This window comes from Oncorhynchus keta, chromosome 16, assembly GCF_023373465.1.
Source record: "Oncorhynchus keta strain PuntledgeMale-10-30-2019 chromosome 16, Oket_V2, whole genome shotgun sequence".
Classification (NCBI taxonomy): domain Eukaryota; kingdom Metazoa; phylum Chordata; class Actinopteri; order Salmoniformes; family Salmonidae; genus Oncorhynchus; species Oncorhynchus keta.
Genome location: NC_068436.1, coordinates 21342090 through 21403855, shown reverse-complemented (window position 1 = coordinate 21403855; position 61766 = coordinate 21342090). Strand labels below are relative to the sequence as shown.

The window sequence follows — 61766 nt, the reverse complement described above, 5'->3', positions numbered from 1 at the left end:
TTTATACCTGTGTTCTCTGTCTGTGCCAGGTCACCTTGTTTGTTCAAGACTACCAGCGTTTAGTGTCTGAGCCCTTGCTTTTTCCAGGCTCTCTTTTCTCAACCTCCTGGTTTTGACCCCTGTCTGTCCTGACCTGACCCTGGGCCTGCCTGCCGTCCTGTACCTTGGGCCCACTCTGGATTACCGACCTCAACCTGACCTGACCCTGGGCCTGCCTGCCGTCCTGTACCTTGGCCCCACTCTGGATTACCGACCTCAACCTGACCTGACCCTGGGCCTGCCTGCCGTCCTGTACCTTGACTAGGCCTCACTACTCTAGATTATCGACCCCTGCCCACCTTGACCTGTCGTTTGCCTGCCCCTGTTGTTACAATAAACATTGTTACCTCTACACAGTCTGCACATGGGTCTTAATAACTGAAACCTGATACATAGTACATTCACATGTTCAGTCTTAGAGTGTCAGAGATTTATGATACAGCAGAGAGAACAGTCCTTCTAGACTCCATTTTAGATTAACTATTATACAGTAGAGAACAGTCCTTCCAGACTCAATTTTAGATCAACTATTATACAGAAGACAACAGTCCTTCTAGACTCCATGTTAGATCAACTATTATATAGTAGAGAACAGTCCTTCTAGACTCCATGTTAGATCAACTATTATACAGTAGAGAACAATCCTTCTAGACTCCATGTTAGATCAACTATTATACAGTAGAGAACAGTCCTTCTAGACTCCATGTTAGATCTACTATTATACAGCAGAGAACAGTCCTTCCAGACTCCATGTTAGATAAACTATTATACAGTAGAGAACAGTCCTTCTAGACTCCATGTTAGATCAACTATTATATAATAGTGTGACATTTTCTCTGTCGTATGTTTAGAATAATGCTGCTTTTCTAATAACCAACTTGGTTGGTTTCATGCGAGTAACTGATTGACTGGAAGGAATCCACACTGAATAAGCATTTTCCCAGTACACCCAGAACATTGCTCTGGGAACCAAAAGGAGTATCTCAGTTTCAAGGTAAGAAGCCTGGTGTGGTATCAGTCAGTCTCATGCAGGAACCAACCGTGCTGATATGACTTGTTTGTGTCGCAGTATAAAGGGTCTCAAATCAAATCAAATGAAACTTTATTTGTCACGTGCTCCGAATACAACAAGTGTAGACTTTACCGTGAAATGCTGACTTACAATAATACATATTGATTTCCTTTGAATTTGAGTCCTTCGTGGTGAATTTCCTCAACAACAGACAGAACAGTCCTTCTCTTATCAAGTCATTGTATTGTTATTGCATATAGTTTTATTATAATGTATTCTACATTTGTCTTGTTATATATTGTATGTTCTTGACAAGGTAAATTGAATAAGCAGAAAATAGTTTACGATTCACAGTACTGAGCATAATCTTATTGAGCAGTTCAGAGAGTACCGAGGATGAATCCTATTTCTCACAGATCCATCTGAATTTATAGTAACAGTAATAGTCCCACCATTCTCCTGTGTCTGATGACCAAGAGTAGAAATACACACAGTTCTCTGCTCCACCACCGTCAGGCTCTTTACTGTTCCAATACCTGTAGAAGAAACAACACAGAATCAGGCTGTCCACTGTTCCAATACCTGTAGAAGAAACAACACAGAATCAGGCTGTCCACTGTTCCAATACCTGTAGAAGAAACAACACAGAATCAGGCTGTCCACTGTTCCAATACCTGTAGAAGAAACAACACAGAATCAGGCTGTCCACTGTTCCAATACCTGTAGAAGAAACACCACAGAATCAGGCTGTCCACTGTTCCAATACCTGTAGAAGAAACAACACAGAATCAGGCTGTCCACTGTTCCAATACCTGTAGAAGAAACACCACATAGAATCAGACTGTCCACTGTTCCAATACCTGTAGAAGAAACAACACCAATACCTGTAGAAGAAACACCACAGAATCAGGCTGTCCACTGTTCCAATACCTGTAGAAGAAACAACACAGAATCAGACTGTCCACTGTTCCAATACCTGTAGGAGAAACAACACAGAATCAGGCTGTCCACTGTTCCAATACCTGTAGAAGAAACAACACAGAATCAGGCTGTCCACTGTTCCAATACCTGTAGAAGAAACACCACAGAATCAGGCTGTCCACTGTTCCAATACCTGTAGAAGAAACAACACAGAATCAGGCTGTCCACTGTTCCAATACCTGTAGAAGAAACAACACAGAATCAGACTGTCCACTGTTCCAATACCTGTAGAAGAAACAACACAGAATCAGGCTGTCCACTGTTCCAATACCTGTAGAAGAAACAGCACAGAATCAGGCTGTCCACTGTTCCAATACCTGTAGGAGAAACAACACAGAATCAGGCTGTCCACTGTTCCAATACCTGTAGAATAAACAACACAGAATCAGACTGTCCACTGTTCCAATACCTGTAGAAGAAACAACACATAGAATCAGACTGTCCACTGTTCCAATACCTGTAGAAGAAACAACACAGAATCAGGCTGTCCACTGTTCCAATACCTGTAGAAGAAACAACACATAGAATCAGACTGTCCACTGTTCCAATACCTGTAGAAGAAACAACACATAGAATCAGACTGTCCACTGTTCCAATACCTGTAGAAGAAACAATACAGAATCAGGCTGTCCACTGTTCCAATACCTGTAGGAGAATCAGGCTGTCCACTCTGAACCTACTCCTCCAGACAGTGATGTCATAGTGACACAGAATTCATTAATGTCTTACTTTGTGGTCAGTGGTGTGTCGTCCACCCATTTCCAGGTCCCCTCAGAAACAGAGTCAGTCAGACCAATCCAGACATAGTTCTTTACTCCACATAACCAGTTGACTAATGTCTGTAGTTGTAGGAGAGAGACAACATTGTTAAAACATTCCCATTACTGCTTTCTATCACTCTCTCTCTTTCCCTCTCCCCAAATTTAAATTCAATTTCAATTTAATGGCTTTATTGTCATGGGAAACATATGCTAACATTGCCAAAGCAAGTGAAATAGATAATAAACAAAAGTGAAATAAAGGGCCCAGGTCAGGGCCCAGGTCAGGGCCCAGGTCAGGGCCCAGGTCAGGGCCCAGGTCAGAGCCCAGGTCAGGGCCCAGGTCAGGGCCCAGGTCAGGGCCCAGGTCAGGGCCCAGGTCAGGGCCGAGGTTTGACAGAATCTGTGCAGAAGATGCTGCTGATGGCCCTGCTTTGTTAGGGACAGGAGCTCCAGATCATCAGCAAACAGTAGACATTTGACTTCAGATTCTAGTAGTGTGAGGCCGGGTGCTGCAGAGTGCCCTCGCCAATTAGTTGATATATATATTGAAGAGGGTGGGGCTTAAGCTGCATCCCTGTCTCACCCCACGGCCCTGAGGAAGAAATGTGTGTTTTTTTTTACCAATTTTATCGACAAACTTGTTGTTTGTGTACATGGATGTTATAATGTTGTATGTTTTTCCCCCAACACCACTTTCCTCAATTTGTATAGCAGACCCTCATGCCAAATTGAGACAAAAGCTTTTTCTGAAATCAACAAAGCATGAGAGGACTTTGTTTTGATTTGTTTGTTTGTCATTTAAGGTGTGCAGGGTGAATACGTGTTCTGTCGTGCGGTAATTTGGTAAAAAGACTGGCTAGGCCACTCCAGGACCTTGAGATGCATCTTACGGAGCCACACCTTAGTTGCCCTGACTTTGTGTTTCGGGTCGTTGTCATGCTGGAAGACCCAGCCATGACCCATCTTCAATGCTCTTACTGAGGGAAGGAGGTTGCTGGCAAAGATCTCGCAATACATGGCCCCATCCATCCTCCCCTCAATGTGGTGCAGTTGTCCTGTCCCCTTTGGAGAAAAGCATCCCCAAAGAATGATGTTTCCTCCATGCTTCACGGTTGGGATGGTGTTCTTGGGGTTGTACTCATCCTTCTTCTTCCTCCAAACGCGGCGAGTGGAGTTTTGACAAAAAAGCTCTATTTTGTCTCTTCAGACCACATGACCTTCTCCTATTCCTCCTCTGGATCATCCAGATGGTCATTGGCAAACTTCAGACGGGCCTGGACATGCGCTGGCTTGAGCAGGGGGACCTTGCGTGCGCTGCAGGTTTGGTTTTCTTTCAGACTGTGGTCCCAGCACTCTTCAGGTCATTGACCAGGTCCTGCCGTTTAGTTCTGGGCTGATCCCTCACCTTCCTCATGATCATTGATGCCCCACGAGGTGAGATCTTGCATGGAGCCCCAGACCGAGGGTGATTGACCATCATCTTGAACTTCTTCCATTTTCTAATAATTGCACCAACAGTTGTTGCCTTCTCACCAAGCTGCTTGCCTATTGTCCTGTAGCCCATCCCATCTCTGTGCAGGTCTACAATTTTATTCCTGATGTCCTTACACAGCCCCTGGTCTTGGCCATTGTGGAGAGGTTGGAGTCTGTTTCATTGAGTGTGTGGACAGGTGTCTTTTATACAGGTAACGAGTTCAAACAGGTGCAGTTAATACAGGTAATGAGTGGAGAACAGGAAAGCTTCTTAAAGAAAAACTAACAGGTCTGTGAGAGCCGGAATTCTTACTGGTTGGTAGGTGATCAAATACTTATGTCAATGCAAATGATTTACTTAAAAATCATACAACGTGATTATCTGGATTTTTGTTTTAGATTCCGTCTCTCACAGTTGAAGTGTACTTATGATAAAAATTACAGACCTCTACATGCTTTGTAAGTAGGAAAATTGGCAAAATCGGCAGTGTATCAAATACTTGTCCTCCCCACTGTATATTTTGAAGAGGGTGGGGCTTAATCTCTCTCTTCCTTACTTACACACACACACACACACACACACACACACACACACACACACACACACACACACACACACACACACACACACACACACACACACACACACACACACACACACACACACACACACCTGTTGTTCTTGGCTCTTGATGACCACCAGGTCTGCTCCTCTATCTCTGCAGTCCTGTCTGCTCTCCTCCCAGGATTTTGTCTCAGTAGAGACGTAGTAACAACTGCTACCAAGCTTCTTCCATCCTTCCGGACACACTATAAGTTGAACATTTCCTGCTTTAGTCACTTTAATACAACATTGAATTAAGTATCAAGCAAACACTCAAGGAAGACAGGACACTAACTAATGGACAGTTTGGAAGTCATACCTTTTTTCTCACATTTTTTATTTAATTAATGTTGAATTTCGTGTTTGTAAGTGACATGTGAACTGATACAGAGACTGTGAAACAGAACAGTCATTAGACAATTTGACTCACCTTTCTTAACTAAATATTGTTTCAGACGATTTGTCTCTTTCTGTAGCTGGTCTCTCTCTTTGGTCAGGGCGTTGAATCTGGTCTTTAGCTCGTCTCTCTCTTTGGTCAGGGTGTGGTTGCTAGTCTGTAGCTGGTCTCTCTCTTTGGTCAGGGCGTTGTTGCTAGTCTGTAGCTTGTCTTTCTCTTTGGTCAGGGTGTTGAATCTGGTCTGTAGCTGGTCTTTCTCTTTGGCCAGGATGTTGCCGCTGGTCTGTACCTGGTCTCTCTCTTCAGTCAGGTTGTTTCCACTGGTCTGTAGCTGGTCTCTCTCTGCAGTCAGATTGTTGTCGCTTGTCTGTAACTGGTCTCCCTCTCTGGTCAGGGTGTTATAACGGGTCAACTGGTTTCTCTCTGAAATAATGAGATCATTGAACAAGGTAACAGTGGGAAAGTTCATCAGTCTTTACCATTGTTGGGGTCAGTTGCATTTCAATCCCAGTCAAATCAGGAAATACACAGGAATTACTGTTGATTTCCAATTTTTGGAATTGAAATTTAGTTTACTTCCTGAATGGAATTGACTGGAATTTAAATGTAATTGAATCCTGGTCGTTACACCACTGATGATGAAGAATGTTTGAGTGAGAACATGTCAAACTCACGGTAGAGTAACAGGCCTATGATCCCAGCCAGTAGGAGAACACACAGCAGCCCCAGACACACTGCAGCAGCTCCAGAGTATCTCTTCCACCACTGACAAGACACTGAAGAACAAATTATTATCAGAGTTGTATTTGTGTCCATTTTCTGCTTGGATCAGTGAGGGAAATACACAAAGAAGGAACAGAACACCAGAACTGAGTTCCAGAACCTCACATGTTCTACTGCAAGATTGACAAGGAACAGAACACCAGAACTGAGTTCCAGAACCTCACATGTTCTACTGCAAGATTGACAAGGAACAGAACACCAGAACTGAGTTCCAGAACCTCACATGTTCTACAAATGCAAGATTGACAAGGAACAGAACACCAGAAATGGTATTGAAAGTTCCAGAACCTCACATGTTCTACTGCAAGATTGACAAGGATCAGAACACCAGAACTGAGTTCCACCAGAACACTAAAGAACAAATTATTATCAGAGTTGTATGTTCTACTGCAAGATTGACAAGGAACAGAACACCAGAACTGAGTTCCAGAACCTCACATGTTCTACTGCAAGATTGACAAGGAACAGAACACCAGAACTGAGTTCCAGAACCTCACATGTTCTACTGCAAGATTGACAAGGAACAGAACACCAGAACTGAGTTCCAGAACCTCACATGTTCTACTGCAAGATTGACAAGGAACAGAACACCAGAACTGAGTTCCAGAACCTCACATGTTCTACTGCAAGATTGACAAGGAACAGAACACCAGAACTGAGTTCCAGAACCTCACATGTTCTACTGCAAGATTGACAAGGAACAGAATACCAGAACTGAGTTCCAGAACCTCACATGTTCTACTGCAAGATTGACAAGGAACAGAACACCAGAACTGAGTTCCAGAACCTCACATGTTCTACTGCAAGATTGACAAGGAACAGAACACCAGAACTGAGTTCCAGAACCTCACATGTTCTACTGCAAGATTGACAAGGAACAGAACACCAGAACTGAGTTCCAACACATCACAGTTCTACTGCTTGACTTCCAGAACCACTAACAGAATATTGGCTTGAACATATTGCAGAGTTCAGGCACCCGAAATGACTGCCGGCACCTATTTCAATCAAAATCAAAAGTCATTTGTAATTTGCTTCGTAAACAACATGTGTATGGTCATAGTGAAATGCTGACTGACGGGTCCTTTTCCAACAATGCAGAGTTAACAACAACGGGTCAAGATTTCCTTCCCGACTGGCTGCCTCCGTGCAGCTCGGCTCGTCTCTCTCCAGAGGAGAGGAGGTGGTGAATCAGCACTAGAAGCTGCCTATACTGGGGCCAGGTTGGTCACTTTGTCTCCACTTGTTCCCTGCGTCCAGCAAAAGTGGTGGCTCGGCAGTAGTGGGGGACCTACCGTTGAGCCGAATCGCCTGCCCATCTCTCCCTCAGACCCCCCAGACCCCCCAGACCCCTGCTCGACGGCGCCCTCGTGTGGCAGAGCCAGGCTTTTCTGCTGACTTACCTTTATCGACTCAGGCGCCGACGAGAGTTTCCTGGACCCTGGTGTCGTTACCCAGTTGGGCCTGGACTCTGTTCCACTTGATTCACCCCTCGATGCCAAACGCTCTCAACGGACAGCTCCTCGCCCGTGTCTTGGCCATCCATGGTTAAAGTTGCACAACCCTCAGATCTGGAACGCTGGAAGGGTAACCACTCGGAGATCATTTTGTCACTAGAATTGTCTACATTCTGCCCTTGCCCCGGCCTTGTCTGTGCCCCAGTCCATTCCAGAACCTCCGGACCTGTCATCAGTTCCTCCAGAGTATCACGATCTAGCTCCTGTGTTCAGCAAGCACCACATCCGGTCCTGTCATCAGTTCCTCCAGAGGATCACGATCTAGGTCCTGTGTTCAGCAAGCACCACATCCTGACCTGTCATCAGTTCCTCCAGAGTATCACTATCTAGCTCCTGTGTTCAGCAAGCACCACATCCGGTCCTGTCATCAGTTCCTCCAGAGGATCACGATCTAGGTCCTGTGTTCAGCAAGCAACACATCCTGACCTGTCATCAGTTCCTCCAGAGTATCACGATCTAGCTCCTGTGTTCAGCAAGCACCACATCCTGACCTGTCATCAGTTCCTCCAGAGCAGGGGTGTCAAAGTCAAATGGACGGAGGGCCAAATAAAAATTTAGCTACAAGCCGAGGGCCGGACTGTTCGAATGTTCATTGAAACATTTTTAAATGACGTATATAGTCTAGTGAACCTAATTGAACCTACTGAAAACCTAACAAATATATTCCAATATGATCAGATAAATAAAGCAATATTTTCTTATGGCTCTGTCAGTAATCTTTAATTTTCAACAGACACAAAAGACAAATTTCCTTTATATAAAAATCCCCATAACATGAACATTAAATGAAAGAAACCGGTATTCAAGGCACCATCAGTAGCCTATATTTTCTATTTTAGCAAAAGTGGGCTAAATTTACTTCAAAGAAAAAAACAATAATAGCAATTTTCTATCATCCACTCAACTGAAATATTTTTAAAATATAATTGGATTGAAATACAATAAAATAAAGTGCAAAAATCTATTAATCAAAAACAACACTTTGTTTAAGGAGAAGTAACATGCAGTGAAAACAAATATTAAACTTTAACTTTTAAACTTGAACTGAGTAAAAACTCTAAATATGTGATTGCACAGTAATGTTCACTTGTTTGAGGTTGAGGGTGATACTTGGTGGTGTCCCATCTTTTCCACAAGTTCATCAATGTTCGGGGTAAGGCTCTGAGCTGAGGAAATCCTCAGAATTGAGTGGAGGTGTTCAGCAGTAAGTCGACTTCTGTGTGATGTTTTGTTCAAGTTCATCAAAGAAAACAGTTGTTCACACAGGTATGTGCTGCCAAACATAGACAACGTTTGAGCAGCCTGGATGCGCAGCTGGGGCATTGTGTCGGGAGGAAACGGGCGAACTCCGCAGCACCCACTGCCGCATATTTTGCCCTCAGTGCATCATTGCATTGGAGGTCAATCAACTCCATTTGGAGGTTTGGTGGTGAGCTTTCCACGTCAACAGCAAATGGGTTACCGAGCAGTTCCAACCTGCTTTTTTGTGCTTCAAAGTCAGCAAATCGGCGTCGAAAGTCAGCGGCAAGCATACCTATTTTATCAGCCAACTGTGCGCTCGGGAACGCACTGGTAGAGAGCTTCTCTTTCATGGTCTGGCAGCTGGGAAAGTGGCTCAAATTTTCTTTCCGCATCTGCGTCTCCCACAGAGTCAGTTTGGTTTTAAATGCCTTCACTGTACTGTACATATCAGAGATGACACGATCCCGACCCTGCAGCTGCAAGTTCATTGCATTCAGATGACTCGTAATGTCACACAGAAAAGCCATTTCACACAGAAACATTTCGTCTCGGAGTTGTGTTGTGTCTTTCCCTTTGCTGTCCAAGAACAGACAAATCTCCTCACGAAGCTCGAAACATCTTTGAAGCACCTTTCCCTGGCTTAGCCATCGCACCTCTGTGTGATAAGGCAAATCACCATGCTCCGTTTCTAACTCCGTCAGAAATGCCTTGAACTGGCGGTGATTCAAACCTTTGGCTCTGATAAAGTTAACTGTGCGCGTGATGATGCTCATTACATGCTCCATTTTCAAGGCTTTACCGCACAACGCTTCCTGGTGTATGATACAATGATAAGCTGTCAGCTCACCTGTCGCGTTTTCCTCTTGCATCTTTTCCCGTATCTTCGCCACCAGTCCGCTCCTGTGTCCACACATCGCAGGTGCTCCGTCGGTTGTCAAACCCACGAAGTTTTTCCCAAGGCAGCTCCATCTCATTTACACATCTTGACACCTCTTCATACAAATCATGCCCCGTAGTTGTGCCATGCATAGGACGTAAAGCCAAAAACTCCTCTGTCACGCTTAGGCTGGAGTCCACTCCGCGGATGAAAATTGACAACTGGGCAATGTCAGAAATGTCGGTGCTCTCATCCACAGCCAAGGAATATGCAATGAAATCTTTTCCCTTTTTCACAAGCTGCTCTTTTAGATTGATGGACAACTGGTCTACTCTCTCGGCAATGGTGTTTCTGCTCAGACTCACATTTAAAAAGAGTTGCCTTTTTTCTGGGCAAACTTCGTCACAAACTTTAATCATGCAGTTTTTGATGAAATCCCCCTCCGTAAATGGCCGGGCTGATTTAGCGATCTCTTCTGCCAAAATAAAACTGGCCTTGACAGCAGCCTGGCCTTGTGATTTGGCTTTTTGAACAGAGCCTGTCGAGATTTGAGGCCTCGTTTTAATTCCTCTGCCTTTTGTAGCCTTTGTTCCATGTCCATATTCTTGTTTTTGTCCGCGTGTTTCGTTTCATAATGTCATCTCAGATTATACTCTTTCAGTACCGCCACACTTTCTCCACACAGAAGACACACAGGTTTTCCAGCTACCTCCGTGAACAAATACTCCGACTCCCACCTTGTTTGAAACCCCGGTTCTCAGTGTCCACCTTCCGTTTTGCCATTTTTGATGGGTATCTGAAAGTTAATTTTACTGTGATGCTGACAACTGCTGTGCCAATAAATATTGAAATGAAGCAGCCTACTGCTCGGTGCGTCACCGTTGCATTGTGGGAAATGTAGTATTGGTGCGTGTAAAAGATCTGCGGGCTGCCGGCTTGCTGCGGTCTGCGGGCCGGTTCTAATAATAAATCAAGATCATCCCAGGGGCCGTAAAAAAACCTTCTCGCGGGCCGGATGTGGCCCGCGGGCCTTGACTCTGACATATGTGCTCCAGAGGATCATGATCTAGCTCCTGTGTTCAGCAAGCACCACATTCGGTCCTGTCATCAGTTCCTCCAGAGTATCACGATCTAGCTCCTGTGTTCAGCAAGCACCACATCCTGACCTGTCATCAGTTCCTCCAGAGTATCACGATCTAGCTCCTGTGTTCAGCAAGCACCACATCCTGACCTGTCATCAGTTCCTCCAGAGTATCACGATCTAGCTCCTGTGTTCAGCAAGCACCACATCCTGACCTGTCATCAGTTCCTCCAGAGTATCACGATCTAGCTCCTGTGTTCAGCAAGCACCACATCCTGACCTGTCATCAGTTCCTCCAGAGTATCACGATCTAGCTCCTGTGTTCAGCAAGCACCACATCCTGACCTGTCATCAGTTCCTCCAGAGTATCACGATCTAGCTCCTGTGTTCAGCAAGCACCACATCCTGACCTGTCATCAGTTCCTCCAGAGTATCACGATCTAGCTCCTGTGTTCAGCAAGCACCACATCCTGACCTGTCATCAGTTCCTCCAGAGTATCACGATCTAGCTCCTGTGTTCAGCAAGCACCACATCCTGACCTGTCATCAGTTCCTCCAGAGTATCATCTAGCTCTAGCTCCTGTGTTCAGAGCAAGCTCCTGTGTTCACCACATCCTGACCTGTCATCAGTTCCTCCAGAGTATCACGATCTAGCTCCTGTGTTCAGCAAGCACCACATCCTGACCTGTCATCAGTTCCTCCAGAGTATCACGATCTAGCTCCTGTGTTCAGCACCACATCCTGACCTGTCATCAGTTCCTCCAGAGTATCACGATCTAGCTCCTGTGTTCAGCACCACATCCTGACCTGTCATCAGTTCCTCCAGAGTATCACGATCTAGCTCCTGTGTTCAGCAGCACCACATCCTGACCTGTCATCAGTTCCTCCAGAGGATCACGATCTAGCTCCTGTGTTCAGCACCACATCCTGACCTGTCATCAGTTCCTCCAGAGTATCACGATCTAGCTCCTGTGTTCAGCAAGCACCACATCCTGACCTGTCATCAGTTCCTGACCTGACCTCATCAGTTCCTCCAGAGTATCACGATCTAGCTCCTGTGTTCAGCAAGCACCACATCCTGACCTGTCATCAGTTCCTCCAGAGTATCACGATCTAGCTCCTGTGTTCAGCAAGCACCACATCCTGACCTGTCATCAGTTCCTCCAGAGTATCACGATCTAGCTCCTGTGTTCAGCAAGCACCACATCCTGACCTGTCATCAGTTCCTCCAGAGTATCACGATCTAGCTCCTGTGTTCAGCAAGCACCACATCCTGACCTGTCATCAGTTCCTCCAGAGTATCACGATCTAGCTCCTGTGTTCATCCTGACCTGTTCAGTTCCTCCAGAGTATCACGATCTAGCTCCTGTGTTCAGCAAGCACCACATCCTGACCTGTCATCAGTTCCTCCAGAGTATCACGATCTAGCTCCTGTGTTCAGCAAGCACCACATCCTGACCTGTCATCAGTTCCTCCAGAGTATCACGATCTAGCTCCTGTGTTCAGCACCACATCCTGACCTGTCATCAGTTCCTCCAGAGTATCACGATCTAGCTCCTGTGTTCAGCAAGCACCACATCCTGACCTGTCATCAGTTCCTCCAGAGTATCACGATCTAGCTCCTGTGTTCAGCAAGCACCACATCCTGACCTGTCATCAGTTCCTCCAGAGTATCACGATCTAGCTCCTGTGTTCAGCAAGCACCACATCCTGACCTGTCATCAGTTCCTCCAGAGTATCACGATCTAGCTCCTGTGTTCAGCAAGCACCACATCCTGACCTGTCATCAGTTCCTCCAGAGTATCACGATCTAGCTCCTGTGTTCAGCAAGCACCACATCCTGACCTGTCATCAGTTCCTCCAGAGTATCACGATCTAGCTCCTGTGTTCAGCAAGCACCACATCCTGACCTGTCATCAGTTCCTCCAGAGGATCACGATCTAGCTCCTGTGTTCAGCAAGCACCACATCCTGACCTGTCATCAGTTCCTCCAGAGGATCACGATCTAGCTCCTGTGTTCAGCAAGCACCACATCCTGACCTGTCATCAGTTCCTCCAGAGTATCACGATCTAGCTCCTGTGTTCAGCAAGCACCACATCCTGACCTGTCATCAGTTCCTCCAGAGTATCACGATCTAGCTCCTGTGTTCAGCAAGCACCACATCCTGACCTGTCATCAGTTCCTCCAGAGTATCATCCGATCTCAGCTCCTGTGTTCAGCAAGCACCACATCCTGACCTGTCATCAGTTCCTCCAGAGTATCACGATCTAGCTCCTGTGTTCAGCAAGCACCACATCCTGACCTGTCATCAGTTCCTCCAGAGTATCACGATCTAGCTCCTGTGTTCAGCAAGCACCACATCCTGACCTGTCATCAGTTCCTCCAGAGTATCACGATCTAGCTCCTGTGTTCAGCAAGCACCACATCCTGACCTGTCATCAGTTCCTCCAGAGTATCACGATCTAGCTCCTGTGTTCAGCAAGCACCACATCCTGACCTGTCATCAGTTCCTCCAGAGTATCACGATCTAGCTCCTGTGTTCAGCAAGCACCACATCCTGACCTGTCATCAGTTCCTCCAGAGTATCACGATCTAGCTCCTGTGTTCAGCAAGCACCACATCCTGACCTGTCATCAGTTCCTCCAGAGTATCACGATCTAGCTCCTGTGTTCAGCAAGCACCACATCCTGACCTGTCATCAGTTCCTCCAGAGTATCACGATCTAGCTCCTGTGTTCAGCAAGCACCACATCCTGACCTGTCATCAGTTCCTCCAGAGTATCACGATCTAGCTCCTGTGTTCAGCAAGCACCACATCCTGACCTGTCATCAGTTCCTCCAGAGTATCACGATCTAGCTCCTGTGTTCAGCAAGCACCACCACATCCTGACCTGTCATCAGTTCCTCCAGAGTATCACGATCTAGCTCCTGTGTTCAGCAAGCACCACATCCTGACCTGTCATCAGTTCCTCCAGAGTATCACGATCTAGCTCCTGTGTTCAGCAAGCACCACATCCTGACCTGTCATCAGTTCCTCCAGAGTATCACGATCTAGCTCCTGTGTTCAGCAAGCACCACATCCTGACCTGTCATCAGTTCCTCCAGAGGATCACGATCTAGCTCCTGTGTTCAGCAAGCACCACATCCTGACCTGTCATCAGTTCCTCCAGAGTATCACGATCTAGCTCCTGTGTTCAGCAAGCACCACATCCTGACCTGTCATCAGTTCCTCCAGAGTATCACGATCTAGCTCCTGTGTTCAGCAAGCACCACATCCTGACCTGTCATCAGTTCCTCCAGAGTATCACGATCTAGCTCCTGTGTTCAGCAAGCACCACATCCTGACCTGTCATCAGTTCCTCCAGTTCAGCACCACAGGATCAGTTCCTCCAGATCTCAGCTCCTGTGTTCAGCACCACATCCTGACCTGTCATCAGTTCCTCCAGAGTATCACGATCTAGCTCCTGTGTTCAGCAAGCACCACATCCTGACCTGTCATCAGTTCCTCCAGAGTATCACGATCTAGCTCCTGTGTTCAGCAAGCACCACATCCTGACCTGTCATCAGTTCCTCCAGAGTATCACGATCTAGCTCCTGTGTTCAGCAAGCACCACATCCTGACCTGTCATCAGTTCCTCCAGAGTATCACGATCTAGCTCCTGTGTTCAGCAAGCACCACATCCTGACCTGTCATCAGTTCCTCCAGAGTATCACGATCTAGCTCCTGTGTTCAGCAAGCACCACATCCTGACCTGTCATCAGTTCCTCCAGAGGATCACGATCTAGCTCCTGTGTTCAGCAAGCACCACATTGGTCCTGTCATCAGTTCCTCCAGAGTATCACGATCTAGCTCCTGTGTTCAGCACCACATCCTGACCTGTCATCAGTTCCTCCAGAGGATCACGATCTAGCTCCTGTGTTCAGCACCACATCCTGACCTGTCATCAGTTCCTCCAGAGTATCACGATCTAGCTCCTGTGTTCAGCAAGCACCACATCCTGACCTGTCATCAGTTCCTCCAGAGTATCACGATCTAGCTCCTGTGTTCAGCAAGCACCACATTCTGTTGCTGCCGCCTCATCGACTGCGTCATCTACCTCCATTCTAGCGCTCCTCTCCCCTGTATCCGGTTGTATAACCTCTCTCACCCAGCGTAACACTGTGTTCACCAAACTCGACCCTTGCAATGCCTACCACCTTGTCCGCATCAGAGAGGGGGACGAGAGGAAAACTGAGTTTAAAACACTACTTGGCCACTTTGAGTATTTGGTGATGCCTTTTGGTCTAACTAACTAACTAACTAACACCCCTGCTGTTTTCCAGAACCTGGTCAATGACGTGCTGAGGGATGTGATTGCACGCTTCGTTTTTTGTCTACTTCGATGACATTCAGATTTTTTCTAAGGACCCTGAGGCTCACCAGCAACATTTTCTCTAAGTTCTCCAACAGATGGGAGAATAAGCTTTTTGTCAAAGCTGACATTCCATTCCACTGGACTCCTGAGACAGAGGCAGAGTTCCTGGAACTCAATCACCACTTCACCTCCCCCTCCACCCCGTTCCACTGGACTCCTCAACTACAGCCGTTTGGCAGCACCTCTCACCACTCTCACCTCCCCCTCCACTCCTCACTCAGCCAGACCCAGAACTATAGTTCATCATGGAGGTGGACGCCTCCGACACCGGGGGAGGTGCTGTTCTGTCTCAATGTTCCCACTCTGATCAGAAGCTCCAGAAATGTGGCTAGAGCGCTCTGCACTCTCCTTAATCATGTGGACATACCACAAAAACCTGTCCTACATCCAGACCACCAATTGTCTGAACTCCCGGCAAGCCAGATGGGCGTTGTTCTTCGGTAGATTCAATTTCACACTTTATCTCCCCGGTTCTAGGAATACCAAGCCTGACGCCCTCTCCCACCAGTTCACCGCCGACAACACTGGTTCCGAACCAGATTCCATTGTTCCATCCACTTGCATTATTTCCACCATCCCCTGGGAGATCGAGTCCTGTATCCGCCAGGCTCAGCAGAACCAGCTTGACCCGGCTCTATTTGCTCCCGATTCTGTTCGATCTGATGTTCTTCAGTGGGCCCATTCTACCCGCCTCACCTGTCACCCTCGTATGAACCGGACCCTCGCCTTTCTGCGTCAGTGCTTTTGGTGGCCCACCATAGAGAGAGATGCCCGGGAGATTGTCTCAGCCTGCTCGGTCTGTGCCCGGAACGCAACCTCCACTAAACCCACTTACGGTCGGTCTCCTTCAACCTCTTCCTATACCCAGTCGGCCCTGGTCACACATAGCTCTGGAGTTTGTCACTGAGGTCAATCTTGGTTTCATTAGACCAGAGAATGATGATCTGATTGTCTTTAGGTGCCTTTTGGCAAACTCCAAGTGGGCTGACATGTGCCTTTTACTGAGGAGTGGCTTCCGTCTGGCCACTCTACCATAAAGACCTGATTGGTGGAATGCTGCAGAGATGGTTGTCCTTCTGGAAGGTTCTCCCATCTCCATGGAGGAACTCTAGAGCTCTATCAGAGTGACCATCGGTTTCTTGGTCACCTCCCTGACCAAGGCCCTTCTACCCCGATTGTTCAGTTTAGCCATGTGGCCAGCTCTAGGAAGAGTCTTGTTGGTTCTGAACTTCTTCCATTTCAGAATGATGGAGAACACTGTGTTCTTCGGGACCTTCAATGCTGCAGAAATGTTATGGTACCCTTCCCCAGATCTGTGCCTTAACACAGTCCTGTCTCTGGGCCGTAAGGACAATTCCTTCGACCTCATGGTTTGGTTTTTGCTTTGATATGCTCTGTCAACTGTGGGACCTTATGTAGACAGGATTGTGCCTTTCTAAATCATGTTGAATCAATTGAGTTTACCACAGGTGGACTAAAAAGGTCTAAAAAACAGTTTTTTGCTTTGTCATTATGGGGTTTTGTGTGTGGATTGATAAGCAAAAAAAAGTGTATTAAATAAATTTTAGAATAAGGCTGTAACGTAACAAAATGTGGAAAAAGTCAAGGGGTCTGAATACTTTCTGAATGCAGTATATATACAGGGAGTACCAGTACCAAGCTGATGTGACAGGCAGTATATATACAGCAGTATATATACAGGGAGTACCAGTACCAAGCTGATGTGACAGGCAGTATATATACAACAGTATATATACAGGGAGTACCAGTACCAAGCTGATGTGACAGGCAGTATATATACAGCAGTATATATACAGGGAGTACCAGTACCAAGCTGATGTGACAGGCAGTATATATACAACAGTATATATACAGGGAGTACCAGTACCAAGCTGATGTGACAGGCAGTATATATATACACACAGTATATATACAGGGAGTACCAGTACCAAGCTGATGTGACAGGCAGTATATATACAGGGAGAACCAGTACCAAGCTGATGTGACAGGCAGTATATATACAGGGAGAACCAGTACCAAGCTGATGTGACAGGCAGTATATATACAGCAGTATATATACAGGGAGTACCAGTACCAAGCTGATGTGACAGGCAGTATATATACAGCAGTATATATACAGGGAGTACCAGTACCAAGCTGATGTGACAGGCAGTATATATACAACAGTATATATACAGGGAGTACCAGTACCAAGCTGATGTGACAGGCAGTATATATACAGCAGTATATATACAGGGAGTACCAGTACCAAGCTGATGTGACAGGCAGTATATATACAACAGTATATATACAGGGAGTACCAGTACCAAGCTGATGTGACAGGCAGTATATATACAACAGTATATATACAGGGAGTACCAGTACCAAGCTGATGTGACAGGCAGTATATATACAACAGTATATATACAGGGAGTACCAGTACCAAGCTGATGTGACAGGCAGTATATATACAGCAGTATATATACAGGGAGTACCAGTACCAAGCTGATGTGACAGGCAGTATATATACAGGGAGAACCAGTACCAAGCTGATGTGACAGGCAGTATATATACAGCAGTATATATACAGGGAGTACCAGTACCAAGCTGATGTGACAGGCAGTATATATACAGCAGTATATATACAGGGAGTACCAGTACCAAGCTGATGTGACAGGCAGTATATATACAGCAGTATATATACAGGGAGTACCAGTACCAAGCTGATGTGACAGGCAGTATATATACAGCAGTATATATACAGGGAGTACCAGTACCAGTACCAGTACCAGTACCAGTACCAGTACCAAGCTGATGTGACAGGCAGTATATATACAGCAGTATATATACAGGGAGTACCAGTACCAAGCTGATGTGACAGGCAGTATATATACAGCAGTATACAGCAAATTCTCATTTACAATGACGGCCTACTGGGGAACAGTGGGTTAACTGCCTTGTTCAGGGACAGAAGGACAGATTTGACCTTGTCAGCTCAGGGATTCGATCTTGCTATTACTAGTCCAACACCCTAACCACTAGGCTACCTGCCACCCCAATGTGTATGGGGTACAAGGTAATTGAGGTAGCTATGTACAGTGCCTTCTGAAAAGTGCATTTTCCCACATTTTATTGTTACTGACTGAATTTTAAAATATGTTTTGTAACTGACCTGCACACAATACCCCATAATGTCAAAGAGGATTTATGTTTATATAATTATGTTTATATATATATATACACAGTGGGGGAAAAAAGTATTTAGTCAGCCACCAATTGTGCAAGTTCGCCCAATTAAAAAGATGAGAGGCCTGTAATTTTCATCATAGGTACACTTCACCATAATTCGCACATAAATTCATAAAAAATCCTACAATGTGATTTTCTGGATATATTTTTTTTCTCATTTTGTCTGTCATAGTTGAAGTGTATACTTCTTCTTCTTACAAAAAAAAAATGCTTTTTTGCCCCACTGTATAAGTGGCATTGTTTAAAGTGGCTAGTGATACATTACATCAAGATGGCAAGATGCAGTAGCTGGTATAGAGTACAGTATATATATATGAGATGAGTAATGTAGGGTATGTAAACATTATATAAGTGTCATTGTTTAAAGTGTCTAGTGATACATTACATCAAGATGGCAAGATGCAGTAGCTGGTGTCGGTGTCAGTATGTGTGAGTCTGTTGTTGGATCCAGCGTGTGCATATAGTCAGTGCACAAAATTTAGTGCAAAAAACTAGAGTGTGTGTGTTGGGGTGTAAGTGTGTGTCAGCATCTAGCACTACACCAGGATTAACTGTTACCTGAATGTTGATCACCAACTCCATCCTTCTTGCAGGGCATGATGGGTCTTTCGTTGTTGTACATTTGATCATTAATATCCATGGTCTCTATTTTATTTATTTTTTTGCCACTAAATCCATCGCAGTTTTCATAGATTTCCTCTGACATCTTTACACATGTGTGTTGAAATGCAGTAACTTCTACTGTTGTATCTTCTACTGTTGTAACTTCTACTGTTGTATCTTCTACTGTTGTATCTTCTACTGTTGTAAAGTCTGCTGTTATCTCAGTTGTAGGTTTGTGTCTGTTCGCTGCACAGCTGGAGTCTCTGTGTGACTCAGTCTAATGTCAGAGACAGTTTTAACAGTCAACCTCATTAAAGGGGAAACTGTCTAACCAATAGTACGACACTAACCATCACCATGTGACCACAGACTTATTTTCTGAGAACCATGTTTGTTTATCACAGTGAAGATTAGTTTGTATATTTAGTTTATATTAGTTTAGTTTACCACAGTTTAGATGAGTTTGTATATTTAGTTTATATTAGTTTAGTTTACCACTGTGTAGATTAGTTTGTATATTTAGTTTATATTAGTTTAGTTTACCACAGTTTAGATGAGTTTGTATATTTAGTTTATATTAGTTTAGTTTACCACTGTGTAGATTAGTTTGTATATTTAGTTTATATTAGTTTAGTTTACCACAGTTTAGAGTAGTTTGTATATTTAGTTTATATTAGTTTAGTTTTTGTGCTTCATACTCTTAGTAGTTTAACACATTTCACCTTACACACCATCAATGACCATGAAAAGTTATTTTCATGTCTGCTGTCTCAGTGAGAAGAGTTACTCAGAGATATGTATCAGAATGTACAATATGTCTGCATCTGTCTCAGTGAGAAGAGTTACTCAGAGATATGTATCAGAATGTACAATATGTCTGCATCTGTCTCAGTGAGAAGAGTTACTCAGAGATATGTATCAGAATGTACAATATGTCTGCATCTGTCTCAGTGAGAAGAGTTACTCAGAGATATGTATCATAATGTACAATATGTCTGCATCTGTCTCAGTGAGAAGAGTTACTCAGAGATATGTATCAGAATGTACAATATGTCTGCATCTGTCTCAGAGGGTTTTCAGTGGTGATGTCATTCACACCATTTGAAACTCAGGCGGTCCACTTCCTGTTATATTTTAAGCAGTGGTTTAATCTGAGACTCTGATGTGATGCTGACACCAGCAGCAGGATGAACAGTAGCTCAATGCAAGACGGTGAAATCACAAAGAATAACTGCTGTCTCCTTTGTGACATGGACACCAGAGATAATAGTTATTCAGAGATGTCTCTGTCTTTCTCAGAGAGGGCCTGAGATCTAAATTTACTGTCTCCTGTGTGACATGAACATCAGAGAGAATAGTTATTCAGAGATGTCTCTATCTTTTTTTCAGAGAGGGCCTGAGATCTAAATTTACTGTCTCCTGTGTGACATGAACATCAGAGAGAATAGTTATTCAGAGATGTCTCTATCTTTTTTTCAGAGAGGGCCTACGGTTCACATAAACTCTCACTTCTCCTTCCCTCTTCCTCATTATCTATTTACATCAAAACAAGCTGGCAGACAATAAGTGCACAAAACACTACCACCAGCTCACTGTTTATCAGAGGACAGAAGTGTGAAGGAGTCCTGTGTGTAATTCCTACCTTCACCAGTAATAAGGAGTGTGTCTGGGGAGTCCAGTGTGTAATTCCTCCCTTCACTAGTAATAAGGGGTGTGTCTGGGGAGTCCTGTATGTAATTCCTCACTTCCTTCACCAGTAATAAGGGGTGTGTCTGAGGAGTCCTGTATGTAATTCCTCACTTCCTTCACCAGTAATAAGGGGTGTGTCTGGGGAGTCCTGTATGTAATTCCTCCCTTCACCAGTAATAAGGGGTGTGTCTGGGGAGTCCTGTATGTAATTCCTCACTTCCTTCACCAGTAATAAGGGGTGTGTCTGAGGAGTCCTGTATGTAATTCCTCCCTTCCTTCACCAGTAATAAGGGGCGTGTCTGGGGAGTCCAGTATGTAATTCCTCCCTTCCTTCACCAGTAATAAGGGGTGTGTCTGAGGAGTCCTGTATGTAATTCCTCCCTTCCTTCACCAGTAATAAGGGGCGTGTCTGAGGAGTCCTGTATGTAATTCCTCCCTTCCTTCACCAGTAATAAGGGGTGTGTCTGAGGAGTCCTGTATGTAATTCCTCCCTTCCTTCACCAGTAATAAGGGGTGTGTCTGAGGAGTCCTGTATGTAATTCCTACCTTCCTTCATCAGTAATAAAGGGTGTGTCTAAGGAGTCCTGTGTGTAGTTCCTCTCTTCCTTCACCAGTAATAAGGGTGTGTGTGTGAATAGGAGAGAGAGAAAGAGGAAGTGAGAGGTTGAAAATGTGTGTGTTCTTGGTTACCATCCATGTCTCGGTCATTTCCCCAGACTAGCTGTTTTCAGGGAAGCCTTCAGTGGGGGGTAAAGGTTACAGTCTACACACCTCACACACACACTCACATACACACACTCACACACACACCTCACACACTCACACACACACACACACACACACACACACACACACACCTCACACACTCACATACACACACTCACATACATACACACACTCACACACACACTCACATACACGCACTCACATACACACACTCACATACACACACTCACATACACACACTCACACACATACTCACATTCACACACTCACATACACACCCTCACATACCCTTACATACACACACTCACATACACACACTCACACCTCACACACTCACATACACACTCACATACACACACTCACATACACACACCTCACATACACACACCTCACACACTCACATACACACACACTCACACACACACACTCACATACACACACTCACACACACACACATTCACATACACACACTCACATAAACACACTCACATACACACACTCACATACACACACTCACATACACACACTCACACACACACACACACTCACACACACACACACTCACATACACACACTCACATACACACACTCACATACACACACACACTAAATTACTTTTAAGGTTTAACAACTATTCTAATAAATTAACGAATTGTCTACTGTTTCGAATTCAACAACCCGGTCAGGTAGTTTCACATTTTCATTTCATTTCATTTCATTACAGTACAACGGTTTGATTTGTTTGATCGTAGCTAGCTACATAGCTAGCTACATAGCCGTCTTTGTTTCAAAGATAATTGTGTAGTCTAGAGCGATTTCCTAGGTTAGCTAGCCAGCTATTGTCGTTCTTTTAACGCAACGTAACGTAAACAACACTGCTAGCTAGCCAGCTAGCCCCCGAATAGTAGCACTGTAGAAACTATTACACTCAACGGAACGACTTGATTAGTGTAGTGTCAACAACGCAGCTACTGCCAGCTAGCCTACTTTAGCAGTACTGTATCATTTTAATCATTTTAGTCAATAAGATTCTTGCTACGTAAGCTTAACTTTCTGAACATTCGAGACGTGTAGTCCACTTGTCATTCCAATCTCCTTGCATTAGCGTAGCCTTTTCTGTAGCCTGTCAACTATGTGTCTGTCTATCCCTGTTCTCTCCTCTCTGCACAGACCATACAAACGCTCCACACCGCGTGGCCGCGACCACCCTACTCTGGTGGTCCCAGCGCGTACGACCCACGTGGAGTTCCAGGTCTCCGGTAGCCTCTGGAACTGCCGATCTGCGGCCAACAAGGCAGAGTTCATCTCAGCCTATGCCTCCCTCCAGTCCCTTGACTTCTTGGCACTGACGGAAACATGGATCACCACAGATAACACTGCTACTCCTACTGCTCTCTCCTCGTCCGCCCACGTGTTCTCGCACACCCCGAGAGCTTCTGGTCAGCGGGGTGGTGGCACCGGGATCCTCATCTCTCCCAAGTGGTCTTTCTCTCTTTCTCCCCTTACCCATCTGTCTATCGCCTCCTTTGAATTCCATGCTGTCACAGTTACCAGCCCTTTCAAGCTTAACATCCTTATCATTTATCGCCCTCCAGGTTCCTCGGAGAGTTCATCAATGAGCTTGATGCCTTGATAAGCTCCTTTCCTGAGGACGGCTCACCTCTCACAGTTCTGGGCGACTTTAACCTCCCCACGTCTACCTTTGACTCATTCCTCTCTGCCTCCTTCTTTCCACTCCTCTCCTCTTTTGACCTCACCCTCTCACCTTCCCCCCTACTCACAAGGCAGGCAATACGCTTGACCTCATCTTTACTAGATGCTGTTCTTCCACTAACCTCATTGCAACTCCCCTCCAAGTCTCCGACCACTACCTTGTATCCTTTTCCCTCTCGCTCTCATCCAACACTTCCCACACTGCCCCTACTCGGATGGTATCGCGCCGTCCCAACCTTCGCTCTCTCTCCCCCGCTACTCTCTCCTCTTCCATCCTATCATCTCTTCCCTCTGCTCAAACTTTCTCCAACCTATCTCCTGATTCTGCCTCCTCAACCCTCCTCTCCTCCCTTACTGCATCCTTTGACTCTCTATGTCCCCTATCCTCCAGGCCGGCTCGGTCCTCCCCTCCCGCTCCGTGGCTCGACGACTCATTGCGAGCTCACAGAACAGGGCTCCGGGCAGCCGAGCGGAAATGGAGGAAAACTCGCCTCCCTGCGGACCTGGCATCCTTTCACTCCCTCCTCTCTACATTTTCCTCCTCTGTCTCTGCTGCTAAAGCCACTTTCTACCATTCTAAATTCCAAGCATCTGCCTCTAACCCTAGGAAGCTCTTTGCCACCTTGTCCTCCCTCCTGAATCCCCCCCCTCCTCCCTCTCTGCAGATGACTTCGTCAACCATTTTGAAAAGAAGGTCGACGACATCCGATCCTCGTTTGCTAAGTCAAACGACACCGCTGGTTCTGCTCACACTGCCCCACCCTATGCTCTGACCTCTTTCTCCCCTCTCTCTCCAGATGAAATCTCGCGTCTTGTGACGGCCGGCCGCCCAACAACCTGCCCGCTTGACCCTATCCCCTCCTCTCTTCTCCAGACCATTTCCGGAGACCTTCTCCCTTACCTCACCTCGCTCATCAACTCATCCCTGACCGCTGGCTACGTCCCTCCCGTCTTCAAGAGAGCGAGAGTTGCACCCCTTCTGAAAAAACCTACACTCGATCCCTCCGATGTCAACAACTACAGACCAGTATCCCTTCTCTCTTTTCTCTCCAAAACTCTTGAGCGTGCCGTCCTTGGCCAGCTCTACCGCTATCTCTCTCAGAATGACCTTCTTGATCCAAATCAGTCAGGTTTCAAGACTAGTCATTCAACTGAGACTGCTCTTCTCTGTATCACGGAGGCGCTCCGCACTGCTAAAGCTAACTCTCTCTCCTCTGCTCTCATCCTTCTAGACCTATCGGCTGCCTTCGATACTGTGAACCATCAGATCCTCCTCTCCACCCTCTCTGAGTTGGGCATCTCCGGCGCGGCCCACGCTTGGATTGCGTCCTACCTGACAGGTCGCTCCTACTAGGTGGCGTGGCGAGAATCTGTCTCCTCACCACGCGCTCTCACCACTGGTGTCCCCAGGGCTCTGTTCTAGGCCCTCTCTTATTCTCGCTATACACCAAGTCACTTGGCTCTGTCATAACCTCACATGGTCTCTCCTATCATTGCTATGCAGACGACACACAATTAATCTTCTCCTTTCCCCCTTCTGATGACCAGGTGGCGAATCGCATCTCTGCATGTCTGGCAGACATATCAGTGTGGATGACGGATCACCACCTCAAGCTGAACCTCAGCAAGACGGAGCTCCTCTTCCTCCCGGGGAAGGACTGCCCGTTCCATGATCTCGCCATCACGGTTGACAACTCCATTGTGTCCTCCTCCCAGAGCGCTAAGAACCTTGGCGTGATCCTGGACAACACCCTGACGTTCTCAACTAACATCAAGGCGGTGTCCCGTTCCTGTAGGTTCATGCTCTACAACATCCGCAGAGTACGACCCTGCCTCACACAGGAAGCGGCGCAGGTCCTAATCCAGGCACTTGTCATCTCCCGTCTTGATTACTGCAACTCGCTGTTGGCTGGGCTCCCTGCCTGTGCCATTAAACCCTACAACTCATCCAGAACGCCGCAGCCCGTCTGGTGTTCAACCTTCCCAAGTTCTCGCACGTCACCCCGCTCCTCCGCTCTCTCCACTGGCTTCCAGTTGAAGCTCGCATCCGCTACAAGACCATGGTGCTTGCCTACGGAGCTGTGAGGGGAACGGCACCTCAGTACCTCCAGGCTCTGATCAGGCCCTACACCCAAACAAGGGCACTGCGTTCATCCACCTCTGGCCTGCTCGCCTCCCTACCACTGAGGAAGTACAGTTCCCGCTCAGCCCAGTCAAAACTGTTCGCTGCTCTGGCCCCCAATGGTGGAACAAACTCCCTCACGACGCCAGGACAGCGGAGTCAATCACCACCTTCCGGAGACACCTGAAACCCCACCTCTTCAAGGAATACCTAGGATAGGGTAAGTAAGGGTAAGTAATCCTTCTCCCCCCTTCTCCCCTCCCCAAAAAAAAAAAAGATTTAGATGCAAGTGGCTGTTCCACTGGATGCCATAAGGTGTATGCACCAATTTGTAAATCGCTCTGGATAAGAGCGTCTGCTAAATGACTTAAATGTAAATGTAAATGTTTTATTTTTATAATACTTCAATTAATTCACAAAGTTCAGGAGTCGAGGTAGGAATTACATGTATTGTGAAATATTAACCAATGTTATGTATTCATGTATAAATGTTCTTTATTCCTTCAGGTATTTAAATAGTTCTGTTAAAATAAAGAACATTATAAGTGCCTGATTTGCATAAACACACGTGGTGGATTTGCATATATGAATACATTTGCGTAAAGGGGGAGGAGTATGACTGCAACCACAGAACACTTTGCTCTATCCCTAACTACACTCACCTGCGCTGTCTAGAACGTCTCAGTCATCACCTATGTTGTCACCCTCTCTTGCATATTTCAACAAGTGTGTCAGTGAGGGGATTTGTTTATCTGGCCCGGGTTACCCCGGTGGGGAGAGTTTGAACCGGGGGAAAAGTAATTGCATCCATCTTGGAGCAGGGCTGCCTCCTGGGTGCTCCGCTTTGTAAGATGGTGTGTAAATTAAGCGGAGTAATGAGTAGCATTCTGTGTTTTCACATGCAAAAGTGATTGATTCTGATGAGAACGATTTATCTGCCTTTCCAATGAATTAAAACTTTTATTTTACGGAAAAGAGATGTCTCTCTGGGCGATGCACCGAGCTGCCTTGATGACAACATGACCGAGCGGCGCAGATTACAGTTTGAGTTGAGTGAAGCGTTCCTCCCTCCCCCGTCCTCGCTAGATTCAACCCAGGCCAGCGTAATATAACTTTTCAGAAGTTGTTTTCATTTCAGAGCATCAAGTTTGTAAACATTTAAACCGTATTAAATTCACCCCCCCCCCCCAAAAAAAAAAAAATGTTTTACACCGATCAAAAAATAAAGTTATCTTTCTTCTCTTCTCTCGGGGCGAGACGGTGGGTTAAATCCCAGATTTAGCCTTTGACAGGTAATTACAAACCATTTTACAGTCGCAACGTTACCAGGGGAAACCTACAGGCACAAGCAAGAGGAAGAGTCACAGGAGTACAACGAAAATCAATGAAATCAGAGAGGTTTAAGTGACAAGTGGAAGTCCCACCCCTTAAACACAGGAAGGAGATGGTTGAAAAAAAAAACAGATCCTCAGGCTGGCGGGGCACATTGCTACTTCCTGTTTGCGTGGGCGCGTGTCATAACATAGTTATCAGGGTCTCAGTCCATCATAACATAGTTAACAGGGTCTCAGTCCATCATAACATAGTTAACAGGGTCTCAGTCCATCATAACATAGTTAACAGGGTCTCAGTCCATCATAACATAGTTAACAGGGTCTCAGTCCATCATAACATAGTTAACAGGGTCTCAGTCCATCATAACATAGTTAACAGGGTCTCAGTCCATCATAACATAGTTAACAGGGTCTCAGTCCATCATAACATAGTTAACAGGGTCTCAGTCCATCATAACATAGTTAACAGGGTCTCAGGGCCTCAGTCCATCATAACATAGTTAACAGGGTCTCAGTCCATCATAACATAGTTAACAGGGTCTCAGTCTATCATAACATAGTTAACAGGGTCTCAGTCCATCATAACATAGTTAACAGGGTCTCAGTCCATCATAACATAGTTAACAGGGTCTCAGTCCATCATAACATAGTTAACAGGGTCTCAGTCCATCATAACATAGTTAACAGGGTCTCAGTCCATCATAACATAGTTAACAGGGTCTCAGTCCATCATAACATAGTTAACAGGGTCTCAGTCCATCATAACATAGTTAACAGGGTCTCAGTCCATCATAACATAGTTAACAGGGTCTCAGTAACATAGTTAACAGGGTCTCAGTCCATCATAACATAGTTAACAGGGTCTCAGTCCATCATCCAGGGTCAGTCCATCATAACATAGTTAACAGGGTCTCAGTCTATCATAACATAGTTAACAGGGTCTCAGTCCATCATAACATAGTTAACAGGGTCTCAGTCCATCATAACATAGTTAACAGGGTCTCAGTTCATCATAACATAGTTAACAGGGTCTCAGGTCACAGGGTCTCAGTCCATCATAACATAGTTAACAGGGTCTCAGTCCATCATAACATAGTTAACAGGGTCTCAGTCCATCATAACATAGTTAACAGGGTCTCAGTCCATCAGTCCATCATAACATAGTTAACAGGGTCTCAGTCCATCATAACATAGTTAACAGGGTCTCAGTCCATCATAACATAGTTAACAGGGTCTCAGTCCATCATAACATAGTTAACAGGGTCTCAGTCCATCATAACATAGTTAACAGGGTCTCAGTCCATCATAACATAGTTAACAGGGTCTCAGTCCATCATAACATAGTTAACAGGGTCTCAGTCCATCATAACATAGTTAACAGGGTCTCAGTCCATCATAACATAGTTAACAGGGTCTCAGTCCATCATAACATAGTTAACAGGGTCTCAGTCCATCATAACATAGTTAACAGGGTCTCAGTCCATCATAACATAGTTAACAGGGTCTCAGTCCATCATAACATAGTTAACAGGGTCTCAGTCCATCATAACATAGTTAACAGGGTCTCAGTCCATCATAACATAGTTAACAGGGTCTCAGTCCATCATAACATAGTTAACAGGGTCTCAGTCCATCATAACATAGTTAACAGGGTCTCAGTCCATCATAACATAGTTAACAGGGTATCAGTTCATCAGTCCATCATAACATAGTTAACAGGGTCTCAGTTCATCATAACATAGTTAACAGGGTCTCAGTCCATCATAACATAGTTAACAGGGTCTCAGTTCATCATAACATAGTTAACAGGGTCTCAGTCCATCATAACATAGTTAACAGGGTCTCAGTCCATCATAACATAGTTAACAGGGTCTCAGTCCATCATAACATAGTTAACAGGGTCATAGTTCAGGGTCCATCATAACATAGTTAACAGGGTCTCAGTCCATCATAACATAGTTAACAGGGTCTCAGTCCATCATAACATAGTTAACAGGGTCTCAGTCCATCATAACATAGTTAACAGGGTCTCAGTCCATCATAACATAGTTAACAGGGTCTCAGTCCATTAGTCCATCATAACATAGTTAACAGGGTCTCAGTCCATCATAACATAGTTAACAGGGTCTCAGTCCATCATAACATAGTTAACAGGGGTCCCTCAGTCCATTCAGTCCATCATAACATAGTTAACAGGGTCTCAGTTCATCATAACATAGTTAACAGGGTCTCAGTCCATCATAACATAGTTAACAGGGTCTCAGTCCATCATAACATAGTTAACAGGGTCTCAGTCCATCATAACATAGTTAACAGGGTCTCAGTCCATCATAACATAGTTAACAGGGTCTCAGTCCATCATAACATAGTTAACAGGGTCTCAGTCCATCATAACATAGTTAACAGGGTCTCAGTCCATCAGTCCATCATAACATAGTTAACAGGGTCTCAGTCCATCATAACATAGTTAACAGGGTCTCAGTCCATCATAACATAGTTAACAGGGTCTCAGTCCATCAGTCCATCATAACATAGTTAACAGGGTCTCAGTCCATCATAACATAGTTAACAGGGTCTCAGTCCATCATAACATAGTTAACAGGGTCTCAGTCCATCATAACATAGTTAACAGGGTCTCAGTCCATCATAACATAGTTAACAGGGTCTCAGTCCATCATAACATAGTTAACAGGGTCTCAGTCCATCATAACATAGTTAACAGGGTCTCAGTCCATCATAACATAGTTAACAGGGTCTCAGTCCATCATAACATAGTTAACAGGGTCTCAGTCCATCATAACATAGTTAACAGGGTCTCAGTCCATCATAACATAGTTAACAGGGTCTCAGTCCATCATAACATAGTTAACAGGGTCTCAGTCCATCATAACATAGTTAACAGGGTCTCAGTCCATCATAACATAGTTAACAGGGTCTCAGTCCATCATAACATAGTTAACAGGGTCTCAGTCCATCAGTCCATCATAACATAGTTAACAGGGTCTCAGTCCATCATAACATAGTTAACAGGGTCTCAGTCCATCATAACATAGTTAACAGGGTCTCAGTCCATCATAACATAGTTAACAGGGTCCCAGTCCATCAGTCCATCATAACATAGTTAACAGGGTCTCAGTCCATCATAACATAGTTAACAGGGTCTCAGTCCATCAGTCCATCATAACATAGTTAACAGGGTCCCAGTCCATCATAACATAGTTAACAGGGTCTCAGTCCATCATAACATAGTTAACAGGGTCTCAGTCCATCATAACATAGTTAACAGGGTCTCAGTCCATCATAACATAGTTAACAGGGTCTCAGTCCATCATAACATAGTTAACAGGGTCTCAGTCCATCATAACATAGTTAACAGGGTCTCAGTCCATCATAACATAGTTAACAGGGTCTCAGTCCATCATAACATAGTTAACAGGGTCTCAGTCCATCATAACATAGTTAACAGGGTCTCAGTCCATCATAACATAGTTAACAGGGTCTCAGTCCATCATAACATAGTTAACAGGGTCTCAGTCCATCATAACATAGTTAACAGGGTCTCAGTCCATCATAACATAGTTAACAGGGTCTCAGTCCATCATAACATAGTTAACAGGGTCTCAGTCCATCATAACATAGTTAACAGGGTCTCAGTTCATCATAACATAGTTAACAGGGTCTCAGTCCATCAGTCCATCATAACATAGTTAACAGGGTCTCAGTCCATCATAACATAGTTAACAGGGTCTCAGTCCATCATAACATAGTTAACAGGGTCTCAGTCCATCATAACATAGTTAACAGGGTCTCAGTCCATCATAACATAGTTAACAGGGTCTCAGTCCATCATAACATAGTTAACAGGGTCTCAGTCCATCATAACATAGTTAACAGGGTCTCAGTCCATCATAACATAGTTAACAGGGTCTCAGTTCATCATAACATAGTTAACAGGGTCTCAGTCCATCATAACATAGTTAACAGGGTCTCAGTCCATCATAACATAGTTAACAGGGTCTCAGTCCATCATAACATAGTTAACAGGGTCCCAGTCCATCAGTCCATCATAACATAGTTAACAGGGTCTCAGTCCATCGTAACATAGTTAACATTAAATCAAATCAAATCAAATCAAATCAAATTTATTTATATAGCCCTCGTACATCAGCTGATATCTCAAAGTGCTGTACAGAAACCCAGCCTAAAACCCCAAACAGCAAACAATGCAGGTGTAAAAGCACGGTGGCTAGGAAAAACTCCCTAGAAAGGCCAAAACCTAGGAAGAAACCTAGAGAGGAACCGGGCTATGTGGGGTGGCCAGTCCTCTTCTGGCTGTGCCGGGTAGAGATTATAACAGAACATGACCAAGATGTTCAAATGTTCATAAATGACCAGCATGGTCGAATAATAATAAGGCAGAACAGTTGAAACTGGAGCAGCAGCAGTCAGGTGGAATGGGGACAGCAAGGAGCCATCATGTCAGGTAGTCCTGGGGCACTGTCCTAGGGCTCAGGTCCTCCGAGAGAGAGAGAAAGAAAGAGAGAATTAGAGAGAGCATATGTGGGGTGGCCAGTCCTCTTTTGGCTGTGCCGGGTGGAGATTATAACAGAACGTGGCCAAGATGTTCAAATGTTCATAAATGACCCAGCATGGTTGAATAATAGTAAGGCAGAACAGTTGAAACTGGAGCAGGAGCATGGCCAGGTGGACTGGGGACAGCAAGGAGTCCTCATGTCAGGTAGTCCTGGGACATGGTCCTAGGGCCCAGGCCAGTTGAAACTGGAGCAGCAGCATGGCCAGGTGGACTGGGGACAGCAAGGAGTCATCATGTCAGGTAGTCCTGGGGCATGGTCCTAGGGCTCAGGTCCTCCGAGAGAGAGAAAGAAAGAGAGAAGGAGAGAATTAGAGAACACTTAGATTCACACAGGACACCGAATAGGACAGGAGAAGTACTCCAGATATAACAAACTGACCCTAGCCCCCGACACATAAACTACTGCAGCATAAATACTGGAGGCTGAGACATTAGAGAGCGAGATCAATCACCAATCAAGAATCCTGTCTCCCAGACACATCTTTGTGTAACGGAACATGTCTAGTCATGTCTATTACTTTCACACCCTGATCTGTTTCACCTGTCTTTGTGCTTGTCTCCACCCACGTCCAGGTGTCGCCCATCTTCCCTATTACCCCAAGTGTATTTATACCTGTGTCCTCTGTTTGTGTGTTGCCAGTTCGTCTTGTCCTCTCATGCTTAACAGCATGTTTTTCCGTGCTCCTGCTTTCCAAGTCTATGTTTTTCTAGCCCTCCCAGTTCCGACCGGTTCTGCATGCCCTAACACCCAGCCCACCTTCCTGTCCATTCAGCCTGCCTTGACACCCAGCCCACCTTCCCTAACACTGAGCCCACCTGCCTGACCATTCAGCCTGCCTTGACACCCAGCCCACCTTCCCTAACACTGAGCCCACCTTCCTGTCCATTCAGCCTGCCTTGACACCCAGCCCACCTTCCTGTCCATTCAGCCTGCCTTGACACCCAGCCCAACTTCCTGTCCATTCAGCCTGCCTTGACACCCAGCCCACCTTCCTGTCCATTCAGCCTGCCTTGACACCCAGCCCACCTTCCTGTCCATTCAGCATGCCTTGACACCCAGCCCACCTTCCTGCCCATTCAGCCTGCCTTGACACCCAGCCCACCTTCCTGTCCATTCAGCCTGCCTTGACACCCAGCCCACCTTCCTGCCCATTCAGCCTGCCTTGACACCCATCCCACCTTCCTGTCCATTCAGCCTGCCTTGACACCCAGCCCACCTTCCTGTCCATTCAGCCTGCCTTGACACCCAGCCCACCTTCCTGTCCATTCAGCCTGCCTTGACACCCAGCCCACCTTCCTGTCCATTCAGCCTGCCTTGACACCCAGGCCACCTTCCTGCCCATTCAGCCTACCTTGACACCCAGCCCACCTTCCTGTCCATTCAGCCTGCCTTGACACCCAGCCCACCTTCCTGTCCATTCAGCCTGCCTTGACACCCAGCCCACCTTCCTGTCCATTCAGCCTGCCTTGACACCCAGCCCACCTTCCTGTCCATTCAGCCTGCCTTGACACCCAGCCCACCTGCCTGACAATTCAGCCTGCCTTGACACCCAGCCCACCTTCCTGTCCATTCAGCCTGCCTTGACACCCAGCACACCTTCCTGTCCATTCAGCCTGCCTTGACACCCAGCCCACCTTCCTGTCCATTCAGCCTGCCTTGACACCCAGCCCACCTTTCTGACCATTCAGCCTGCCTTGACACCCAGCCCACCTTCCTGTCCATTCAGCCTGCCTTGACACCCAGCCCACCTTCCTGTCCATTCAGCCTGCCTTGACACCCAGCCCACCTTCCTGTCCATTCAGCCTGCCTTGACACCCAGCCCACCTTCCTGTCCATTCAGCCTGCCTTGACACCCAGCCCACCTTTCTGACCATTCAGCCTGCCTTAACACCCAGCCCACCTTCCTGTCCATTCAGCCTGCCTTGACACCCAGCCCACCTTTCTGACCATTCAGCCTGCCCTAACACCCAGCCTACCTGCCTGACCATTCAGCCTGCCTTGACCTCGAGGCTGTCTGCCTGACCATTCAGCCTGCCTTGACCTCGAGCCCACCTGCCTGACCATTCAGCCTGCCTTGACCTCGAGCCCACCTGCCTGACCATTCAGCCTGCCTTCACCTCGAGCCTGTCTGCCTGACCATTCAGCCTGCCTTGACCTCGAGCCTGTCTGCCTGACCATTCAGCCTCCCTTGACCTCGAGCCTGTCTGCCTGACCATTCAGCCTGCCTTGACCTCGAGCCTGTCTGCCTGACCATTCAGCCTCCCTTGACCTCGAGCCTGTCTGCCTGACCATTCAGCCTGCCTTGACACCCAGCCCACCTTCCTGTCCATTCAGCCTGCCTTGACACACAGCCCAGCTTCCTGTCCATTCAGCCTGCCTTGACACCCAGCCCACCTTCCTGCCCATTCAGCCTGCCTTGACACCCATCCCACCTTCCTGTCCATTCAGCCTGCCTTGACACCCAGCCCACCTTCCTGTCCATTCAGCCTGCCTTGACACCCAGCCCACCTTCCCTAACACTGAGCCCACCTGCCTGACCATTCAGCCTGCCTTGACACCCAGCCCACCTTCCCTAACACTGAGCCCACCTTCCTGTCCATTCAGCCTGCCTTGACACCCAGCCCACCTTCCTGTCCATTCAGCCTGCCTTGACACCCAGCCCACCTTCCTGTCCATTCAGCCTGCCTTGACACCCAGCCCACCTTCCTGTCCATTCAGCCTGCCTTGACACCCAGCCCACCTTCCTGCCCATTCAGCCTACCTTGACACCCATCCCACCTTCCTGCCTTGACACCCAGCCCACCTTCCTGTCCATTCAGCCTGCCTTGACACCCAGCCCACCTTCCTGTCCATTCAGCCTGCCTTGACACCCAGCCCACCTGCCTGACCATTCAGCCTGCCTTAACACCCAGCCCACCTTCCTGTCCATTCAGCCTGCCTTGACACCCAGCCCACCTTCCTGTCCATTCAGCCTGCCTTGACACCCAGCCCACCTTCCTGTCCATTCAGCCTGCCTTGACACCCAGCCCACCTTCCTGTCCATTCAGCCTGCCTTGACACCCAGCCCACCTTCCTGTCCATTCAGCCTGCCTTGACACCCAGCCCACCTTCCTGTCCATTCAGCCTGCCTTGACACCCAGCCCACCTTCCTGCCCATTCAGCCTGCCTTGACACCCAGCCCACCTTCCTGCCCATTCAGCCTGCCTTGACACCCAGCCCACCTTCCTGTCCATTCAGCCTGCCTTGACACCCAGCCCACCTTCCCTAACACTGAGCCCACCTTCCTGTCCATTCAGCCTGCCTTGACACCCAGCCCACCTTCCCTAACACTGAGCCCACCTTCCTGTCCATTCAGCCTGCCTTGACACCCAGCCCACCTTCCTGTCCATTCAGCCTGCCTTGACACCCAGCCCACCTTCCTGTCCATTCAGCCTGCCTTGACACCCATCCCACCTTCCTGTCCATTCAGCCTGCCTTGACACCCAGCCCACCTTCCTGCCCATTCAGCCTACCTTGACACCCATCCCACCTTCCTGTCCATTCAGCCTGCCTTGACACCCAGCCCACCTTCCTGTCCATTCAGCCTGCCTTGACACCCAGCCCACCTTCCTGTCCATTCAGCCTGCCTTGACACCCAGCCCACCTGCCTGACCATTCAGCCTGCCTTGACACCCAGCCCACCTTCCTGTCCATTCAGCCTGCCTTGACACCCAGCCCACCTTCCTGTCCATTCAGCCTGCCTTGACACCCAGCCCACCTTCCTGTCCATTCAGCCTGCCTTGACACCCAGCCCACCTTCCTGTCCATTCAGCCTGCCTTGACACCCAGCCCACCTTCCTGTCCATTCAGCCTGCCTTGACACCCAGCCCACCTTCCTGTCCATTCAGCCTGCCTTGACACCCAGCCCACCTTCCTGCCCATTCAGCCTGCCTTGACACCCAGCCCACCTTTCTGACCATTCAGCCTGCCTTGACACCCAGCCCACCTTCCTGTCCATTCAGCCTGCCTTGACACCCAGCCCACCTTCCCTAACACTGAGCCCACCTTCCTGTCCATTCAGCCTGCCTTGACACCCAGCCCACCTTCCCTAACACTGAGCCCACCTTCCTGTCCATTCAGCCTGCCTTGACACCCAGCCCACCTTCCTGTCCATTCAGCCTGCCTTGACACCCAGCCCACCTTCCTGTCCATTCAGCCTGCCTTGACACCCAGCCCACCTTCCTGCCCATTCAGCCTGCCTTGACACCCATCTCACCTTCCTGTCCATTCAGCCTGCCTTGACACCCAGCCCACCTTCCTGTCCATTCAGCCTGCCTTGACACCCAGCCCACCTTCCTGTCCATTCAGCCTGCCTTGACACCCAGCCCACCTTCCCTAACACTGAGCCCACCTGCCTGACCATTCAGCCTGCCTTGACACCCAGCCCACCTTCCCTAACACTAAGCCCACCTTCCTGTCCATTCAGTCTGCCTTGACACCCAGCCCACCTTTCTGTCCATTCAGCCTGCCTTGACACCCAGCCCACCTTCCTGTCCATTCAGCCTGCCTTGACACCCAGCCCACCTTCCTGTCCATTCAGCCTGCCTTGACACCCAGCCCACTTTCCTGTCCATTCAGCCTGCCTTGACACCCAACCCACCTTCCTGCCCATTCAGCCTGCCTTGACACCCATCCCACCTTCCTGTCCATTCAGCCTGCCTTGACACCCAGCCCACCTTCCTGTCCATTCAGCCTGCCTTGACACCCAGCCCACCTTCCTGCCCATTCAGCCTGCCTTGACACCCATCCCACCTTCCTGTCCATTCAGCCTGCCTTGACACCCAGCCCACCTTCCTGTCCATTCAGCCTGCCTTGACACCCAGCCCACCTTCCTGTCCATTCAGCCTGCCTTGACACCCAGCACACCTTCCTGTCCATTCAGCCTGCCTTGACACCCAGCCCACCTTCCTGCCCATTCAGCCTGCCTTGACACCCATCCCACCTTCCTGTCCATTCAGCCTGCATTGACACCCAGCCCACCTTCCTGTCCATTCAGCCTGCCTTGACACCCAGCCCACCTTCCTGTCCATTCAGCCTGCCTTGACACCCAGCCCACCTTTCTGACCATTCAGCCTGCCTTGACACCCAGCCCACCTTCCTGTCCATTCAGCCTGCCTTGACACCCAGCCCACCTTTCTGACCATTCAGCCTGCCCTAACACCCAGCCTACCTGCCTGACCATTCAGCCTGCCTTGACCTCGAGGCTGTCTGCCTAACCATTCAGCCTGCCTTGACCTCGAGCCCACCTGCCTGACCATTCAGCCTGCCTTGACCTCGAGCCTGTCTGCCTGACCATTCAGCCTGCCTTGACCTCGAGCCTGTCTGCCTGACCATTCAGCCTGCCTTGACCTCGAGCCTGTCTGCCTGACCATTCAGCCTGCCTTAACCTCAAGCCTGTCTGCCTGACCATTCAGCCTGCCTTGACCTCGAGCCTGTCTGCCTGACCATTCAGCCTCCCTTGACCTCGAGCCTGTCTGCCTGACCATTCAGCCTGCCTTGACCTCGAGCCTGTCTGCCTGACCATTCATCCTCCCTTGACCTCGAGCCTGTCTGCCTGACCATTCAGCCTGCCTTGACACCCAGCCCACCTTCCTGTCCATTCAGCCTGCCTTGACACCCAGCCCACCTTCCTGTCCATTCAGCCTGCCTTGACACCCAGCCCACCTTCCTGCCCATTCAGCCTGCCTTGACACCCATCCCACCTTCCTGTCCATTCAGCCTGCCTTGACACCCAGCCCACCTTCCTGTCCATTCAGCCTGACTTGACACCCAGCCCACCTTTCTGACCATTCAGCCTGCCCTAACACCCAGCCCACCTTCCTGTCCATTCAGCCTGCCTTGACACCCAGCCCACCTTTCTGACCATTCAGCCTGCCCTAACACCCAGCCCACCTTCCTGTCCATTCAGCCTGCCTTGACACCCAGCCCACCTTTCTGACCATTCAGCCTGCCTTGATCTCGAGCCTGTCTGCCTGACCATTCAGCCTGCCTTGACCTCGAACCTGTCTGCCTGACCATTCAGCCTGCCTTGACCTCGAGCCTGTCTGCCTGACCATTCAGCCTGCCTTGACCTCGAGCCTGTCTGCCTGACCATTCAGCCTGCCTTGACCTCGAACCTGTCTGCCTGACCATTCAGCCTGCCTTGACCTCGAGCCTGTCTGCCTGACCATTCAACCTACCTTGACCTTGAGCCTGTCTGCCTGACCATTCAGCCTGCCTTGACCTCGAGCCTGTCTGCCTGACCATTCAGCCTGCCTTGACCTCGAGCCTGTCTGCCTGACCATTCAGCCTGCCTTGACCTCGAGCCTGTCTGCCTGACCATTCAGCCTGCCTTGACCTCGAGCCTGTCTGCCTGACCATTCAGCCTGCCTTGACCTCGAGCCTGTCTGCCTGACCATTCAGCCTGCCTTGACCTCGAGCCTGTCTGCCTGACCATTCAGCCTGCCTTGACCTCGAGCCTGTCTGCCTGACCATTCAGCCTGCCTTGACCTCGAGCCTGTCTGCCTGACCATTCAGCCTGCCTTGACCTCGAGCCTGTCTGCCTGACCATTCAGCCTGCCTTGACCTCGAGCCTGTCTGCCTGACCATTCAGCCTGCCTTGACCTCGAGCCTGTCTGCCTGACCATTCAGCCTGCCTTGACCTCGAACCTGTCTGCCTGACCATTCAGCCTGCCTTGACCTCGAGCCTGTCTGCCTGACCATTCAGCCTGCCTTGACCTCGAGCCTGTCTGCCTGACCATTCAGCCTGCCTTGACCTCGAACCTGTCTGCCTGACCATTCAGCCTGCCTTGACCTCGAGCCTGTCTGCCTGACCATTCAGCCTGCCTTGACCTCGAGCCTGTCTGCCTGACCATTCAGCCTCCCTTGACCTCGAGCCTGTCTGCCTGACCATTCAGCCTGCCTTGACACCCAGCCCACCTTCCTGTCCATTCAGCCTGCCTTGACACACAGCCCAGCTTCCTGTCCATTCAGCCTGCCTTGACACCCAGCCCACCTTCCTGCCCATTCAGCCTGCCTTGACACCCATCCCACCTTCCTGTCCATTCAGCCTGCCTTGACACCCAGCCCACCTTCCTGTCCATTCAGCCTGCCTTGACACCCAGCCCACCTTCCCTAACACTGAGCCCACCTGCCTGACCATTCAGCCTGCCTTGACACCCAGCCCACCTTCCCTAACACTGAGCCCACCTTCCTGTCCATTCAGCCTGCCTTGACACCCAGCCCACCTTCCTGTCCATTCAGCCTGCCTTGACACCCAGCCCACCTTCCTGTCCATTCAGCCTGCCTTGACACCCAGCCCACCTTCCTGTCCATTCAGCCTGCCTTGACACCCAGCCCACCTTCCTGCCCATTCAGCCTACCTTGACACCCATCCCACCTTCCTGCCTTGACACCCAGCCCACCTTCCTGTCCATTCAGCCTGCCTTGACACCCAGCCCACCTTCCTGTCCATTCAGCCTGCCTTGACACCCAGCCCACCTGCCTGACCATTCAGCCTGCCTTAACACCCAGCCCACCTTCCTGTCCATTCAGCCTGCCTTGACACCCAGCCCACCTTCCTGTCCATTCAGCCTGCCTTGACACCCAGCCCACCTTCCTGTCCATTCAGCCTGCCTTGACACCCAGCCCACCTTCCTGTCCATTCAGCCTGCCTTGACACCCAGCCCACCTTCCTGTCCATTCAGCCTGCCTTGACACCCAGCCCACCTTCCTGTCCATTCAGCCTGCCTTGACACCCAGCCCACCTTCCTGCCCATTCAGCCTGCCTTGACACCCAGCCCACCTTTCTGACCATTCAGCCTGCCTTGACACCCAGCCCACCTTCCTGTCCATTCAGCCTGCCTTGACACCCAGCCCACCTTCCCTAACACTGAGCCCACCTTCCTGTCCATTCAGCCTGCCTTGACACCCAGCCCACCTTCCTAACACTGAGCCCACCTTCCTGTCCATTCAGCCTGCCTTGACACCCAGCCCACCTTCCTGTCCATTCAGCCTGCCTTGACACCCAGCCCACCTTCCTGTCCATTCAGCCTGCCTTGACACCCATCCCACCTTCCTGTCCATTCAGCCTGCCTTGACACCCAGCCCACCTTCCTGCCCATTCAGCCTACCTTGACACCCATCCCACCTTCCTGTCCATTCAGCCTGCCTTGACACCCAGCCCACCTTCCTGTCCATTCAGCCTGCCTTGACACCCAGCCCACCTTCCTGTCCATTCAGCCTGCCTTGACACCCAGCCCACCTGCCTGACCATTCAGCCTGCCTTGACACCCAGCCCACCTTCCTGTCCATTCAGCCTGCCTTGACACCCAGCCCACCTTCCTGTCCATTCAGCCTGCCTTGACACCCAGCCCACCTTCCTGTCCATTCAGCCTGCCTTGACACCCAGCCCACCTTCCTGTCCATTCAGCCTGCCTTGACACCCAGCCCACCTTCCTGTCCATTCAGCCTGCCTTGACACCCAGCCCACCTTCCTGTCCATTCAGCCTGCCTTGACACCCAGCCCACCTTCCTGTCCATTCAGCCTGCCTTGACACCCAGCCCACCTTTCTGACCATTCAGCCTGCCTTGACACCCAGCCCACCTTCCTGTCCACTCAGCCTGCCTTGACACCCAACCCACCTTCCCTAACACTGAGCCCACCTTCCTGTCCATTCAGCCTGCCTTGACACCCAGCCCACCTTCCCTAACACTGAGCCCACCTTCCTGTCCATTCAGCCTGCCTTGACACCCAGCCCACCTTCCTGTCCATTCAGCCTGCCTTGACACCCAGCCCACCTTCCTGTCCATTCAGCCTGCCTTGACACCCAGCCCACCTTCCTGCCCATTCAGCCTGCCTTGACACCCATCTCACCTTCCTGTCCATTCAGCCTGCCTTGACACCCAGCCCACCTTCCTGTCCATTCAGCCTGCCTTGACACCCAGCCCACCTTCCTGTCCATTCAGCCTGCCTTGACACCCAGCCCACCTTCCCTAACACTGAGCCCACCTGCCTGACCATTCAGCCTGCCTTGACACCCAGCCCACCTTCCCTAACACTAAGCCCACCTTCCTGTCCATTCAGTCTGCCTTGACACCCAGCCCACCTTTCTGTCCATTCAGCCTGCCTTGACACCCAGCCCACCTTCCTGTCCATTCAGCCTGCCTTGACACCCAGCCCACCTTCCTGTCCATTCAGCCTGCCTTGACACCCAGCCCACTTTCCTGTCCATTCAGCCTGCCTTGACACCCAACCCACCTTCCTGCCCATTCAGCCTGCCTTGACACCCATCCCACCTTCCTGTCCATTCAGCCTGCCTTGACACCCAGCCCACCTTCCTGTCCATTCAGCCTGCCTTGACACCCAGCCCACCTTCCTGCCCATTCAGCCTGCCTTGACACCCATCCCACCTTCCTGTCCATTCAGCCTGCCTTGACACCCAGCCCACCTTCCTGTCCATTCAGCCTGCCTTGACACCCAGCCCACCTTCCTGTCCATTCAGCCTGCCTTGACACCCAGCACACCTTCCTGTCCATTCAGCCTGCCTTGACACCCAGCCCACCTTCCTGCCCATTCAGCCTGCCTTGACACCCATCCCACCTTCCTGTCCATTCAGCCTGCATTGACACCCAGCCCACCTTCCTGTCCATTCAGCCTGCCTTGACACCCAGCCCACCTTCCTGTCCATTCAGCCTGCCTTGACACCCAGCCCACCTTTCTGACCATTCAGCCTGCCTTGACACCCAGCCCACCTTCCTGTCCATTCAGCCTGCCTTGACACCCAGCCCACCTTTCTGACCATTCAGCCTGCCTAACACCCAGCCTACCTGCCTGACCATTCAGCCTGCCTTGACCTCGAGGCTGTCTGCCTAACCATTCAGCCTGCCTTGACCTCGAGCCCACCTGCCTGACCATTCAGCCTGCCTTGACCTCGAGCCTGTCTGCCTGACCATTCAGCCTGCCTTGACCTCGAGCCTGTCTGCCTGACCATTCAGCCTGCCTTGACCTCGAGCCTGTCTGCCTGACCATTCAGCCTGCCTTAACCTCAAGCCTGTCTGCCTGACCATTCAGCCTGCCTTGACCTCGAGCCTGTCTGCCTGACCATTCAGCCTCCCTTGACCTCGAGCCTGTCTGCCTGACCATTCAGCCTGCCTTGACCTCGAGCCTGTCTGCCTGACCATTCATCCTCCCTTGACCTCGAGCCTGTCTGCCTGACCATTCAGCCTGCCTTGACACCCAGCCCACCTTCCTGTCCATTCAGCCTGCCTTGACACCCAGCCCACCTTCCTGTCCATTCAGCCTGCCTTGACACCCAGCCCACCTTCCTGCCCATTCAGCCTGCCTTGACACCCATCCCACCTTCCTGTCCATTCAGCCTGCCTTGACACCCAGCCCACCTTCCTGTCCATTCAGCCTGACTTGACACCCAGCCCACCTTTCTGACCATTCAGCCTGCCCTAACACCCAGCCCACCTTCCTGTCCATTCAGCCTGCCTTGACACCCAGCCCACCTTTCTGACCATTCAGCCTGCCCTAACACCCAGCCCACCTTCCTGTCCATTCAGCCTGCCTTGACACCCAGCCCACCTTTCTGACCATTCAGCCTGCCTTGATCTCGAGCCTGTCTGCCTGACCATTCAGCCTGCCTTGACCTCGAACCTGTCTGCCTGACCATTCAGCCTGCCTTGACCTCGAGCCTGTCTGCCTGACCATTCAGCCTGCCTTGACCTCGAGCCTGTCTGCCTGACCATTCAGCCTGCCTTGACCTCGAACCTGTCTGCCTGACCATTCAGCCTGCCTTGACCTCGAGCCTGTCTGCCTGACCATTCAACCTGCCTTGACCTTGAGCCTGTCTGCCTGACCATTCAGCCTGCCTTGACCTCGAGCCTGTCTGCCTGACCATTCAGCCTGCCTTGACCTCGAGCCTGTCTGCCTGACCATTCAGCCTGCCTTGACCTCGAGCCTGTCTGCCTGACCATTCAGCCTGCCTTGACCTCGAGCCTGTCTGCCTGACCATTCAGCCTGCCTTGACCTCGAGCCTGTCTGCCTGACCATTCAGCCTGCCTTGACCTCGAGCCTGTCTGCCTGACCATTCAGCCTGCCTTGACCTCGAGCCTGTCTGCCTGACCATTCAGCCTGCCTTGACCTCGAGCCTGTCTGCCTGACCATTCAGCCTGCCTTGACCTCGAGCCTGTCTGCCTGACCATTCAGCCTGCCTTGACCTCGAGCCTGTCTGCCTGACCATTCAGCCTGCCTTGACCTCGAGCCTGTCTGCCTGACCATTCAGCCTGCCTTGACCTCGAACCTGTCTGCCTGACCATTCAGCCTGCCTTGACCTCGAGCCTGTCTGCCTGACCATTCAGCCTGCCTTGACCTCGAGCCTGTCTGCCTGACCATTCAGCCTGCCTTGACCTCGAACCTGTCTGCCTGACCATTCAGCCTGCCTTGACCTCGAGCCTGTCTGCCTGACCATTCAGCCTGCCTTGACCTCGAGCCTGTCTGCCTGACCATTCAGCCTGCCTTGACCTCGAGCCTGTCTGCCTGACCATTCAGCCTGCCTTGACCTCGAACCTGTCTGCCTGACCATTCAGCCTGCCTTGACCTCGAGCCTGTCTGCCTGACCATTCAGCCTGCCTTGACCTCGAGCCTGTCTGCCTGACCATTCAGCCTGCCTTGACCTCGAGCCTGTCTGCCTGACCATTCAGCCTGCCTTGACCTCGAGCCTGTCTCCCCCCACTGTACCTTTCGGACTCGGACCTTGTTTATGACCTTCTGCCTGTCCCTGACCTGCCCATTGCCTAACCCTTGTATTTCTATAAATATCAGTGACTCAAACCATCTGCCTCCTGTATCTGGCCCTGTCTCTTTGTCATTACATTATGAACTGGTCACGACTCACCCATCCGACTCGGTCCGGCTCTTCAAAGTTGTCTCCCGGCAGGGAGTCACCATTGAAAAACATGAGGAGCTACTTCAGAGGCTTATGGAAGGTCTCCATACACTGTTGGGACGCCATGACCAGGGTTTTAAGACGTTACTAGAGTAATTCCGTGGACTATCTATCAGAGCAGCATACCACAACGGAGACCTCCCCCCCCCAGATGATCATTAATTCCTCTGCCAGAGATGGTTTTGTACAGCCTACCCTGGCTTCCCGTGAACCCTGCTAGACTTCATGTTAGATCAACTGTTATACAGTAGAGAACAGTCCTTCTAGACTCCATGTTAGATCAACTATTATACAGTAGAGAACAGTCCTTCTAGACTCCATGTTAGATTAACTATTATACAGTAGAGAACAGTCCTTCTAGACTTCATGTTAGATCAACTATTATACAGTAGAGAACAGTCCTTCTAGTCTCCATGTTAGATAAACTATTATACAGTAGAGAACAGTCCTTCCAGACTTCATGTTAGATCAACTGTTATACAGTAGAGAACAGTCCTTCTAGTCTCCATGTTAGATCAACTATTATACAGTAGAGAACAGTCCTTCTAGACTCCATGTTAGATCAACTATTATACAGTAGAGAACAGTCCTTCTAGACTCCATGTTAGATCAACTATTATACAGTAGAGAACAGTCCTTCTAGAATCCATGTTAGATCAACTATATACAGTAGAGAACAGTCCTTCTAGACTCCATTTTAGATAAACTATTATACAGTAGAGAACAGTCCTTCTGGACTCCATGTTAGATCAACTATTATACAGTAGAGAACAGTCCTTTTAGACTCCATGTTGGATCAACTATTATATAGTAGAGAACAGTCCTTCCAGACTCCATAATATATTAACTATTATATCGTAGAGAGAACAGTCCTTCTGGACTCCATGTTAGATCAACTATTATACAGTAGAGAACAGTCCTTCTAGACTCCATGTTAGATCAACTATTATACAGTAGAGAACAGTGCTTCTAGACTCCATGTTAGATCAACTATTATACAGTAGAGAACAGTCCTTCTAGACTCCATGTTAGATCTACTATTATACAGTAGAGAACAGTCCTTCTAGACTCCATGTTAGATCAACTATTATATAGTAGAGAACAGTCCTTCTAGACTCCATGTTAGATCTACTATTATACAGTAGAGAACAGTCCTCCTAGTCTCCATGTTAGATCAACTATTATACAGTAGAGAACAGTCCTTCTAGACTCCATGTTGGATCAACTATTATACAGTAGAGAACAGTCCTTTTGGACTCCATGTTAGATCAACTATTATACAGTAGAGAACAGTCCTTCTAGACTCCATGTTAGATCAACTATTATACAGTAGAGAACAGTCCTTCTAGACTCCATGTTAGATCAACTATTATACAGCAGAGAACAGTCCTTCTAGACTCCATGTTAGATCAACTATTATACAGTAGAGAACAGTCCTTCTAGACTCCATGTTAGATCAACTATTATACAGTAGAGAACAGTCCTTCTAGACTCCATGTTAGATCAACTATTATACAGTAGAGAACAGTCCTTCTAGACTCCATGTTAGATCAACTATTATACAGTAGAGAACAGTCCTTCTAGTCTCCATGTTAGATCAACTATTATACAGTAGAGAACAGTCCTTCTAGACTCCATGTTAGATCAACTATTATACAGTAGAGAACAGTCCTTCCAGACTCCATAATATATTAACTATTATATCAACGTAGTAGAGAACAGTCCTTCTGGACTCCATGTTAGATCAACTATTATACAGTAGAGAACAGTCCTTCTAGACTCCATGTTAGATCAACTATTATACAGTAGAGAACAGTCCTTCTAGTCTCCATGTTAAATCAACTATTATACAGTAGAGAACAGTCCTTCTAGACTCCATGTTGGATCAACTATTATATAGTAGAGAACAGTCCTTCTAGACTCCATGTTAGATCAACTATTATACAGTAGAGAACAGTCCTTCTAGACTCCATGTTAGATCAACTATTATATAGTAGAGAACAGTCCTTCAGACTCCATAATATATTAACTATTATAGTAGAGAGAACAGTCCTTCTGGACTCCATGTTAGATCAACTATTATATAGTAGAGAACAGTCCTTCCAGACTCCATAATATATTAACTATTATATCGTAGAGAGAACAGTCCTTCTAGACTCCATGTTGGATCAACTATTATATAGTAGAGATATCAGTTCATTGTATTGTCATTGTATATATTTTGTTTTATTTTCATTATCTTGGTTATATCATGTGTTTGACAAGGTAAACTGAATAAGCAGGAAGTAGTTTGTTATTGGATAGAAGCTAAAGGAGCAACCAAACTGCATCTACCATGTAACATACTGTATCTACCATGTAACATACTGTATCTACCATGTAACATACTGTATCTACCATGTAACATACTGTATTGTAACATACTGTATTGTAACATATTGTATCTACCATGTAACATACTGTATCTACCATGTAACATACTGTATTGTAACATACTGTATTGTAACATACTGTATTGTAACATACTGTATCTACCATGTAACAAACTGTATCTACCATGTAACAAACTGTATCTACCATGTAACATACTGTATCTACCATGTAACATACTGTATTGTAACATACTGTATTGTAACATACGGTATCTACCATGTAACATACTGTATCTACCATGTAACATACTGTATCTACCATGTAACATACTGTATTGTAACATACTGTATTGTAACATACTGTATCTACCATGTAACATACTGTATTGTAACATGCTGTATCTACCATGTAACATACTGTATCTACCATGTAACATACTGTTTCTACCATGTAACATACTGTATTGTAACATACTGTATCTACCACGTAACATACTGTATTGTAACATACTGTATCTACCATGTAACATACTGTATCTACCATGTAACATACTGTATTGTAACATACTGTATTGTAACATACTGTATCTACCATGTAACATACTGTATCTACCATGTAACCTACTGTATCTACCATGTAACATACTGTATCTACCAGGTAACATACTGTATTGTTACATACTGTATCTACCATGTAACATACTGTATCTACCATGTAACATACTGTATCTACCATGTAACATACTGTATTGTAACATACTGTATCTACAATGTAACATACTGTATTGTAACATACTGTATCTACCATGTCAGATACTGTATCTACCATGTAGCATACTGTATCTACCATGTAACATACTGTATCTACCATGTAACATACTGTATTGTAACATACTGTATCTACCATGTAACATACTGTATTGTAACATACTGTATCTACCATGTCAGATACTGTATCTACCATGTAGCATACTGTATCTACCATGTAACATACTGTATCTACCATGTAACATACTGTATTGTAACATACTGTATCTACCATGTAACATACTGTATCTACCATGTAACATACTGTATCTACCATGTAACATACTGTATTGTAACATACTGTATCTACCATGTAGCATACTGTATCTACCATGTAACATACTGTATCTACCATGTAACATACTGTATTGTAATATACTGCATCTACCATGTAACATACTGCATCTACCATGTCAGATACTGTATTTACCATGTAACATACTGTATTGTAACATACTGTATCTACCATGTCAGATACTGTATCTACCATGTAACATACTGTATTGTAACATACTGTATCTACCATGTCAGATACTGTATCTACCATGTAACATATTTGCCCCTTTCATCATATTTTTGCTCAGTGCCCTCGGCATGACACCTGGATGTGACAAAGACCTTTGGAGACGGTGCTTGGTGATGACAGGAAGTAGGTCTTCCTGTCTCAGTTTCTTGTGAGAAGTGCTGAGGGGAGAGCTTTGGCACGGGGAGGGGTCTGTGCTCCGTCCGAGAGGATACAGGCCAGGACACGGTGTGATTTGTTGGCTGGCCCCTTGTCTTCCACTGGGGACATGCCCCTGGGTTAGAAGCCCCTTCTTCCCCCCAGGGGAATCAGTTGAGCGGGTCCCCGATGCGGTAGCAATGAAGAACCGCGTCCCCCACCGTCCACCTCTGTTACTAGAGCCAAACTGTTGGTTACACATCCTGATGGGAGTTTTGTGCTATAGAAAACATTGGTGCCAGCGAGTTGTCCTCGCTTTGCCCCGAAGAGAGACGACCAAGGAGAATCTTATTTAGCAGTTCAGCAAGACGACCAAGGAGAATCATATTTAGCAGTTCAGAGAGACGACCAAGGAGAATCATATTTAGCAGTTCAGCAAGACGACCAAGGAGAATCTTATTTAGCAGTTCAGCAAGACGACCAAGGAGAATCTTATTTAACAGTTCAGAGAGACGACCAAGGAGAATCATATTTAGCAGTTCAGAGACGACCAAGGAGAATCCCAGTTCGCATTACAGAGAGACGACCAAGGAGAATCTTATTTGGCAGTTCAGAGAAGACCAAGGATAATCTTATTTAACAGTTCAGAGAGACGACCAAGGAGAATCCTAGTTAGCAGTACAGAGAGACGACCAAGGAGAATCTTATTTAGCAGTTCAGAGACGACCAAGGAGATTCATATTTAGCAGTACAGAGAGACTACCAAGGAGAATCTTATTTTGCAGTTCAGAGACGACCAAGGAGAATCTTATTTAACAGTTCAGAGAGACGACCAAGGAGAATCATATTTAGCAGTTCAGAGAGACGACCAAGGAGAATCATATTTAGCAGTTCAGAGAGACGACCAATGAGAATCATATTTAGCAGTTCAGAGAGACGACCAAGGATAATCTTATTTAACAGTTCAGAGAGACGACCAAGGAGAATCATATTTAGCAGTTCAGAGAGACGACCAAGGAGAATCATATTTAGCAGTTCAGAGAGACGACCTAGGAGAATCATATTTAGCAGTACAGAGAGACGACCAATGAGAATCGTATTTAACAGTTCAGAGAGACGACCAAGGAGAATCTTATTTATCAGTTCAGAGCGACGACCAAGGATAATCTTATTTAGCAGTTCAGAGAGACGACCAAGGAGAATCTTATTTAGCAGTTCAGAGCGACGACCAAGGATAATCTTATTTAGCAGTTCAGAGAGACGACCAAGGAGAATCTTATTTAACAGTTCAGAGAGACGACCAAGGAGAATCTTATTTAGCATTACAGAGAGACGACCAAGGAGAATCCAATTTACCAGTTCAGACAGAGAACCCAGAAGAATCCTATTTCTCACAGATCCATCTGTATTTATAGGAACAGTCATAGTCCCACCATTCTCCTGTGTCTGATGACCAGGAGTAGAAATACACACAGTTCTCAGCTCTTCCACCATTAGGCTCTTTACTGTTCCAATACCTGTAGAAGAAACAACACAGAATAAGGCTGTCCACTGTTCCAATACCTGTAGAAGAAACAACACAGAATAAGGCTGTCCACTGTTCCAATACCTGTAGAATAAACAACACATAGAATCAGACTGTCCACTGTTCCAATACCTGTAGAAGAAACAACACATAGAATCAGACTGTCCACTGTTCCAATACCTGTAGAAGAAACAACACACAGAATCAGGCTGTCCACTGTTCCAATACCTGTAGAAGAAACAACACAGAATCAGGCTGTCCACTGTTCCAATACCTGTAGAATAAACAACACAGAATCAGGCTGTCCACTGTTCCAATACCTGTAGAAGAAACAACACAGAATCAGGCTGTCCACTGTTCCAATACCTGTAGAATAAACAACACATAGAATCAGGCTGTCCACTGTTCCAATACCTGTAGAAGAAACAACACAGAATCAGGCTGTCCACTGTTCCAATACCTGTAGAATAAACAACACATAGAATCAGACTGTCCACTGTTCCAATACCTGTAGAAGAAACAACACAGAATCAGGCTGTCCACTGTTCCAATACCTGTAGAAGAAACAACACAGAATCAGACTGTCCACTGTTCCAATACCTGTAGGAGAATCAGGCTGTCCACTGTTCCAATAATAAATAAATAATAATATATGCCATTTAGCTGACGCTTATCCAATAGAATCAGACTGTCCACTGTTCCAATACCTGTAGAAGAAACATACATCAGGCTGTCCACTGTTCCAATGGGTGGTCCCTGTAGAATTGAACCCACTACCCTGGCGTTACAAGCTGTCCACTGCTCTACCAACTGAGCCACAGGAGAACCACTCTGTCCACTCTGAACCTACTCCTCCAGACAGTGATGTCATAGTGACACAGAATTCATGTCTTACTTTGTGGTCAGTGGTGTGTCGTCCACCCATTTCCAGGTCCCCTCAGAAACAGAGTCAGTCAGACCAATCCAGACGTAGTTCTTTACCCCGCATAACCAATTGACAAATGTCTGTAGTTGTGGGAGAGAGACAACATTGTTAAAACATAGTCATTACTGCTCGTTATCTCTCTCTCTCTATTTTTCTCTCTACCTCACACACATACCTGATCGTCTTCGCTCTTGATGACCACCAGGTTTGCTCCTCTATCTCTGCAGTCCTGTCTGCTCTCCTCCCAGGATTTTGTCTTAGTAGAGACGTAGTAACAACTGCTACCAAGCTTCTTCCATCCTTCCGGACACACTATAAGTTGAACATTTCCTGCTTTAGTCACTTTAATACAACAATGAATTAAGTATCAATCAGACAGTCAAGAAAGACGGGACACTAACTAATGGACGGTATGGAAGTCCGCTTTTTTCTCACATATTTCCTTTAATGTAAGTTGAATTGCCTGTTTGTAAGTGTCATGTGAACTGATAACAGAACAGTCATTAGCCAATTTCACTCACCTTTCTGAACTAAAGATTGTTTCAGACATTCTGTCTCTTTTTGTAGCTGGTCTCTTTCTTCAGTGTTGTTACTGGTCTGTATCTGGTCTCTCTCTTTGGTCAGGGTGTTGCAGCTGGTCTCTAGCTGGTCTCTCTGTTTGGTCAGGGTGTTATAATTGGTCTGCAGCTGGTCTCTTTCTGCAGTAAGGGTGTTGTTACTGGTCTGTAGCTGGTCTCTCTCTTTGGTCAGGGTGTTGTAGTTGGTCTGTAGCTGGTCTCTCTCTTTGGTCAGGGTGTTGGAACTTGTCTGTAGCTGGTCTCTCTCTTCAGTCAGGGTGTTGTAGCTGGTCTGTAGCTGGTCTCTCTCTTTGGTCAGGGTGTTGGAGTTGGTCTGTAGCTGGTTCAGTCAGGGTGTTGTAGCTGGTCTGTAGCTGGTCTCTCTCTTTGGTCAGGGTGTTGTAGTTGGTCTGTAGCTGGTCTCTCTCTTTGGTCAGGGTGTTGTAGCTGGTCTGTATCTGGTCTTTCTCTTTGGTCAGGGTGTTGTAGCTGGTCTGTATCTGGTCTTTCTCTTTGGTCAGGGTGTTGGAACTGGTCTGTAGCTGGTCTCTCTCTTTGGTCAGGGTATTGTAACTGGTCTGTAGCTGGTCTCTCTCTTTGGTCAGGTTGTTGGAACTGGTCTGTAGATGGTCTCTCTCTTTGGTCAGGTGTTGAAACTGGTCTGTAGCTGGTCTCTCTCTTTGGTCAGGGTGTTGGAACTGGTCTGTAGCTGGTCTTTCTCTTTGGTCAGAGTGTTGGAACTTGTCTGTAGCTGGTCTCTCTCTTCAGTCAGGGTGTTGTAGCTGGTCTGTAGCTGGTCTCTCTCTTTGGTCAGAGTGTTGTGGCTGGTCTGTAGCTGGTCTCTCTCTTTGGCCAGGGTGTTGTAACTGGTCTGTAGCTGGTCTCTCTCTTTGGTCAGGGTGTCGGAACTGGTCTGTAGCTGGTCTCTCTCTTCAGTCAGGGTGTTGAAACTGGTCTGTAGCTGGTCTCTCTCTTTGGTCGGGGTGTTGAAACTGGTCTGTAGCTGGTCTCTCTCTTTGGTCAGGGTGTTGAAACTGGTCTGTAGCTGGTCTCTCTCTTTGGTCAGGGTGTTGAAACTGGTCTGTAGCTGGTCTCTCTCTTTGGTCAGGGTGTGGGAACTGGTCAATTGGTTTCTCTCTGTGAAATAATACAATCAACAACCAAGTGGAAAAGTTCATGAGACCCAGACTGATGTCAATTTCAATTCCAGTCAATTCAGGAAGTACACTGGAATAATGTTCAATTAGAAACGTGTGGAATTGGAATTTGGTGTGTTTTCTGAATTAAATTGAATGGTATTGAAATGTAATTGAACCCTGGTCATTACACCACTGATGATGAAGAATGTTTGAGTGAGAACATATCAGACTCACGGTAGAGTAACAGGCCTATGATCCCAGCCAGTAGGAGAACACACAGCAGCCCCAGACACACTGCAGCAGTTGGGAAATGTCTCTTCCACCTCCAAAGATACACTGAAGTACATATTATTATCATTAGAACTTGATCAATGTATACACACATGTTTTTCTTTCCAGTTGCTCTTTGAATCACTGAGGGAAATACACAAGGAACAATGGAACAGAACACCAGAACTGAGTTCCAGAACCTCACATGTTCTACTGCTTGACTTCCAGAACCTCTAACAGAATATTTGCATAAACATGCATGAGTTCAGGCACCCGAAATGACTGCCGGAAGCTATTTCAATCACAATCAAATTCCATTGGTTAATTACTTCATAAAACAACAGGTGTATGCTATTAGTGAAACGCTGACCCATGGGTCCTTTTCAATGCAGAGAGAAATAAATAGAAATACAGACAAGGATTAAATAAGGAATAGCATTAACATGGGCTATATACGGGGACAATACATTGTTGATGTGCAGGGGTACAAGGTAACAAGAAAATTAATTTTCCACATTTTGTGTTAGTCTGAATGAAACAAAAAATTATTGTCACTCTCCTGGAAATATGTTTTTAGAAATGTTTACAAATTAATAAAAAATGAAAAGCTGGAGTTTTTGTGAGTCAATAATTATTCAACCTCTTGTTGGCAAGTCTGCATACGTTCAGGAGTTTGTAAACATTTGTAAACATTTGTAAACATTTGTTTAACTAGTCACATAATAAGTTGCATGGACTCACTCTGTGTGCAATAATAGTGTTTAATAACATGATTCTTTTTAATGACTACCTCATCTCTGTACCCCAACATATACAATTATCTGTAAGGTCCCTCAGTCAAACAGTGGATTTCAAACACAGATTCAACCACAAAGACCAGGGTGGTTTTCCAATGCCTCGCAAAGAAGGGCACCTATTGATAAGTTACAAAACAAATACAGATGTTGAATATCCCTTTGAGCATGGTGAAGTTATTGCACTTTGAATGGTGTGTCAATATACCCAGTCACTAAAAAGATACAGGTGTCCATAACTCAGTTGCCGGAGAGGAAGGAAACTGCTCAGGGATTTCACCATACGGCCAATGGTGACTAAAACAGTTAAGCAGTTTAATGGTTGTGATAGGAGAAAACTGAGGATGGATCAACATTGTAGTTACTCCTCAACACTACTTGACAATGTGGAAATAAGGAAGCTGTCCAACATAGAAAATACTGGCAAAAATGTGGCAAAGAAATTAAAATGTTTTCCTGAATACAAAGTGTTGTATTGGATTTTCCCAAAACATAACACATTTGAGTCTCCATAATTTCAGGATTAAATAAAAAAAAACAGACTGGAATTAACTAGGAAAAATCCTAGAGGAAAACCTGGTTGTTTGCTTGACACCAGACACTGGGAGAACATTTCACCTTTCAGTTGGACAATAACCTAAAAGACAAGGCTACACTTGTAGGGACCCGATGCCGGAGCTGAGAAGCAGGCACGGGGATTCAAAATTGAATAACGAACAGACATGAAATAAGACAGGCACAGAGTCAGCACGCGGGCAGAACAACGACATTCGACAGTCACTGCAGCAGCGGGGGAATACGCGGGACGGGGAAAGGCGTTTGCAGAGTTACAAGTTGTTTTTTTAATTTTAATTCATTTAAAAGTCAGTTACTACAATAAATGGAGCTCCACAGTAAATGTTCATATTGCAAATGCACATCAAGTGAAGACCCATGGGTCATATTTTGAAAATGTGAAAAGAAATTAAATAACATCACCCCCTTAAAACCTTTTACAACTAGGGGGCGATATTTTAATTTTTGGATAAAAAACGTTCCCGTTGTAAACAAGATATTTTGTCACAAAAAGATCCTCGACTATGCATATAATTGACAGCTTTGGATAGAAAACCCAGATAAAAATCCAATCAGGAAGTGACTCCTTATATGGCAGTGAATGAGCTACGAATGAGCTTACGTTTTCCACGCATTCCGCCAAGCTGTCTACAGCATTGTGACATCTTTTTAGGCATTTCCATTGGAGAATGGCTGTAAGGGACCATATTTGGCGAGTGGTCACATGGTGTCTCCCGGAGAAAATCTCACGTAAAATACTGAGGTAGCCATTTTTCCAATCACTTCTTGTTAGAAAACCATTGCCTTGACGGATATATTATGGATTGTATATGTTAAAAACACCTTGAGGATTGATCCTAAACAACGTTTTCCGTGTTTCTGTCGATATTATGGAGCAAATGCTGAAAAAAGTTTGGCGTTATAGTTGAAGTATTTTTCGGTCGATTTCTCAGCCAAAAACTGATGACCAAACAGGAGCTATTTTCGCCTACAAAAATAATATTTTTGGAAAAAAAGGAACATTTGCTATCTAACTGGGAGTCTCCTGAGTGAAAGAATCTGAAGTTATTCAATGGTAAATGATTTAATTTGGTTGCTTTTCTTATTTTCGTGAAAATATTGCCTGCTGCCAGCACAGCCTAGCATAGCATTATGCCATGCTAAACTTACACAAATGCTTGTCTAGCGTTGGCTGTAACGCATATTTTGAAAACCTGAGACGACAGTGTTGTTAACAAAATGCTAAGCTTGTGTTTGAATATATTTATTTCATTTCATTTGCGATTTTCATTAATAGGAAAAGTTGCGTTATGCTAATGCATTTGAGGCTACGCTCCCGGATACGGGTTTGCTAGTCGCAAGAAGTGCTTCTGGTAACCCGTTCCAATCACCAGGCGCACGGATGTCTATTTGCAATATGTTTCAATGGGCATTTACCATCACCAATTTGACATGCTCAAAAATAATGCAGAAATGCGAAATTGACTGGACCGATGAACTCGGGATGGCCTGGCAGTGATAGTGGTTCCTCTCCCATAGCTAGTTGTGCTGATTTCATCATGTCCATTTGGTGATGGTCTATCACTGTTTAAACATATTGTAAATGGACAAAAGTCAAGCAGAAAGTCACCATCCATCAAACAATTAGATATCATTCTGACATCAAACTGATACAAACTGACACCAAACCCACTTTTTGGGTTGTCATCATCTGACACTAATTAGCATAACGCAACGGACATAAATCTTCCTAGAAAATATTCCTATTCATAAAAATCACAAGTGAAATATATTGGAACACAGATTAGCCTTTTGTTAATCACCCTGTCATCTCATATTTTCAAAATATGCTTTACAACCAAAGCTAGACAAGCATTTGTGTACGTTTATCGATAGCCTAGCATAGCATTATGCCTTGCTAGCAGCAGGCAACCTTGTCACGAAAATCAGAAAAGTAATCATATTAAATCGTTTACCTTTGATGAACTTCGGATGTTTTCACTCATGAGACTCCCAGGTAGATAGCCAAAGTTCATTTTTTCCCAAAATATTTTTTTTGTAGGCGAAATAGCTCCGTTTGTTCTTCACGTTTGGCTGAGAAATCGACCAGAAATTGCGGTCACGACAACGCCGAAAAATATTCAAAATTAGCTATAATATTGACAGAAACATGGCAAACGTTGTTTATAATCAATCCTCAAGGTATTTTTCAAATATCTATTCGATAATATATATACAATTGGTTTCTCAGTAGAAGCGATTGGAATAATGGCTACCTCTGTATTTTACGCAAGAATTTCTCTGGGAGCATCATGTGACCACTTGCGCAATGAAGCCGCCTACGGGTATTCTTCAACATAAATGCGTAGAAAGTGTAATCTGGTTGATAGAGCATAGCTCAATAGGGATGCAGGGCTTTCAAAAGATGAGTCACTTCCGGATTGGATTTTTCTCAGGCTTTCGCCTGTAACATCAGTTCTGTTATACTCACAGACAATATTTTTACAGTTTTGGAAACTTTAGAGTGTTTTCAATCCTAAGATGTCAATTATATGCATATTCTAGCATCTTGTCCTGACAAAATATCCCATTTAATATGGGAACGTTATTTCTCCAAAAATGAAAATACTGCCCCCTAGTGCCAACAGGTTAAGCCCCGCACGGTGTCACTCCATCCTGCTGTGTGTGTGAGAGCTTTTCTTTGACATCTGTTGGAAGAAATGACTGATTTACATTTAATAAGGGTTAATCACACATATGAAGTTTTGAAAATATTTTAACTATTCAAAACAGCCTCTATGACCTCATTTTAAGGCACTTCCGGTTGACACAGGAAGCTGAAAGTGAACACCTCTCCTCCTTGGGGTAGGCTCTTACAGAATATTGAGTTTTAAGTTTTTACGTTAAGAACTGACTTATTTACAGAGGGTTGAATGAGTGTGTGTTATTTCAGAAAATGACAGAAATCACTTAGAGCTCCGAAACCCGTCTAAACACAACTGGATCTGTAACTTTTTTTTTAAAATTTCTTTGACCATCACCAATTGTACAATGTACGATTTCTCGTAAACGATGATAGATAAATGGCTGGTTGTTTTTTTCCTGACACCATAAGTTCATGTACTTTGACATTTTAGTGCTCTATTTTCGGTTTTTGACCTTTAATCCCAGAAAAATTGACCTTAACTCAAAAAGCGTTTAGGCCTCAATGCCATCTTGTTTCTGGGCTAACAGCCCATTAGTCCAAACCTATGCTCACCAAGTTACGTCTTCGAAGTCTTTTCCTTTTAGGAGAAATGGCCTTGTCGTAATTGGTGATGTTTTATACATTTGCAATAAGATTCCATTCGTCATCTGGTGACGGGACAGCGGAAAAATTACCAACATTTTAACATTTTATGAAACGACAACCGAATGTCCGAGAGACTTCGTTCGATGACTTCCCGGAAGATCTTGCCCAGCTGCACGGCCCGCCGCCATCGGCGAATTTTAGAAACATTCGCCCATGTCTCTAGTAAGGGGCCGCACTTTTGCAATATGGAGATTCTCATCAATCATACAGCAAATGCCGAAAAGTGCCCTTCTGTGTGTAATCTTCTGACCCACTGGAGTTGTGATACAGTGAATTGTAAGTGAAATAATTGTTGGAAAATGTCAACAATGTAAATGTAAACAAGTGTTGGACAAACTACTTGTGTCAAAACTATAGTTTGTTAACAAGAAATCTGTGGAGTGGTTGAAAAACGAGCTTTAAATGACTCCTAGGTGTATGTAAAGTTCTGACTTCAACTGTGTGATGTCTCTGAAATATGAACACAGAAATACTGGACATCAACTCATATTATGGTGGTGATTTGACAAAATTACAATCATGGTCTTGAATTGGACTCACATTTTTCTGGTCTTGGTCTTTTTCCCCCCCCCCCTCCCGGTCTCAGGTCTTGGTCTTGACACTGTTTAGCCCTCTCCAGCCCGGTCTCGCCCGCCCCCCCCTCCCCCCTCCCCCTCTCCCGGTCTCAGTCTTGACTCCCCCTCCAGCCCGGTCTCAGTCTTGACTCGGTTTATCCCCCTCCAGCCCGGTCTCAGTCTTGACACTGTTTAGCCCTCTCCAGCCCCTCCAGCCCAGGTCTCAGTCTTGACTCGGTTTATCCCCCTCCAGCCCGGTTCAGTCTTGACTCCCCTCCAGCCCGGTCTCAGTCTTGACTCGGTTTAGCCCCCTCCAGCCCGGTCTCAGTCTTATCCCCTCCAGCCCGGTCTCAGTCCTCCAGCCCGGTCTCAGTCTTGACTCGGTTTAGCCCCCTCCAGCCCGGTCTCAGTCTTGACCGGTTTAGCCCCCTCCAGCCCGGTCTCTCGGTTTAGCCTCCTCCAGCCCGGTCTCAGTCTTGACTCGGTTTAGCCCCCTCCAGCCCGGTCTCAGTCTTGACTCGGTTTAGCCCTCTCCAGCCCGGTCTCATGCTGGTAATATCACACACACAGCCCGGTCTCAGTCTTGACACACACACACACACGGTCTCACACAGTCACACTCCAGCCCGGTCAGTCTTGACACACACACACAGCCCGGTCACACACACCTCCAGCCCGGTCTCAGTCACTCGGTTTAGCCCTCTTCAGCCCGGTCTCAGTCACAGCCCTCTTCAGCCCGGTCTCAGTCTTGACAGCCCTCTTCAGCCCGGTCTCAGTCTTGACAGCCACCTCCAGCCCGGTCTCACACACAGCCCGGTCTCAGGCAGACACTAAGCCCCTCCAGCCCGGTCTCAGTCTTGACTCGGTGTGTCTGTCTTGTGTAGTCCAGCCCGGTCTCAGTCTGAACACAACACTGATGTGTGTTAGGGGGTAAAGTGACTAGGCAACAGGTGTAGACAAGAGCAGCCGAGTGTGTGGGTGTGTGTGTGTGAGTGTTTAGGGGTGTGTGTGTGTGTGTGTGTGTGTGTGTGTGTGTGTGTGTGTGTGTGTGTGTGTGTGTGTGTGTGTGTGTGGGGGGTAAGTGCGTGTCAGTGTCTCGCATTAAACGAGGATAAACTGTTACCTGAATGTTGTTCGCCAGCTCCATCCTTCTTGCGGGGCATGATGGGTCTTTTGTCGTTGTATATATGATCATCAATGTCAATGGTCTTTATTTCATTAGGTTCTTCATCTTCAAATCCATTTGTGTATTCATAGATTCCCTTATACATCTTTATACGGTTGTGGTCCCCAAAAAAACACCTACTGTTGAAACTTCTACTGTTGTAACTTCTACTGTTGTAACTTCTACTGTTGTATCTTCTACTGTTGTAAAGTCTGCTGTTATCTCAGTTGTAGGTTTGTGTCTGTTCGCTGCACAGCTGGAGTCTCTGTGTGACTCAGTCTAATGTCAGAGACAGTTTTAACAGTCAACCTCATTAAAGGGGAAACTGTCTAACCAATAGTAGGACACTAATCATCACCATGTGACCACAGACTTATTTTCTGAGAACCATGTTTGTTTCTCACAGTGAAGATTAGTTTGTATATTTAGTTTATATTCGTTTAGTTTACCACAGTGTATATTTAGTTTACATTAGTTTAGTTTACCACAGTGAAGATTAGTTTGTATATTTAGTTTAGATTAGTTTAGTTTACCACAGTGTAGATTAGTTTGTATATACAGTTTATATTAGTTTAGTTTACCACAGTGTAGATTTGTTTGTAAACTCCACATCTACATTTAACAAGAGGGACCACATCTATATTTAACAAGAGGGACCACATCTATATTTAACAAGAGAGACCACATCTATATTTAACAAGAGGGACCACATCTATATTTAACAAGAGGGACCACATCTATATTTAACAAGAGGGACCACATCTATATTTAACAAGAGAGACCACATCTATATTTAACAAGAGAGACCACATCTATATTTAACAAGAGGGACCACATCTATATTTAACAAGAGAGACCACATCTATATTTAACAAGAGGGACCACATCTATATTTAACAAGAGAGACCACATCTATATTTAACAAGAGAGACCACATCTATATTTAACAAGAGGGACCACATCTATATTTAACAAGAGGGACCACATCTATATTTAACAAGAGGGACCACATCTATATTTAACAAGAGAGACCACATCTATATTTAACAAGAGGGACCACATCTATATTTAACAAGAGGGACCACATCTATATTTAACAAGAGGGACCACATCTATATTTAACAAGAGAGACCACATCTATATTTAACAAGAGGGACCACATCTATATTTAACAAGAGGGACCACATCTATATTTAACAAGAGAGACCACATCTATATTTAACAAGAGGGACCACATCTATATTTAACAAGAGAGACCACATCTATATTTAACAAGAGAGACCACATCTATATTTAACAAGAGGGACCACATCTATATTTAACAAGAGAGACCACATCTATATTTAACAAGATTGACCGACATCTATATTTAACAAGAGAGACCACATCTATATTTAACAAGAGAGACCACATTTATATTTAACAAGAGGGACCACATCTACATTTAACAAGAGAGACCACATCTACATTTAACAAGAGAGACCACATCTACATTTAACAAGAGAGACCACATCTATATTTAACAAGAGAGACCACATTTATATTTAACAAGAAAGACCACATCTATATTTAACAAGAGAGACCACATCTATATTTAACAAGAAAGACCACATCTATATTTAACAAGAGAGAACACATCTATATTTAACAAGAGAGACCACATCTATATTTAACAAGAGGGACCACATCTATAATTAACAAGAGAGACCACATCTATATTTAACAAGAGGGACCACATCTATATTTAACAAGAGGGACCACATCTATATTTAACAAGATTGACCACATCTATATTTAACAAGAGAGACCACATCTATATTTAACAAGAGGGACAGATAGGACTGTAATTTGAGTTTCACATCTAGTTTGTTCATTTAACAAGAAAGACCACATCTATATTTAACAAGATTGACCACATCTATATTTAACAAGAGAGACCACATCTATATTTAACAAGAGAGACCACATTTATATTTAACAAGAGGGACCACATCTATATTTAACAAGAGGGACCACATCTATATTTAACAAGAGAGACCACATCTACATTTAACAAGAGAGACCACATCTATATTTAACAAGAGGGACCACATCTATATTTAACAAGAGGGACCACATCTATATTTAACAAGAGAGACCACATCTATATTTAACAAGAGGGCCCACATCTATATTTAACATGATTGACCACATCTATATTTAACAAGATTGACCACATCTATATTTAACAAGAGAGACCACAGGTTTTGGGAATTTCTATGTTTCGGCCTAGTATGGTTCTCAATCAGAGGCAGGTGTCTCTCTGAGAATCATACTTATATTTAACAAGAGAGACCACATCTACATTTAACAAGAGAGACCACATCTATATTTAATATTTAAGAGAGACCACATCTATATTTAACAAGACGGACCACATCTATATTTAACAAGAGAGACCACATCTATATTTAACAAGAGGGACCACATCTATATTTAACAAGAGAGACCACATCTATATTTAACAAGAGAGACCACATCTATATTTAACAAGAGGGACCACATCTACATTTAACAAGAGGGACCACATCTATATTTAACAAGAGGGACCACATCTATATTTAACAAGAAAGACCACATCTATATTTAACAAGAGGGACCACATCTATATTTAACAAGAGGGACCACATCTATATTTAACAAGAGAGACCACATCTATATTTAACAAGAGAGACCACATCTATATTTAACAAGAGAGACCACATCTATATTTAACAAGAGAGACCACATCTATATTTAACAAGAGGGACCACATCTATATTTAACAAGAGAGACCACATCTATATTTAACAAGAGGGACCACATCTATATTTAACAAGAGAGACCACATCTATATTTAACAAGAGAGACCACATTTATATTTAACAAGAGGGACCACATCTACATTTAACAAGAGAGAAAGAGAGACCACATCTACATTTAACAAGAGAGACCACATCTACATTTAACAAGAGAGACCACATCTATATTTAACAAGAGAGACCACATTTATATTTAACAAGAAAGACCACATCTATATTTAACAAGAGAGACCACATCTATATTTAACAAGAAAGACCACATCTATATTTAACAAGAGAGAACACATCTATATTTAACAAGAGAGACCACATCTATATTTAACAAGAGGGACCACATCTATATTTAACAAGAGAGACCACATCTATATTTAACAAGAGGGACCACATCTATATTTAACAAGAGGGACCACATCTATATTTAACAAGAGAGACCACATCTATATTTAACAAGAGAGACCACATCTATATTTAACAAGAGAGACCACATCTATATTTAACAAGAGGGACCACATCTATATTTAACAAGAAAGACCACATCTATATTTAACAAGAGGGACCACATCTATATTTAACAAGAGAGACCACATCTATATTTAACAAGAGAGACCACATCTATATTTAACAAGAGAGACCACATCTATATTTAACAAGAGAGACCACATCTATATTTAACAAGAGGGACCACATCTATATTTAACAAGAGGGACCACATCTATATTTAACAAGAGAGACCACATCTATATTTAACAAGAGAGACCACATCTATATTTAACAAGAGGGACCACATCTATATTTAACAAGACGAACCACATCTATATTTAACAAGAGAGACCACATCTATATTTAACAAGAGGGACCACATCTATATTTAACAAGATTGACCACATCTATATTTAACAAGATTGACCACATCTATATTTAACAAGAGAGACCACATCTATATTTAACAAGAGAGACCACATCTATATTTAACAAGAGAGACCACATCTATATTTAACAAGAGAGACCACATCTATATTTAACAAGAGGGACCACATCTATATTTAACAAGAGAGACCACATCTATAT

General features: G+C 46.1%; 2 protein-coding genes across 5 annotated transcripts; both read right to left on the bottom strand.

The window, feature by feature from the left end:
* Positions 1-1124: 1124 nt before the first annotated feature.
* LOC127908066 (C-type lectin domain family 4 member E-like) lies at positions 1125-50378 on the bottom strand (the record flags this gene model as incomplete). Its single annotated transcript, XM_052465072.1, has 6 exons — positions 1125-1771; positions 1982-2027; positions 48776-48821; positions 49443-49552; positions 49648-49784; positions 49994-50378. Coding segments are annotated over 5 exons (702 nt in total), but the record flags the coding sequence as incomplete, so codon positions are not given.
* LOC127908056 (keratin-associated protein 9-1-like) lies at positions 45393-46692 on the bottom strand. Of its 4 annotated transcripts, none has more exons than XM_052465038.1 (2): positions 46275-46692; positions 45393-46175 (listed from the first exon to the last, which is right to left on the bottom strand). In XM_052465038.1, the coding sequence occupies exons 1-2, from the start codon at positions 46672-46674 to the stop codon at positions 45490-45492; spliced, it is 1086 nt and encodes a 361-aa protein (XP_052320998.1). In that variant the 5' UTR covers positions 46675-46692; the 3' UTR covers positions 45393-45489. The 4 variants fall into 4 exon arrangements, with proteins under 4 accessions (XP_052320998.1, XP_052320999.1, XP_052321001.1 ...); XM_052465039.1 differs by having other exon boundaries at positions 46332-46692; XM_052465041.1 differs by having other exon boundaries at positions 46410-46692.
* Positions 50379-61766: the final 11388 nt, after the last annotated feature.

What these genes read in the sequence shown, in the direction of transcription:
- LOC127908056 (XM_052465038.1), bottom strand. Translation starts at nt 46,674, where the DNA reads ATGGTAGATACAGTATGTTACAATACAGTATGTTACATGGTAGATACA. An exon ending in TTACATGGTAGATACAGTAT is followed by an intron (nt 46,176 to 46,274) that starts GTTACATGGTAG and finishes TAGATACAGTAG; the next exon opens with GTTACATGGTAGATACAGTA.